The sequence below is a fragment of the Sceloporus occidentalis genome, unplaced genomic scaffold, assembly GCF_023333645.1.
Source record: "Sceloporus occidentalis isolate IW3139 unplaced genomic scaffold, rSceOcc1.0.p SCAF_11, whole genome shotgun sequence".
Classification (NCBI taxonomy): Eukaryota; Metazoa; Chordata; class Lepidosauria; order Squamata; family Phrynosomatidae; genus Sceloporus; species Sceloporus occidentalis.
In genome coordinates this window covers 21,153,465-21,225,553 of record NW_028316991.1, presented here as the reverse complement: position 1 = coordinate 21,225,553, position 72,089 = coordinate 21,153,465, and the positions used below count along the sequence as shown (strand labels likewise).

The following is a 72,089-nucleotide window of genomic DNA, read 5'->3' as shown; positions in this document are numbered from 1 at the left end:
TGTTCGTCCAAGTGTACTTACGGACGTTTTATTGCTGTTGTTATTGTTCTTAGCGCTTTTACCTTCTTATTTTTTGCTGCAAATTGCTCTGCAACCCTGTCTTTTACTTACCAGTGCTGGATTCTGGCTTAGGCCCAGTGCTAGAGGTCCAAGGGGTGAGCGATAACACCCATCCTAATTGCCAATAGCTCTACCCGGTGGGCTACAGCTCGATGGCATCAGATGGGGAAATCTCTGGTCTGTGTTATAACAGTCCCTTATATAATATGGTGGTCTGTACTTAGAATAGTGCCAGCCAAGCACCCTTGTGCCCCGCAACCTTCCTAGGTGGAGAGCAGGAGTACGAGGGAATGTGCTGGAACTCTTCACACAGAAGATGCTCCGCACAAGGAAGATGAAGTGCGTTGGGGGACAGGTCAGGGCCAGGGCACCGGTCCTATTAATACATCACTGTTAACTTTCATTTGCTTCTACATGACTTCACTTCGGAATCAGAAATGACCTTCTACTGTGTCAAGACTCAGACCTCAGGTTTGCTGGTCGATCTCAAAATGCCAACCTTTGCCCTGTGGGGCCGTCTCCAGGACAGTAAATTCATTGTAGCGTAAAATTTATTTCACTTGAGAATAGTAAGTAAATTATAGCCAACTCGAGGAGATGAGCAGGAAGGATCATTTATTCACGAAGCCCAAAAAATTGTTTTTTCTCCCCTAAAACTATTTTCTAGCAGCAACAAGGAGGTTAAAAAATGATTTTTGTAATCCAACGTAGGTTTACAATGTTAATGGGTGGCAAAAGGCAATAGCTGGGTTCTTAATTTCAACAGAGGTGAATTAATTATATCTTTATTCACATATATATGATCTGACCTATATGAAAATGTATTCTGGGTGGTATAAAATCTGTCATTTCCTTTAGGCAGTTCCCGCAAAATCATCACAACGCCTACAAGTAAGTACAAGCATACAAGCATTTGTGTTACTGAACGAGGATGGAGGAGCTTGGGAGGTAGAATGTCACTCAAACTGGCAGCGCTACTGTGCATCTACACAAATCTGTGCATCCGCAGTATATATTCTCCAATGTTCCAGACAGGAACTAGGAACCATAGGGCCCTGGTGCAAACTTGCCCCAGGCCCCCAAACATCACAAAGCAACATGTCCCACAGTGCCATCTTTGCCCCAAAAACAGCTTGGCTTTACCATCTTTGCTCCCAAACAGCATGTCTGACCCATATTTGCCCTCAAACAGCCTAACTGTGCCACTGTTGCCACCAAACATCTTGTCTTTACCATGTTTGTCCCCAAATAACTCGTCAGTGGCTCCAAATAGCTTGTCTGTCATCTTTGCCTCCAGACATATTTCCTTTGCCATCCTTGGCACCAAACACCTTATCAGTGCCCCAAAGAGCCTGCCTGTGTTATCTCTGCCCCAAACAGACTGTCTGTGCAATCTTTTTTCCCCAAAACAGCTTGTCTGTATCATATTTGCCATTAAACAGCTTGTGAATGCCATCTTTGCATCAAACAGCTTGTCAGAGCCACCAAAAAGCCTGTCTGTGTCATCTTTGAATTAAACAGCTGTTCAGTGCCCCAAACAGCCTGCTTGTGCCACCTTTGCCCCAAAATAGCCTGCCTATGCCATCTTTGCATCAAACAGCTTCTCAGTGCCACCAAAAAGATTGTCTCTGCCATCCTTGCCCCAAACAGATTGTCTGTGCCATCTTTGCCACAAAACAGCTGGTCCGTGCCTCCAAACAGCCTGCCTGTTCCACCTTTTCCATCAAGCAGCTTGTCATTCCATCTCTGGGGACAAGGATGGCACAGACAAGAATTGTAACAAGCAGTGATATTTTATTTTTGCAAAATAAAAGCAAAGAATATAAAAAAAAGACAGGAACTCCCCCTTCAGAATGCATAATCTTTCATTTGCTGTCCATAGTAGAAATGGACAAAACTCCTCTTTCCACCTTACATGAGAATCAGGCGAAAAGTTGCTTACTAAAGTTTGCTAGAAAAAAAGTGCAGATGACGCAGATAGCATTACCATGTTTTATAATTACAAATTGGAGACAGGATTGTAGCTTCCGTGGGTCTGGCTTCAGTAGGCATATATTATCCAGGCTCCTTCAGATTGCTTATATGCCCACAATGCAGAAGTTACATCTACAGGCCGCAAAAGAGAGTACAGAATGTACAGAGTCAGATGCCCAAAGGTCTCTCCGCAGTAGTAAAGCTGCAACTCCTGTTGCCCTTGGAACTCACAGCAGATATCTTCACTGGCAGAGTTCACTGCTGTCTGCCTATACTCCATGTATACATTCATCTAATTCTGGAAGTTTGGATCATGGGAACAGGGCTTCCTGGGACATGGGACAGCTTCTTCGATTTATGGACTATTCCGCTCAATCAGGGACACTTCACCCTTCCTCCAGATAATCACTGTTTTTTTTCAAAAAACGTTGGCAAATGATGAAGCTATTTGTGGGAATTAATTTGTGTATTTTGCTACATTTACATTATGTCTGTGATAATATAATTGTCAGTAATATCACGTCTATAACTTAGTTTTTCCTAATGCTAATAGCTTTTTAATTGCTCAGAAAATCCCAATTTCACTGGAAATGAAATCGTACAGTTACCGTACAAGTAATTTTCCTAAATTGGAAGAAAATATTTGATGAAAAATGTATTATACCATTGAATAGTGTATGATGCACCACAGATAATTATAATTTTATATATATATATATGATATATATACGCTACCGTTCAAAAGTTTGGGGTCACGTCCTTGTTTTTGAAAGAAAAGCAAAGTTTGTCCTTTAAAATAACATGAAATGGATCAGAAATCCAGTGCAGAGTTAATTTTGTAAATTATTATTGTAGCTGGAAACGCCTGATTTTTAATGGAATCTCTTCATAGGTGTACAGAGGCCCTTTATCACTCCCATCACTCCTGTGTTCCAATGGCCCTTTATCACTCCCATCACTCCTGTGTTCCAATGGCCCTTTATCACTCCCATCACTCCTGTGTTCCAATGGCCTTTTATCACTCCCATCATTCCTGTGTTCCAATGGCCCTTTATCACTCCCATCACTCCTGTGTTCCAATGGCCCTTTATCACTCCCATCATTCCTGTGTTCCAATGGCACGTTGTGATCGTTAGAAAACCCTCTTGCAATTATGTTACAGACAGAAATGTCCTTGTTTTTCATGAAAACAGCTGAGTGACCCCAAACCTTTGAAAAAATAAAACAATGCGTATGAAGTGAGTTATGATAAACATTGTATTTAGAATTTATCTAACTTAAAACATGCCCCCTAGAGACAGGTTTTAAGATGGCAAATGAAAGCACGGCTCATTCTGCGGCATCTCCTGTCAACCCAGTAACTGAAACTGAACTCCACGAATCTTTAGAACGAGGTGAGTGTAAATTATTCAGATACCTGACAACTTCCAGAGGCTTTTGGGCTTCTGCTTCTTACAAATAGAAAGCTGAAGGTCTTCCTGCGAGTTACAGAGGCAAATGAGACATAGTTCCGGTCACCGTTCAAAAAGTACCAAAGAATAATAGTACAGAAATAGTATAGAACTGCAAAGAGATAAAATGAAAGGACAAAATTGGACAAAGTCTTCCTATGTAGAAGAAATGGAGACGCCTCCAATGTTTCTGCCTTTAAATGTAATAACAAAATGAAATGCAGATACGTGTCTCTAATTGTATCGAGTTTAGATTTTTGAAGTAGGTTACTGTAAGTAGCACTCGGCTTAGTGACACCTCAATGTTCTCCACCCACCAGGGGCAGAACGCCTTCCAGCCCCACAGCATGGAGGAAATAGAAGCTCAAAAGACGATCTGTCAATTTATGTAGCGGCTAAAAAGACTAGGGCTGCAACAACTAATCGATAAAATCGATAATAATCGATAATGAAAATCGTTGCCAACGAATTTCATTATCGATTAGTTGAATCGATTTTTATCGATTATAAAATGAGGGTTTTTTTCAGAGCAAACGCTCTGAAAAATACCCCTCATTATATAAACCGTTTCAGTGACTCACAGCAGCAGCTCCTACTTACCAGCCCCTCCCTGTAATCACTGTGACAACTGGCCCCGCCCCCTTCCTTCTCCCAGAAGGCCAGAACCACATGGCTGTGACACTCATCTAACTGTAAGTATAAAATTAATATTTGGGCTGCTGAAAGTTAGGGGAGGTGGGGGTTAATTTAGGGGCTGTTATGGTTAATGGGGTGTTTAGGGTTAATTTAGGGTAAGTTATGGTTAATGGGGTGTTTAGGGGCAGCTATGGTTAATGGGGTGTTTAGGGGCAGCTATGGTTAGTGGGGTGTTTAGGGTTAATTTAGGGGCAGCTATGGTTAATGGGGTGTTTAGGGTTAATTTAGGGGCAGTTATGGTTAATGGGGTGTTTAGGGTTAATATAGGAGCAGCTGTGGTTAATGGGGTGTTTGGGGTTAATTTGAGGCAGTTGTGGTTAATGGGGTGTTTAGGGTTAATTTAGGGTAGTTGTGTTTGATGGGGTATTTAGAGTTAATTTAGGGGTAGTTATGGTTAATGGGGTGTTTAGTGTTAATTTAATGATGAGGACTGAGGGTTAATTTAATAAAGTTAACTTAAGGCGCAGTTAGAGGTAAAGGGGGCAGACTAAGGGGAGTCTAAATCCTGGGGGCAGTGAAGATTAACCCAGTACTTATTTATAAAAGTATGGTGTCAGTGTGATGTGAACAGGTCTGTGACTCTGAGGGGACTATGAGGTATCTGGGGGGTATAAGGCATATCTGGGGAGGATGGAGTGACATATCTGGGGGTATAAGGCATATACGATATATATAAGGCATATGTGGGGAGGGCAGCGTGGCATGTCTGGGGAGGACGGAGTGGTGTATCAGGGGGTATAAGGCGTATCAGGCACAGTGGCATATGTGGGAGGCAGCGTGGAGTGGTATATGTGGGAGGCAGCATGGAGTGGTATATGTGGGAGGCAGCGTGGAGTGGTATATGTGGGAGCCAGCGTGGAGTGGCATATGTGGGAGGCAGCGTGGAGTGGCATATGTGGGAGGCAGCGTGGAGTGGCATATGTGGGAGGCAGCGTGGAGTGGCATATGTGGGAGGCAGCGTGGTATATGTGGGAGGCAGCGTGGAGTGGCATGTCTGGGAGGCAGCGTGGCAAGCCTGGGCTCAAATGTGCATGTGGGAGGCAGCGTGGCATATGTGGGAGGCAGCGTGGAGTGGTATATGTGGGGGGCAGCGTGGAGTGGTATATGTGGGAGGCAGTGTGGAGTGGTATATGTGGGAGGCAGCGTGGAGTGGCATATGTGGGAGGCAGCGTGGAGTGGTATATGTGGGAGGCAGGGTGGAGTGGTATATGTGGGAGGCAGCGTGGAGTGGTATATGTGGGAGGCAGGGTGGAGTGGTATATGTGGGGGGCAGCGTGGAGTGGCATATGTGGGAGGCAGCGTGGCATGTCTGGGAGGCAGCGTGGCAAGCCTGTGCTCAAACGTGCATAAATTGGGGGGGCTGGTTGGGAAATAAAGACAAGAAATGCATTTTATCAGTTTTTTTTTTTATTCTGCGTTTGTATTTAACATCATTTGTTTATTAAATAATTTTAAATAAATGAAAAATGTACATTCGTTTTTTTATCCGATTAATCGAAAAAATAATCGGCCAACTAATCGATTATGAAAATAATCGTTAGTTGCAGCCCTAAAAAAGACATTAACATAGAAATGTCAAATTTGACAGCAGATAAGCCCCATCTGACCCAGTCTGCCCGTTCCTCCTGCTGTAGAGACTCAGACCTTAATCAGTCTTTGAGCTCGTCTTAGATTCAAGAGCCGTATGTCCATCCCATGCATTTATAAATTCCCTTACTGTATTAACCTCTACCAGTTCTGCTGGGAGGCTGTCCCACTTATCTCAGTAAGGTAAAACTTCTTTACGTTACATCTAAGCCTCTGATTTAGATTATGACCTCCTGTTCTATTATTTATCCTCCTTTGAAGATTATTTGACTAAATTCTAAATCTCAGTTATCTTGGCCATTTATATAAAAACATACATTCAATCCTTTTTTTTTTAAATGTATAATAAATATTTTATTCAGCATTAAAATTTTCTGAGTCTTTTTGGGGGTAAATTTGCTAAACACAATCCTGCTCATAAGAATTGTGTGTATATAATCTGTCCTTTACGATCAAACCGACTCCCCTATAAGTAAAAGGTGACTTTCCACGTACGCTGCTTACACTTCAGTATGTCGAGTAAATAAACTGTTGTAAGTCCGACATTTTATTCTTTAATGACACAAAAAAAAGAAAATGTTCAGAAAGCCGTCTGTAGTTGAGCCGATGCGACATACGGCATACAGCCTATCAGTGCCTGCTTTTGTGTCACATGACAATTAAGTGTTCCCTGCAAAAATGATGGCAAAATGTTATATGAATAAAGAATTGCATAGAACGCAAATGGTATTAAGCAGGACTGTGAATAACTCGTCTAATGCTGCATTTACTTATAAAAGAGATACATTTATCGGAGTAGGTGAACAGCCCCTTTAACCCATGATCTTCCCGTTTTAACCCTTATTGGTTCTTTGTGACTTGTGCTCTGATTAAACATCTGTTGTATATTTGTTTATTTCGTATGCACGCACACAATGCATATGCTACTGAGACAAAGGGGCTTATTCACTAAGCGGAGACTTGTCAGGATCGCAAACACAACTCTCCGTTTAGTGAATAGACCCCATTCTGTACTGTCCTACCTCAGTTCACCTATACTATGCCTTAAGGAACGATGCACAAAAGAATTGCTTCAAATACCTTTCTTTTTGCCTTCAGTGTGTGACAGGTACCACTTCCATCAAACGAAAGAGGATGGAAATGTAAAGGCTGAGCTGCCGCTCCTCGGGGAAATGCTTTTCTGCCTGACCGGCCGATGTCCAGAAGAATTCGAATCTTACGGCTGTTACTGCGGCCAGGAGGGCAAAGGGAATCCCGTCGATATATTGGACAGGTAGAGCGCGACACCGAAAACACACACACACACAATCCATTAAACCAGCTCATTTCAAAGGAGGAGAACTAGAGGCTTAAAGGTCTAGATGTAATGTAAGGATATATTACTTTACTGACAGGGTGGCAGATAAGTGGAACAGCCTCCCAGCAGAAGTGGTAGAGGCTAATACAGTGAGGGTATTAAACATGCATGGGACAGGCATACGGCATACAGGCATAGATGGGCTGAATGGGTCTGATACGTTTGAGCATTATGGGATTTGTAGCTCTGCCATCTGTTGGTCACCATAATTCTAGATTTATCCAGAAGATATCTTGGCTAGTTTCTGTGATAGCCCATTAGTTTAGTTAATGTAGTTTAGATATTGTTAGTATTCTAACATCCCACAGAGAACAACCGGGCACAAAAAGAAATCTCAGTGCCTGCAAAGGATCGGTGGCTGAATTTAACGCTGAACGTGAGTTTTTCGGGTTCTGCCGTTAATCTATGAACTCCCTATTTTTGTGCTTTTAGCTGCTGCTTCTCCCATCAGTGTTGCATCGATCATTTGAAGAAACTAGGCTGCCAATCAGAGAGAAATATAAGGTCAGAGGTCGTGTGTGTGGACAACAAGCCAACATGTGAGTATAATTCGAGACCCTCCTAGTTACAAGGAACGGCTGGGTAACTTTTGGCCACGGGACAAGCCCAGCGGAGTGGCGCCTAGGAGACATTTCGCTAAAATAGGATTATTTATTATTGATTTATAAAGCACCATCATATTCCGCAGCTCTGCATTCCATTAGCTCTGAAATTCTTTGTAACAGCAATCAGTGTTAGGTTCACACGTTCACTGTGCGCGCAAGGAAAAGCAGAACATATAAAAAAATCAATACCCCCAACTTTCAGGGGCCTAAGGGACGATGCCTACATTGGGTGTGCGTGGTTGGAGGCGGGGCTTGGACCATCCACCTACTATACCTGTCCAGCCACCTTGCGATGTATTAAAGCAGAAAGCGGGGATATGATGTCATATTGCAGCCGTCTGCTTGAATACATTGCAAGTGCTACGTAGGAGCTGATCTCCCTTAACTGGCCACATGATAACATCTTAAAGCTCAAGTTCTACAGTGCTTTAGTGCCTAAAAGTAAAGGGTAGACTCACACCCCGTAATTTCATTCCCAAAATAACTCTTCATCCGAGTTAAATTGGCCCAATCTCTGCCACCATTTTAATCATTATGTTCATATACCGTATTTGCTCGATTATAAGACGAGGTAAGTGTGTGTGTGTGTGTGTGTTAAATGGGGGCATAGGGCATTTCTGGAATGCCTTATACTCCTATATGCCACTCTGGCACTTAGGGGGTTAAAAGGCATATTATGGGGCAGAGTGGCATATAGGGAGGTATAAGGCATTTCAGGAGGCAGAGTGGCGTTAAGGGGGCATTTAATAGAGCACTCTGCCTCCTGAAATGCCTTATACCTCCCTATATGCCACTCTGCCCCATAATATGCCTTTTAACCCCCTAAATGCCAGAATGGGATATAGGGGTATAAGGCATTTCTGGAGGCAGAGTAGCACATATGGGGTCAAAAGGCATACCATGGGGCACAGTGGCATATAGAGGGTTAAAAGGCATATCATGGGCCACAGTGCCATATTGGTGTGGCAAGCCTGGGGGCAGATGTGCGTAACTGGGGGACAGGTTGGAAAATACAAGGAAATAAAAACAAAAAAAATATTTTTCTCAATCATAGCTTTTATTTAAAAAAAATAGTTTACATGAATTAACATTTACTGGTAAAACTTTTTTCCTTTAGGGTCGTCTTATATTCAGGCTTTTTCTTTTTTTCCTAAGTTAATATTCAGATTTTGGGGGGTCGTCTTATAATCAGGGTCGTCTTATAATCGAGCAAATACGGTAATTAGTAATTCATACACAACATTATAGAATGGACTGGAAAATCCAAATAGAAAAATGGCGGACGTCTTAACTATATAAGATGTAAAATTGTTCCGTTTTATATTTTCGGTCCAAGGAGCTGCGTGATACCATTAAGTTACCAAGGTTTATGGAGTAAGATGTAGACTCGTGAGACCTTAGATGTCCCTTCGTCAGATGTGACTTCGGACTGTGTACAATTTATGTGTAACTCTTGGGTAATATTCACTATTATCTTTCAATAGGTGTAGGATGGAGTATCTGCGATAAGTTACTGTGCGCGTGTGATAAGGCTGCTGCAGAATGCATGGCCGCCGCTCCGCTCAACGAGACTGTCAGATCGCTGAACAGAGACCAGTGCCGGGGCGAGACCGTGGTCTGTAGCAATGGCGGAGCGCAAGAAAAACCAGACCGGGCTATCGCCGCTAAATCTGAGAGTTCGAGCTCGGAGGAGAGCAGCGAGGAACGCAGCCCAATGAGGGAAATCGTGGGAGCCGGACACATGCGTAAACCCAATACCGGATCTCCAGCGCCCCGTGGACGACGGCCACGCTCTGTATATCTGGGAAAGTAGGAAACACGGAAAATGTATAAAATATATAATAGTTCCCATTCTCTCTTGTTCTTAACTAATTCATATAAAGAGGAGAATTGTTTTTTTATGCATATTCTAGTTTTTGCTCTTATTCGGACATTATTAGGTTAACGTACAGACTCGGGTAACAATAAAAAAGGAAACATGGACCATAGCGATCAATAACAAATGTTACGTACTTCAACCTTTTTTTTTTGAATATATGAATATCATGAGAATTGTATTAGTGGGACATAAACCTTTTATATTAAGTATTACATAGTACGGTTGATAAGTTTGTTTTACGCATAGAAGGGTGATTGACGGTCATAAAGATGAATTCCTGGAAATCCATGTATAGAAATCAAATTGCTGAAATGTTAAAATAGCTCTAACGCTGCCCCGTAGTGTAAATGAGCAGGATAGGGAGCTCGCCACTGTAACCAGCTTTTCCAACAGCAGCACAGGAAGGGGCCTGATTGCCCAGCAGAGTTATTTGCGACGGGGACTGCCACCACCTGGACCTACTGCCCTAGGCCCAGGCCATAATACTTCAAACCATATGGTTTGCTTCCAATAACATAAGTTATATTTCCACATCAACAAGGATTTTTGGAATGGAATCTCTACATATGCGTACAGAGGCCCTTTATCACTCCCATCACTCGTGTTCCAATGGCCCTTTATCACTCCCATCACTCCTGTGTTCCAATGGCCCTTTATCACTCCCATCACTCCTGGGTTCCAATGGCACGTTGTGTTCGCTGATCCAAGTTTAAGTTTAAAAGGATAATTGATGGTTAGAAAACCCTTTTTGTAATTACCGTATTTGCTCGATTATAAGACGACCCCCCAAAATCTGAATATTAATGAATGAAAAAAAAAGAAAAAGCCTGAATATAAGACGACCCTATAGGAAAAAAGTTTTACCAGTAAATGTTAATTCATGTAAACTATGTGAACTATTGTTTGTTAATAAAAGCTATGATTGAGAAAAATGTTGTTTTTATTCCCCCCCCCCCAGTTATGCACATCTGCCCCCAGGCTTGCCACTCTGCCCCAGAAATGCCTTATACCCTCTAAATGCCACTGTGCCCCATGATAAGCCTTTTAACCCTCTATATGCCACTGTCCCCCATGATATGCCTTTTGACCCCCCTATGTGCCACTCTGCCTCCAGAATTGCCTTATACCCCTATATGCCACTCTGGCATTTAGGGGGTTAAAAGGCATATTATGGGACAGAGTGGCATATAGGGAGGTATAAGGCATTTCAGGAGGCAGAGTGGCGCATAGAGGGTTACAAGGCATTTCTGGAGGCAGAGCGGCATTAAGGGGGTTAAAAGGCATTTCACAGAGCACTCTGCCTCCAGAAATGCCTTATGCCGCCACCCCCCCCACCTCCATTTAACACTCCCTCCCTCTCCCTCCTCCAAACTTACCGGTGCTTTTGAGTCCCTGGTGCTTAGTCCGGGCAGCATGTAGAGCTCTACACGCTTGAGCGGAAGTTGTCTACGTGAATCGCGTAGAGCTCTACACGCTGCCCGGACTAAGCACCGGGGACTCAGAAGCACCGGTAAGTGGGGGGGGGGGATAACACAGGAGGATCCAGGTCCCCTGCAACTGAGTCCCCGGTGCTTAGTCCGGGCAGCGTGTAGAGCTCTACGTGATCCGCGTAGAGCTCTACACGCTGCCCGGACTAAGCACCCGGGACTCAGAAGCACCGGTAAGTTGAGGTGGGGGAGCATAACACAGGCGGAAGATCCAGGTTCCCTGCATCGCCGCGGGGGATCTGGATCTTAGTCTCATAGTCAGACCTATTTGAGACGAGGGGTATTTTTCAGGAAAAAAACCTTGTCTTATAATTTGGCAAATACGGTATGTTACAGGTAGAAATGTCCTTGATTTCCATTGAAAACAGTTGAGTGACCCCAAACATTTGAATGATGACGCTTTCTGCCAAGACAAAAGCTCTCTCTCCAACAGGCTGAACTACGACCTACTGTGTGCAAGCAGAACAAGTATTATATGCATTATAGTCTGTATTAGACGAGGCTTTATATTACAACACTGAGAACTATCCACATGCTGATGCATAGAATACCTTTGTATTATGAATGCAAACGAGGTGATAAACACTGCTGAGGGATTCATCCATGGAAATTCTATGTTGACAGACGTGTAGCAATATTCTATTTTAAAATGAAATAAAGGATATTTAAAAACAAATATTTTGCTTGTAGTGTTTTTTTAGGGGTGGTTTTGGACACGCTCCGAACCTCCCGTATGTCATGTGACTAGCGACATAGTAACACTTGGTTCAGGAAAAAAATGCAATCACTGGTGACATCAGCGGCAGAAAATCTGTGTTTTTCAACAGTATAAATGTGATTGTAGGGCTGTCCCTAAACTCTACAGGTCACCAAGACAGACAGGGAAAAAAGATATTTGGGTTCTGCCACAACTCAACTTGCCTTCGCGTACAAATTAGAAATCTATTGATTACTGAAAATAGAATATTTAGCTTAATGGCTTCTTGGTTTGCTGCTGCTCAATGGGCCCGTTACAAAGGAGACCCCTGATCTCCACATCTGGCCGTTTACACCAAGCAGTACAGCCTCTATACCACGGTGTACTCAGCGCTAGGCATCCTTAGTAGGCAAAGCGTCAGTATACGGCGTTGTAATCGGAGTTGGCGGCCGCGGCTGACGGTGCTACCCTGGGACGTAGCTGCCAACGCCAATGACTACCGTGGGCTTTCTCTGTCCATACACACCGTCAAGATCCCGACTTCTGACCGTGAGAATTTTACTGCCGGCATCTGTAATAGCACCTTTAAGGCAAAAAATTTAATTTCTTTTAAGAAAAACTACAAAAAGAAAAAAATGTGATTCATAAACACAATAAGACAAGCAATCTTCCGTGGTTGTGGCGCTTTAATAGAGCTCAGCGTGAAATAACACAATGACAAAAACATACAAATCTAAAATAAAATGTCACAAAACGGCATCTTTAAGACAATCTAAACAGTGACAAAACAATAATAAATCCAATACAAAACAAATTCTATCCGGAGCCACATAACAGCACCCACTACTATAGTTTCCTTACAATCCTATGGTTTTTTTTTTTTAGACACTCTAATTTTTATTTTTTTTAGAAAAAATTGCTATTTCTATGAGCTAGAATCGCATAACCAGCTATCCTTTCATCTCATAGTAACCAGCGATGAATTATCGAATGTCCCCTATAAACAGAACCTCCGTTGAGATATGATTCTAAATTTTATCACTAAGGGCTAAAAATATATATATATAATCATATTTATTGTGATTAATTACCCTATCAGAATCCATTAATAAGAAACTGGAATAGAAAGGGGGAGGTCAGCCCCCCCCCGACATCCACTTGGAATAATTTAAATAATCCAATCACATTGCAAAGATCTGAGGAATTTCAGTCCGGTGCCATAAAGATATATTTAATGACGTATAATATATAAAAGGGATGGGTTAATGTGCGATAGGCGAGCGAGGGCCACCTTTTATGCTAAATGTATGGAGGATTCACTAGCCACCCCCTTGGCTCCCACCTCCAGCGATGGCTTGTGTTGGGAGTTCAAAAGAGTCTAACGAGACTCCCCCCTTGGACATACCCAAAAAATGAAAGTGAATAGGGGCTGCAGCACTGCAGCTTCTACTAAAGGTACATAATGCATATCTATGTGCTTATAAAGTGCGTTGATCTTAATTCTTCATTGGTGGGGCTGCCTGGGGACAGCAGACTTTACCTTTAAAGAGGATGGATCACCTTTTTTACGTCGCTATTCATTATGATGGGTCAACGCTGGCAAGATTCTCCAGCTAGAGCAGCCGAGCCGGCACTGTGTAATGTATGATGCAATGTGATTTGGACGACTTAACCGGCCAAGTTCTTGCTGGAGCTCCTCTCGTAACCACAACTCTCACGAAAACCTTCCTTCCCTAATGACTTTTGTCTGCATTTTCAGCAAAAGCTTTGTTTTGAAACACTTTAGGGCATATTAGCGGTATTGAGAGAGACTATTTTACATTTGGCCAGCCTTATAAAGCATCTCTCTCTATATCTGTATATAATCTTTACATTTTGGCAGGTGACAGATCCACACTAATTTGACCGTTCTAATAATATTTCTCCATAGGTTGGCGTTATTAATCAATCGTTAGCACCACCACTACTAAAATGTGTTTTTTTCATCATAATATACAAAATATACTGGATAGTAACCTATAAGCCATGGAAAAGCAGCCGGCGAGGGGCGATGGCGTGTATTAATGGGTACTTTCACTGCAAAATACCGAACACACAGACAACATTTCTACGGAGCCAAGGGACGGAATCTGATTTACGGTACATTTAACACAAGAATAATAAAAACAAACCAACATTACAATATTTGTATCACTGATAGCTCAGCGGATGATTAACGGCGATAATCTGTTGGAACAAAAGCAATAGATGTATTAGGAACAGTATTTCTCTCTATAGGTTTTGCGAGGTCTGCCTATACATGATTATTTGCGCACAGCTAAAACGTATGCCTATTTTTTTCAATTCCAGGACTAATTAACAAATATCTACAAGCAAGCTATTTACAAGAAAAAGGGAGAACACAGTGTCTCGGTATCTGGGTTCTGCATTTATGCATTTATTTATTTTTCTTAGTATACTTTGCATTTTTGCTACAAGCAAGCAAACCCCGTAGACGCTATTAGATCTAGAAATTAGACGCCACGTTGGAGATGGAGTTATCGCAATTATCATTATCTTTTATTTACGCGACCGTTCCAAAAAGTTTGGGGGCACTTAGAAACGTAATTGTTTTTGAAAGAAAAGCAGATTTTGCCCATTAAAACAACATGAAATTAATCAGAAATCCAGCGCAGACGGGGTTAATGTTGTAAATGACTATTGTAGCTGGAAACGGCTGATTTTTAATGGAATCTCTTCATAGGCGTACAGAGGCCTTTATCACTCCCATCACTCCTGTGTGCCAATGGCCCTTTATCACTCCCATCACTCCTGTGTGCCAATGGCCCTATATCACTCCTGTGTGCCAATGGCCCTTTATCCCTCCCATCACTCCTGTGTGCCAATGGCCCTTTATCAATCCCATCACTCCTGTGTGCCAATGGCCTTTTATCACTCCCATCACTCCTGTGTTCCAATGGCCCTTTATCACTCCCATCACTCCTGTGTCCTAATGGCCCGTTGTGTTCGCTGATCCAAGTTTAAAAGGATAATTCATGGTTATAAAACCCTTTAGCAATTACGTTACAGCTAAAAATGTCCTCGATTTCCATGGAAACAGCTAAGTGTCCCCAAACTTCTGAATGGTAGTGTATAGCGTCAACAATTTCTGCAGCGCTTCTTACAGTCCATACATTCAAAGGGTCTGCCATGACTAGAATTGACAACTAAGATGAACCGATAGATTTAATTGACTGGGAATCCTTGTGTGTAGAGATAAAAACAGAGATATTCTGTCTCAGATTAATCACCTGAGATAAAGTGTATCGCTGTTTCCCGTCTGATTTTTTCCCCCTATTGATATTCAGTTACTTTTGATAGATTTATCTCTGTAATCTGGCGCTTTTATTGCCATGGCACTCGAATGTTCAATCAACAGGATTATTCCATTGGTTGCTATGGTGATAAGACCACTTTGCAAAAGTTGCACTGGAGTTTTAATAGCGTGCCTTTCAGAGCAGACACTCCAGCAATTGAATAATAATAAAAAATAAACAATAAAAAAAATCCACAGCAAATTAGGGCTTAAGTATACCTAAATATATTTTTTCTAAGGCATTAATGTGTTCTTCATGATATATTTGATTTATTACATAGTAAAGTGCCAAAGCTCCTATAATTTGTTTCAGTAAAAGAAAATTCCCCTGCCCTTATATCCTCAATTCCCGTAAAATACCTGTGAATAGGTTCTAGACGGTAATAAAAAACTGGGGTGTCTGTATCTCAGAGTGAACTAGAATGTTTATTAATATCCAATAGGATGAGGATAGTGGGAGTTATAGTAGAACCTCCAAAAGAGGGCATTTGCCCCACTGGGCAGGCGGTGGTCACGGGATAAACAGCATATTGCACTTTGGGGTTCAAAGGGGATGCCCATATATCAGTGGATCTGGGGCAAAGTTTAGAAAGTGTAGCCACCAATCAGCACGCACATGCCACTGGTTTCTATAGCAATAAAACCACTTTTTAAAAACTTTGCCCCAGAATCCCTATTTTTTATGCATTACCCCCAAATTCTATAACCGCATAAAGTATAATGAAAGCGTACATAGTAGTTCAAATTTGAGCTTTTTACAAGCCAATAACAAAAAAATAAAAGACACGCAGGAAGTTTAATATTATAATAGAATATAATTCCTTTACATATTCACAAGTAAACAAATGCAATTCTAATCCCTCATTAAAAAAAAAGAATTAAAAAAAGTCCGAGCCTCGACCCTTCCGAGTGCCGGGGGAGTGTGCAATATTTAGCACTGAAAGGGTCAAGGAGGCCTATAAAGCATACACCATTTTAAAGCGTTTATTGTCTATGCTAAAATAATAATAATGATAAAAAAAGGAATATTTCGTTCATTTTTAAAATAATTTTGGAGCAAAAAGCGGAGACCGAATGTATAAAGCCTTCCGTGGAGTGCATTTATCCGCGCTCGTTTGGAGAAATACCAGGCATTGGGGCGTTACTATTTTACAATACAAACCGGTTAACCCCTTGCGGTGGGAAAATGGGTAGAATGTAAGCTCCGGTTTAGAAGCCGCTCCTTTGCAAACAGGGTCCACCCTGTTATTTTTGCATGAAATCCGCCAAAGAGTCGCACTTTCCATTTTAAAAATAAATCTGCCTCTAAATCCCAAATAGATATAGCTATGATCATTTACTAAGATCTTCTTTATATGCTTACGTATCAGCCGTTTATTTTTGGGTACATGGATAAAATATCACGGGACGCTGCATGACATCATTGAAATGATTTCCACCCGTTCTAAAGGTTCTATAACAGTAATGACAGCCATGGGTAGGGTAAATTACTGTAAATGCTGTGAATTTGCTATTTCAGTACACACAAAGGTCTGGGAACTTCATCTCGTACACGGGAACCGACTGGTACTGCACGTGCCCTGCAGTGATGGTTATCGTCCCCGACGGGCTTGGCGGTGGCCTGAAAATACAAACAAAAAAATATACCACGCTTAGGGTTAACACGGAGGATTGATGATGTATTTACCCCCCCACGCCCATGAGGTCACTGCTGAGCAGCGCGATATGGTGTCATAACTTGGCCGCTCGTGTGCAGCAACTTTTTGGCAGTCCTCCATAATGTAGATAGTGGCTTAATTCCACATCTACATTTCTATTAAAGGAAACAAATAGGAATGGGTGGACTCGGGGAAAGGCCCTCAAAGCACCCGGCAGGAACCTCAATTACCTGATGTTGAGCTCCAGTATCTGCGCCAGCTTGTCATGAAGCATGTTTGCCTGCAAAAAAATAAAATAAACACATGTCGCACGGATGAGAGATTCATTATAAAAGTCAAAATCGGGGTTAGAGTGTGGTAAAAAGAGGTTCCTTCCACTCACGGGGAAGTCTCTGCGGGCCATCAACTAGTTCAATGGCTGCAAAGAAAGATGGCGCTAGAGGTTTTTTTTTTTTTAGGCTATAAAAACTGGTCTCGCTCACTTTGGATTCACATTGTGCAGCAATTTCCTCAAACGGCGCCTTCTGGAACTTCTCAATGACCAAACGGCGCTTCTCTTTCTCTTGTTCTTCCATCCCAGCGTTGTCTACACGTCCGTAAAATAAATAAATTATTAATTCACAGATATTCACATTGTGGTTTTATGGGAGCCGTCATTGTCCCGGCGTATACAGGCTTATAGTTGTGTGGCTGACGCGCTCCACCCCGTCCCTTGCCAATGTTGAGGGGGAGAGGGGTTTACACAGTAAACTGTTATTTCAACCATGACAGCTTGAAACGGCAAGACGTTCAGCTACAGCGTGCAGAAAAATTATGACTTTGCCAAGTACAGTCTATCTACGGTAATTATACCCAACTAGAATCGCAGGGGGATATCCGCTTAATCCGTATTATCATAATCAAGCGTTTGCATAGACCCGCCACCATTCACGACGGGGGTTATATGACAAACCCGAGAGACAGGGGGTGCGGAGTGCCGGCTTGCCAGGCACGTACATAATATCACAGCTATAAACGGGACCCGCTTTCCTTACCGATTGCCTTTTTCAGCGCCTCAAAGGTGATTTCCTCCGTGTTAACCTTAAAATTTAAGACAAAAACGTCAACATTTCTTCAAAACTGCGCAAAAAAAATAAATCAGAAGGGGTTGAATGCTCGTGTTTGCATCCGCTAATAAAAACGGTCTCCGCTTACAGGCGCCTATGGTTAATTCAGCCGCTTTCCCATTGGTTAGATTTTGATTTAAAAAGCAATTATAAGTCCATTATATGAAAATATTTTTTACCGAATTGCTCAGTTTAACAGAGAAGGAGACAATCCGTGCCGAGCTCTGCTAACATTTTCGCTTTCCCTGCGCGGCCTGCGTGTGCGTTTTGCCCTTTTAACCCACCCACTAGTGCTTAGCATTTTTTTTTTTAATCATGAAACAATTATATAGTGAAAAATCTGTGTAAAGATATTTTGAACACTATTAAAAAAAATGTCAGGAGGGCGAGAAACAAACCTTCTTCTGCTTTATTCTACTTTAAAATAAAAGAAAAATGAAAAACAAAAAAACAAAACAAATAAAAACAAAAAATCCATTTCAGTTTTCCACATTTTCACACGGAAACAGCTTAATACAGGCACGTCCAAAGTCCGGCCCGAGGGCCAATTGCGGCCCGCGTTCCGGACTGATAAGGCCCCACAGATAAGTTGCCCAAATATAGATCTATTTTTTTTTAGATATTAAAGGCAGTGATTTAACACCTGTTTAGATTTGTCATCCAAGTCACAAAATGAAAAGTATGCCGTTTTCAATAAACTTTGCATAAAATAGGTAATTTGCATTTCATTTTAATGGTTCAAAGAATGTCAGGCAACATGGTCGGCCCTCGCACATGTTCACTTCATCAAATCTGGCACTCTTCGAAAAAAGTTTGGACATGCCTGGCTTAATATGAGCAACAAAACTGCCCCACGAGACGGAACTCATTAAATCAACAGTTATGCAAACAATACTATGACTTCTGGACTCACAGAGAACAGCCTGGGGCAGATACAGTCTATTTTAAATGCCTTAGTTATAAAAATTAATGACAAATATTCAACAAAATTATATATAAATTTAAGAAAATCTTTTATACAAAATAAAAAAAAAACATCTTTAAATAAATATTATATATTTTTTTAAAAATATATAATTAAAAGCATTTTGGGGTCATTTTCTACAGGTGTCCATTGGGGTTTTCTTATTACTATACGGTACCTTGTCCTCCGTGTTGTTGCCAGTCATTATATCCACCTGGATTGATATGGTATCCACGATGCTTTTTCTTCTCGACAGCCTGTCTTCATCTATCGGAATAGCGCAAGCTTAACAAAGGGAACTCTTTGCCGAAAGCAGAGCAGTCAAAACAATTGCGAACGCAACGGGAAAATAGGTTGGACGGGTCCGACTTGTTACAACGTGCAAAAAGCAGGAATGAACAATGCTAGAGCTATTCTGATATCATAAATCTCCTGTATACATACATTAAACTAAAGAACGTATTCCTATTTCGGGGTTTTAAAAAGGTAAGTAGCAGATTTTACACAAATTTTAAAACGCAAGTTCTTCTGAAGGCATGACATTTGGGTGGGACATCACAAATTAGATATAAAATTAGAAAAAAAATAAAATTAAAAATACGCACTGCTGCGTGTTGCTCAGCTTCAGCTCATTTGGCAGCGAAAGCCGCCTTCCTACGACAGAAGATATAATTCTTAAAGATTTAACGGGATTGTAAGCCCTGCTGGGTAACATTCTGCGCGGAGAACGCGTGCCGGTCTATATGTGAAGCGCGCACCACAACGGCGCCCTGCAGAGTATACTGAACCCAATGCGTTGCTCAAAAGACGAATGGGCGGTTATACCCAAAACATGGAACATGGCTCCGCTAGGCACTGCCCTACAACTTATTCAAGAGTAAGAGAAAAGAAAAAGCTATAAAATATTTAAAGGGCTGATAAGACTCGTTTCACAGAGAGCTTGGCAAGTACATAAATATATTTCCCTGCACCCCATACAGATATTTGTGTTCTCCAGATCTTACCGTGGATGAGACATCTGTAAGCAAAGGGTGCTATTAGCTGGATGACTTGAATCGTTTGGCCCTCCCACCATGTGAACGGCCACTAATTCTGGGGTTTTAAACTATATATAATAATGAAGGTCTTGCTCATCAGGTTATGATGCCACCGCCATCTTTGTACACCAACCAACAGAGAACATAAACATAAACTTGGACTAGTGATGCCAATGGACACCGGGCTTCTCACACAACGTCCCGCTGTTACGGATCACGTGCCGAAGAACCCATAATGAGGTGAAACATCAAGCAAAACAAATCGCACAAGGGAGGGGAAGACTAGCGGTCTAGAGACGCTAACCGGAGCAGAAATACTACATCGCTATAGCTGCGGACGTTCTCAATACCACTACGGAGAACAAGCCCTGCTCCACAAAGCTTGGGGTGCTCCACCTAAGAGCTGGATCCTAGAGGCCGACGGGTCAGGGGCTATAAGCAAAACTACATCAGTCTAATAAGTAAATGAAGGCCGGCTCGGCATACGGTTTACCTTCACACTGACATCTGGTTTTATGCATTTTTTTGACTGATGGGAATAGAGCTACATTAAGGAGAAAGGAAGAAAGAACAGCAGAAGGAAGTCATGTAACATAACATATCACGGCTCAGCAAATCTATCACGCTCTGGAGATGTCGTAACGTATGGCTCTGCCACCATGTTACCCGATTAAAAGTCTTCACCCCGAAAGCCCATTGGGTCTATCACCTTCCACTGCATCACTACACGGCCCCACGTGCGGAAGGAGAGCTTAACATTACGTAAGAAGCATTAGTGAAAAACAGGCTAAAGGGGCATAAATGGGTTGGGGTAGTTAAGGGAGTTTGTAAAATAGTCTTTTTTGAACCATTTTGTTTAGCTTTTTTGTCTTACAAATGTATGACATCATCTTATGACAAAGAGTAAACAAAATATTGGCAGCTTTGATATTAGTTGGATTATAGCGTGACGTCCGTGAGACTAACGGTTAACTTTTAGGGAGAAAAAGGTGTGTGTGCGTATGTGTACGTGTACGTACGTATGCACGTGTACGTACGTATGCACGTGTACGTACGTATGCACGTGTACGCACGTATGCACGTGTACGCACGTATGCACGTATGCATGTGTACGTACGTATGCATGTGTACGCGTGTGCACATATAAACAGGCAGATTCTTGGGTCACACAGTCAGTCTTCTCTGATTTAATCCTATCTGAGCTTTCAGATGGCGCTTTCCTCAGCTCTATATCACAGAAGAAATTTCTTCTTGATTACAGGTGACTTTATTCAGAAACTAATTTATCTTGCACAATAATTTGATTTTTTCTCTCTCTCAATATACTGTAGGGTTGTGAACTTAGATAGCCTAATGATTAATGGATTTTAAAAGTGCCGTTTGTTATTTTATTGTGCACATAACTGCACTTGCTTCCACCCGGATAGTGTCTGTATGTCTGCCCACTCCGTACTAGTACTTAGACTGTAAGCTCTATGGGGTAGAGAACTCAACACCTGTCATACCTTATTGAAAAGGACTGTACTCCTCTCTATTATACTGTTAACAGCAAAGCATTAAGTATATTTATTAGCGCTGAATAAATAAAAATGCATTGGTTGTGTATTTTAGTAACGTTTGTAGTGTCCATTCTGACATTATTTACATAAGACTATGTCAGCAGTTCAAAGGGGGTCGGCGTGCAGACATTCTACCGGAATTATACAGCATTTCCTATAAAAGTAGGGACAGTTTCTCCAGGGTGGATAAAAAAGAAAAAAAAAAAATATATTCTTCCACTATATGTGCGCATAAAAAAATGAAAATAAAAAAAAAACGGGATAAAGGCATCTACGCCTCTGTTCTGGGAAGAATCCCATTCGGTAATCGGCGGCTGCACATCAAACACTTGATACTTTTACACGGCTTCTGTATATAAAAGTTGGGATTTATTCTGAGCGCGCAGATCCGAAAGGGATTGCCAGTGACATTTTCCAAGCAGAACGAACACGATGATGAAGACTTTAAACGATACGAGCATGTTGCTTTCCTCTGGCATTTAGCGCTCTCACCTGTCACTTGTGGTACATACGGTACCGACAGCCTCTCCACGCTGTAGCCGCTGCCACCCAGGGACTCCACAATCTTGTTGGTCAGGAAACACACATTTTTATCAAGCTTCTCAATGGATTTTGGAAGACTGTTAACATAAAAATAAACAAAGGTTAAAAAAAATACACTACAATTAATTCAAACCAGAAAGGCTGCTACATTTTCGGGAATGAGTGCAGACTATGTTCTTAAAGGTACACTCCAGCCCCCTGTATGCATTTTAAGAACCAATATCACAGCCGAGCGTGACCGTATAATTAACCTTTATTTTATTTTTTTTAATTCCAATGCAGAGAGGCATTAAGTGTTTTATTTATTTTTTTGCCATATACAGCAATATACCCCCCCCCCCGCGCTGTAAGCTCATTTACCTGCATTTGTCCCGGAAGATGACTTCTGGAAGTAGATACGGAGCATCCATGTTCCTGGTTTCAATGACCTAAAAAACAAAACATGAGGAAAAGCAAGATAGGATGCATACCTTAATTATAGATTAATAGAGTTGTTATTATTAGCCCCCCCATTAGAAAGTATATAAAACCAGAGCACAGAGCTTTGTTTATTGCAAATTCCTACTTCTCCCAGAGCCTCTTAAAGAAGCCAGCTTTTTCCCCACGACTTGTCATGCCCCCTCGACTCTGCGCCGTACCGTCCTTCTCCGAGAGAGCTCTGGGGGACCGATGAATCGAAAAGAATACAGAGAGAAGATCTACACGCCAAAACTGAAGTCCTTCTAACAAGTTAAACGATTATGGGGCAAAAGAACTCTATATGGTGGTGGTGGTGGTGGTGGTGGGGGGGGGTGTCCGCACATCATGGCGACTAATCAAAGAAGCTGAAAGAAAATGGGTTTCCTTTTGTGTTTTGAACAATAGGACTTGTTGGCAACACCATGAATAATTTTATCTCACCGACTTCACTATTCATTAGGAAGGGCCAGGTCTCTTTGTTCAAGAGGACCTCGCATAATGAACAGTTACGAAGGTCTAAGGCTCTTTCCCAACGCGTCTTGTTGGGCCTCGATGCATGAAACGTAACAAGCAAAGAGGGTCTTGTTTTCTTCTTGAATACATGGTTTACACAGTGAAACGCTTTTCAGCCAATAATCTAATGAGGACCGTTGAGTGAAATCACTTTGGTACAAAGAGCTCTCTTCTTGAGGATCATTTCCACAACAGAAGAAATGCCAATCGTCTCAAAACGTACAGATCAAAGATCGCTGTCGCCACCTCTGCTGTTTCGGTCGATTCAACCGTCGGACTGAAATAAATGTTCAAAGGTAGAGCAGGACCTTCGCTGCTTTATGTCAGACGCGTATCACGCCAAGCGGATCAAACCGCTGCTACCTTCGGCGTTTTAAGTACAAAAGACCACTTTCTCATCTTTAATCCCGAAGGACGGCAGGTGAAGGACTCGGCAGAATGAGGGGTTGGTTTCTGAATATTTTCTCTAAGGCATGAATCAAATTCTGCAAAAGTGTGAATTATCAGGGCCCCCAAAATGCCAACCAACCCCTGATAAGTTGATGAAGTCCATTAGGCGTTTTGTGAAAGTAACACATATAAATAGAATAATCATAATAATGATGATTTTATAATCATTGCTGTTACTGTCAAATGCCCCAAGCTCTAATTTTCATTTTTCATTAAAAAAATGTTCTGGGAATTATTGTCACGTAACAGGTTGGCGCCATAGATAGATTTATATAGTGCAGTGCCACATCTGCGTGACCCGCCACTCCTTCTCTGAATAGCCCCCCCCAAGCTTACTCGGGGTCAAAGTCTCTGTAATTTGTGTTAGTATAATAAATATATATTTCATATAACAATTCAACACCACCTAAACGTAAGAGATACTTCAAAGCCAACTGACTGCGTCCCCCTTTTAAGTACGAAGCAAACATGCATTTGCTGATAAGTGTGTGACTAACAACGGTCAGCGCCAGAATAAAAGGCTTACAGGTCCAGAGCGGAATCATGCTATCGACTTATTCAATATTATTGACAGGCAAGTGAAATCCACAAACATCTGCCTCTGATCCTGTATAGCTTGTGTGTAACTGATAGGAGTGAACAAAAAAAATATACACTGCCGTTCAAACGTTTGGGGTCACTCAGCTGTTTTGATGGAAAACAAGGAAATTTCAGGTTGTAACAATTACAAAAAGGGTTTTCTAACCATCAATTAGCCTTTTAAACTTGGATCAGCGAACACAACGTGCCATTGCAACACAGGAGTGATGGGAGTGATAAAGGGCCATTGGAACACAGGAGTGATGGGAGTGATAAAGGGCCATTGCAACACAGGAGTGATGGGCGTGATAAAGGGCCATTGGAACACAGGAGTGATGGGAGTGATGGGAGTGATAAAGGGCCATTGCAACACAGGAGTGATGGGCGTGATAAAGGGCCATTGCAACACAGGAGTGATGGGCGTGATAAAGGGCCATTGGAACACAGGAGTGATGGGAGTGATAAAGGGCCATTGCAACACAGGAGTGATGGGCGTGATAAAGGGCCATTGGAACACAGGAGTGATGGGAGTGATAAAGGGCCATTGCAACACAGGAGTGATGGGCGTGATAAAGGGCCATTGGAACACAGGAGTGATGGGAGTGATAAAGGGCCATTGGAACACAGGAGTGATAGGAGTGATAAAGGGCCTCTGTACGCCTATGAAGATATTCCATTAAAAAACAGCCGTTTCCAGCTACAATAGCCATTTACAACATTAACCCCGTCTGCGCTGGATTTCGGATTAATTTCGTGTTATTTTAATGTACAAAATGTTATTTCGGAAACATGGCTATTTCTAAGTGACCCAAAATTTTGAACGGTAGTGTACGTAAACCCCAATATACCTTCCTGCTTGGGATTTCAAAATTCCTTTTAAATTTCTTAAGATCGAGGCCATAAAAAACCTTTTGTTCTGTAAGAAGACATTTGTAAGGGAAGGGGTGCCATACCTTGCCGATGTGTTGGCAAAAAGCAGGAACCGCGATCATCTGGCTGAGGAAGTTGAGATATGCAGCGACGAGCGCCATAATGCTACACCGGTGAAACATCTGCAGATTGTCTTCATTAGTGATTGCCAAGTCCTAGTGAAGAAAAACAAATCAATCCTCAATTACGGATATAAGAACTCTCCCCCCTCCTAGGAGCAATACAAATTATATAGAAAGATCGATGACAGATAAGTGCATATCTGCCTTCAAGGTCACAGAAGGTTTTCTCCATAATAGTTCCTTAGTCACACAGAGTTAACTCTTAGTGGGCTTTAAACTCTATAGTGATAGCAGGACATGTCCTGTAAAAAAACCCACTAAGCTGACACTCGAGGCTGCACATGGAAACCATCACAGACAAAAGTACAATGTTTTTTTTATTTTTTTTTTAAGTATGAAAGTCTAGCGTTTACGCTAAACATGAAGGCTTCTATTGAATGGAAGAGCATGTTCTCTGGCATGTCGGCATTACCCGGGAATCTCTTTCCGAATCATTTTCCGGTAGCACGTAGTAGGAGATGGTGTCAGGTAGGGCAGAAAACTTTACAACTCCCGGATGCTCAACCTTACCCTTAGTAAATAAAGCCAGACTAAGAACTTAAACTCAACCTTATTAGGATGGGTATTTTGCCATCAGGAAATGACAAGGAAAAGAAACAGTCAGGTAAGAACTTTCGGTTTCCATGCCATTGCTCGTAGTACGCAGTAGGAGATATAAGAAAGCACCATCCGAGGGATGCGAAATAACCCGATAGAGGAGATCTCTTGCCAAAACAGTGATCTTCAGCCAACAAAACCTCAAGCCAACGGAGCCCTGTATGGCAGCAGTTTGGAAGAATCTGCTTATGATTACCATCACAGACAGGCCATCTGCCTCTGCCCAAGATGCTGAGACACCTGAAGTAGAAGGAGCACATCATCCAGGAGGACATTCCTTTCACGTCTTTGGGTAAGCTTTCTAGTCATTAACACAACCCAACTGGCAATAGTGGCTCGTGATACTCTCTTTTCGCAGGGTCTGCAAAAGGGATCTAGACGACTTCTCCGGGATGTTGTCTTATCCAGATAAATGTGCATCTGCAAACATCTAATGTGAGAGGCGGAATTCCTTCTCATTGATTGGGTTGGGACAATACTAGCTAAATTATTTGAAATAGGTGGAAAATGGATTATCTTGGACAACAAAACAGGGATGAGTCTATTCTTAGACCCAGGATACCCCCATGGTTTTGGATGGTTAAAGATGCAAGTGTTGCAGGGATGTTAAGGTACTGAATTTGAGGATACAGAAGATGTTTCATCTAATTATCAGTCATCCAGGAATGGAATAATTTGTATGTCTTCCTTATACGGCTGAGATGAGTTTTGTAAAGGCACAAGGTGTTTGTGTGAGGCCAAATGGAAGATGCAGATGCTGAATCCAAAAGAATGTACCTTCAATGACTCATGGTGCATGAAGTCCCTATTCAGGGACAACTGAGGAGATGAAGAACTAATGAATAACATATCGGTTTCAAGCTTCATCCAATCCTTAAGTCTGTTGACTTTAGCTTTAGAACAAACTGAACAAAGTTTCCTGCTGGGATCAACCAATGTAGCTTCACAATCCCGACAAGCTGGATACTTTGACTAGAGGTTGTCTTCTTGCTCGTCAGATAGGTCAAGGACAGCCTGTGTACAGCAGGTCAATAGGGATGATACGGTAGGCATGGTAGCCCCAGGCATGGGTCTTAGGTCTAGTTATCATCCACTTTGTCCACACCGCTCCCTAGAAAGGAATTCAGCTGCCAGCCTGCCCAAGTTCTGTAAAGCACTAGCGATTCGACCAAGGATCCTACCCCCAGCACCTGGTAGTTAACTGGTCCCCAAGTACCCAACGTGGGCTTCACACAAGGCTCCCCAAACCAACCGAGGCAGGCGACAGAGCCTGGGAATAGATGGCTCCCATGAGCTCGATAAGACAAGCGGGAGGAAGATAACACCTGTCTAAGAGAGGTTGGTAAAACAAAACACAGTAAGGGGAATCAGGCCCTGCATCATGCCAAATGCCCCCCATGCTCGTCAAACCCCTTCTACCATACATAAATAAAAATACAAACAAGACAGACACACACACCATATTACAATATTAGAGGTAAAGCAGGATACAAGCAGGCACCTAGGTAATAACTGATTAACAAAAAGGCAATGATCTTCTACAGATGAAGCCAGCAGTGTTCCAACAACTCACCTGCAAAGCGATTGCTACTCTAATTAGATCGATGACGACTTCTTCGTTGGCCAGTTCTATGGTCACCAGAGACAATGTGGTATAAAGCAACTCGTAATTCTTGTGCAAGTTATCGTCCTCCTTACAGCCAAGGTATATATGTCTGTACACCTGCTGCCCGTGCTGAGCATAAATGGAATGCGACAGAATGATTAAAATAAGTGAAGATTCCAAAAACAAAACATTATTCCTGTACGATTGCCACCACTGATAGAGATGCTTTCAGAGCCAAAATAAAGAGGTAGCAAGACAAAATAACCAAAAAACAGTATAATATGTAAGAAATTACGGTTATGGTTCTCATGCACTGTGGAATATATTTAAACCAGTGAAAGCACATCTTTGTATCTCTATCGTTTTGTCATATTAATGGCAGTAGCGCGTTGATATTTTGCTTCTGGGAATTCTTGTTCTTCCGTAAACCCTTTTCTGGTTCTGGATTTGGATACTTGCGCACTTGTGTGTTCCCTTTGCTTTGGGGCACGTTTAATTAAGCATGTACTTAACCAACATAAGGGAATATTAAGAATATTGGTGCATCTTTTTGCCCAATATTATGCTTGTGAGCGCAATACTGCTTCGCTGATAGAATCCCCTATTTCTTATATACAACACCATTTGGCCATTGTTTCCATTTTTTTGAGGTCTTTGTGCCCCTTAATTTTGGAGCCGAGCTACTTACAGACTTTAAAAGATAAAAAAACGGCATTTAACACACTCCCCACAACATCATTGCATTTCAACAAGACTGAATTCTCATCAGAAGTTAGAAGAATACACCTACAAATGGAACATTCCATTTCATTGTTCAGTACTTACCAAGTTATACTCCACCATTAAATGGTTAGCACAGCAACTGCTTCCCAACCCCAAAAATGAGGAACGTACATGCGGATTTATACATTTTAATGTGTTTTTAAAATTTTTACTTGAATTTTACCATTTCCTTTATTATTAGTAGTATTTTTCCCCCCCTTCGTTCTTCTTGCCTGCTGATCGCACGTGATCAGGAAACCAGGCTCTACCCCAATAACTACCCTGACTTCCGTAACAAACTGTGGATTTTACTTTTAAAACTTCAGATGTAATGTCACCGGTTACCTACGAGGCAAAAGCCATAGCTGGCAAACTACAAGATGACATTGATTATGTGACCGGCAGCTGGTTAAGGGACCCCCAACGGTGAACAGTCTGTTGTGACGCATATCCCTGAAAGAATATTGTTTTGATGTCTCTCACCCCTCAGCCATAGGGTAACTTAATTGGAGTGGCAGGATCACAAAGTGCTATTCCCAGCATGGGAGCCAAGCAGCCACTTACATGTAAAAATAGACGTGGCTGATAGGACACAAGGGAATATATTTTGTAAGTCGCAAACAACTTGTTTTGACAGCATAAGTGATGTGCACTTAAAGTGACGTTAATGTAGGGAAAATGCAGTCGGAAATAAAGAGATGAGGAGATCGGCACTCCAGGAAACTTAGAGAGTCAACTGGTAACCATAATCTAAAGGCATCTGAACTTGAGTAACAAAACCTACTGATTTAACCAAGTATTTCCTTAACAAATCTTGTTAAATGACAGACTAGATTGCAAGCCCATGTGGGAACATTCTAAATGAGCTGATCCTCAGACACTCTAAACAGTACCCCTTAGAAGCCCACCAAAGATTGTTGTGACTCACTGATGGTGGCAACCAAATGGTTCCAATGACCTTTGTCCAAATGACAAAAAACTCACAAATGTTGTTATTACTGTTACGCCATGAAAGTTACTTATATAGTATTTGGTTGTTCCACATAGGGGGGGCCTCTTAAAATACCCCCCAGGTAAGTTCTGCCATATGTAGAAAGAAGTAAAAAAGCTGTCACTTTGTTTTTCCCCTTTACGCTCTCAGTCTCTTAAAGTCCTGTCAACCCCCCCAAACGCCCTCCTTTATGCATTTGGCTCCTAGGTTCAAACCAAATGTGTAGGGCCCTGCATTAAAGGTACGTATGGAAAATGCTCACTTAAATGCGAGTGATTTTCTGCCACTGACTGGCTACTCCACGCAGCCAATCAGCAGTCAGAATCAGTGGTCCATAGAAGAGACAGGGAGCTACAGCTTCTCCTTAAAAAAAAAAAAACGAAGAGAAAAAAAACCCATTCAGGAATGCATATTAACGTACTCATAAGATATTTAATATGCATTCATCTTTGGTGAGGCTGTCAATGACGTTAAACAGCATTAATAAAGTGAGATATGTGTGTAATATTTCAGTGCAGTGATTTATACTTCAGGTCTGTTCTCCTTGGCAATAAATGTTTAATACAGGGAAGTTATCATTCCTTCACACCAGAATATTAAAGCCAAGCGCTAAATGACATGTTTTACAAGCGAAGCACAAATCTGAATACTGAAGCACAGCTAAGCGACTTCTTGGATCGTTCCCTGCTCCAGTCACTTGGGATATTGAAAATGGTGTTTTCTCCCCAGCTCTCCCTTTTTCACATCTAATTATAATCTTGGCTACTATCTGGAGAGCAATGCTAGATGTATTCGACTCAAATTACAGCCATTGTAACAGATTTGGGGTGATGTGAAGCGATGCACATGCCATTGTTTGCTTCGTTCCATTTTCTTTTTTTTGTTATTGTGTTTGAGTCTGCAAAATATTCTCTCCTTGTGCTTCCACTAATGCTCAGTTTTAGTTTTTGCACAAAATAATGTTCATAGGGAGCTGCCATTTGTAGGAGTTCTATCCCTGTTATCAGAGCCCTAGTTACCTACTAGATGAGCATCTATGGAGTAACGGACTTTATTATCATTGCCATAAAGCATGAGCTCAGTGTGGTGATTGAGCAGAGGGAGTCACCCTTAAATATCACATGATTGACAATAATGGCGGCCTCCGGGTCTGCAGATAAAGGGAGTTTATTGGAACAAAATTACATAAAAATGTTTTTGTCAATGTTGGGGGTCATTAGTGGGTTGGGGGTCATTACAGAGCTGGGCTTTATGCTCAAGGAGAAAAAACAAACAATGCGTCCATGGGACTTTTCATCCAAACTTATAGGTCATTGAATCCTGCATTTGTGGACCTCTGAACCAGGTTAGTTCGGTACAAGATTGCAAGCTTGCGAGCCGAGCAATTCTCGTATTGTCAGACCCCTTGAATATATGTATTGTATTAAGCGCTGCGTAAATTGTTGGCTCTATATAAATAAAATAATAATAATTATAATAGAGTGTGCCAAACCTGCCATCAAATTTAGCTAAATCTCATAGCTCAGAAAATAGAGCCCTAAAAAAAGCAATTGAATTGTAATTGAGCATATTCATCCTTTGCTTGTAATAATGAATATATATATAATATATATATATATATATATATATATATATATATATATATATATATATATATATATATGAAACGCGGCTTACCTTCTTTATATAACTCACATCTTGCCTCAAAATCTTCTCCCGTTTGATTTTGAGATCAGCAACATCAGGAATTATCCTTATAAGAAAAATATATATATATTTACATTTATAGTGAACCGGCATCCATCAAGGGTTAACATATACATATAAGCATGCTGTATGTTGCTAATGGAAGATCCATAATCTGAAATCCTTGGATATAAACTACATTTCATATCTTATTGAACAGGAGAGAAAAGGAAGGTAAGCGGCGTCACAAATCAGAAGGGAGAGCAAGCAGGGCGCTGGGTGTCCAGCGAGGCATTAGCCTCAACTAGGTTATTGGGGTGCAGTCCTGGAGACCCCCATCTCCAGAAGGACACACTGGAGAGCGTTCAGAGGAGGGGGACGAAAATGTTAAATAGTTTGCAGGATAAAAATGATCAAGAAAGTCTAAATGATCTCAATATGTACGGCTCAGGGGGAGGAAAGGAGAGAGAGATGAGACGTCATTTAAATAGAAACATTTAAATACTTAAAGGGATTTCACAAAGTAAAAGAGGGCAGGTTTATTTCAAAGGAGGAGAAACGTTAGCACAAGAGGCCATAATCTAGAACTAGAGGGTCAGCGGCTTGGATGTAATGTACAGAAGCAGAATTGGATCAGATTAGGAAAGTAGATTTAGAAGGTATGATTAACGCACGGCACTATTTATAAGCACCAACCAGGGCAATTACTGGGTTTCGGGGCAACAGTCATAGAACCTAAAGGACTGCACCAAACAGTGCTCTGGCCCAATGGTAACCATGGAAACATTGATTTAGAACTTTGATCAGATTCAGTTTTTTCTGCTATTTATCTCTAAGAAATCAGAATACATTTTTGTTTAAACTGGACTGCATTTTTTTTACTCAAGTCATTTGAGCCCTGCTTTTACAATAAATTTAAAGAAAAGCCCCAAACTACGAAGTGCTTTAATGAGAAAACCACGACGTATACATTTTGTAATTGGAGAGAACGATCTGACAACCTGTAAAATGTGTTTTTAGTGGTCAACTGTTACAATTATAATAGCAGAAGTTAAGCTCAAGGTCACATTAGTGGTTGCACGGCAGGTTGCTATAGCAACAATTTAAATGTCCGTAGGTGGCATGAACGTATTTGTATGGAACTGTAGTAATAAGGGTTAAAGCCTTAAAACCGTATACACGGGCGGAAAAAAACATCACTGGAGACATAAAAGCCAGAAATACGTGCTTTTATTCCAAATTGAGTTATTTACATAAACTGAAAAAAAACCTGATCGTTCCACTCATCTCCTTGATATTGTATTTTACCAAAGGATTGTTGAGGGTTAAAACGATCTACACGCGAGCCACAGACGAGAACATCTAAGTCGTTCTGCTTATGGCTTTGAGCGGATACTTTCCCCACAAGGTACGCATAGCATCTATACCATGTTTTGGGACCATGCCATGGGGTACACCAACAAGGGGCCAATATGAGGATACAGTGTCCCTGTTAAGGTCGGTGTTATACCACCAGTATACAAGCCATTGGCTGACTTTTTTGCCCCCCAGGACACTGCAGTGCTCTGCTCCTGGGGCGGGTGCTACTTAATACCTCTTTTGCCCTGCTCAGCCTCATTACAGAGCACCGGCCCTTTCAATGGTCAACCGGGGGTGGTTTTATTAAAGGGGCTGTAAGCTATAGGAAGCGGCCCCTTACCAAGACTTACGTGACTTAGTGATCAATATAGGATTTACATATGCATGCTTGTGATGACATTTCTACAAACCCATGTTAATTTATACACCAATGTCGTGTTGTCTGTATCCACACGAATGTAGAAGACCCTGCCGGGTATGAATGAATCAAACGTTCTGAACTTTACACAAGAGGATCATTGCAGGACGAAAGAGGGATGGAGGGATTTGGGCTAAAGGGGGATACTATACCTGTGACCAGCGTCATCACAAACCCCCAAGGAGAAGTTTGAGGAGCATGAATGCTTCTCCCATTGCTTGTTACTAATGGGACCTCACAAACTCCACTTATTAGACCGCTGCGAGCTATTATAAAACCTACAGTGTATTTCATGGGAACACACAGAACGATGAGACCAGTGGGGATACTCGGGTCACATATGTACAACCTGAAGACAAAAGATGCATTAAGCTGAAGGCGGAATTGAAATATCTCATCAAGGGTACGTGGACAGGGTTAACGTTAAGAGTACAAACACAGAGACTTAAGATCTTTTTAGTGGCTCTTTTATGGGACAGGTTGGCAATTAAAGGTTGGCAATAGGTTATAGAACATTTAAACATTGCCTTCTTTGTGCCGAGAGGGCATTAAAAACCCAGAGCATTCCATAGTTATCTTTCAATATGAGATTACGACTGAGTTTTACTTGACCCCTAACCCAGCCCGTGGGTAGCGAGACCAAAAAAAGAACCGATTCTCTTTGCTTAAAGCTAAGCGATACATCGGGGACACAGAAGAACCAGAAGATTTCTTTCCTTGTCGGTAGGTTTATTAACACACACTAACAAAAAGGCTATTTTATAAGCTAATAAATTAATATATTTTAGCTTTAACCTCACCTAAAGATAATAAAGCTGAGACCAGTAAGGATAGACACATTCATTTTCATGGAGCGTCAATCCTTAAGACAGTCCGGAAACCACATCAACAGATACCACCGAATCAACAACCTTTTTAATATCAACACGATATCAAACCCCGTGGAAACGGTAACGCTTTTAGTATAATGTGGGAGTTATTTATAAAGAACAATATTCTGGTACAGACTCCAACGAAATGGTGCGTATCGGAAAGGGGTTTCAAAAACACCGATTTGGGATGGTTACCTGATGCCGCGTAGTTTGGCTCTGTTGTCGTGGCGATCTATGAGATTGTGAAGTATTTCTAGGACAAGCTGCCTCAGTTCACAATCTTCCATGAGCGATGGCGAAAGGAGAGGATCAAGGAATGGAGGAGGAAGAGCAGCAGCAATTGTCTTGGCTTTGTAACCTGATGTAACCTGCAAAGGAAAAGATACTTTGTAACCCCACCACGTAGAGCAAACAAGGGACCCCCTAAGGGTTTTAGCACCCAAAGTCTAGGCACTCCTGTTCTCTAAGCAAGGAAGGAGACAATATGGCAAGACAAGTGTCTCAATCTGTCTAAAGGCTTTCCTTAAATGTGAACCACAATTAGTGGGAATATGCTGCTGGATTTTATATACATAGCTGCCAACTCTACCCGTTTCACTTGGCTGAAACCGAACATGACCCCCCCCAACTTTTATTACGTAACGTAACACACCAAAATTAAACAAAAAAATTCAACAATATTAATATAACAGCAATCACACTCCTGTCATGCCCAGGCAACGAGTACATGCTAGAACCTGGGCATGGTAGGAGTGTGATTGATATATATTTATAACCACACTTTTATTAAAAGTAAGTAACACACCACAATTGGACTAAAACAAAAAAAACCCAAATATTTATATATAATAATTGCTAACAGCAATAAGTCCTATCATGCCCAGGCAGCCAGTACATGCTAGAACCTGGGCATGACAGGAGTGTGATTACAGCCTCCCTATGCCATACTATACCCCCCCACACTTACACATCCATGCTATCACACACACATTCACAAACATTCATTTACCGATTCATATACTCATTCATTCCCTTAATCACGCATACTTGCTCATACATTGGGTTTGCAATCAATTCCTTGCTATCAATAACCCAGTCGGAATTCTAGTGTACATGCTTAAGGTTTTTACCTTCCCCATAAAGAATCTCTGCCTGTATCGTGCCTTCAATAATTCAAATATTTGTTACACAAACTCTTGATAGAATTATCATGTATCAACCCCTTTCATGAAGCCTCGCTGCAATATCTTGATGACACACTTTAGAAAAGTGCATTTGAAAAAAAATATTTCTTCTATAAATGAAAAAATTATTTGCAACATTTTTTTTTATTTACTGAGAACTTGAGAAATGTGAAACTAAAAGCCAGTCTTTTCATCTGCTTTGGTATTGTACGCACATAGATAAGGGCTTTTGAGTGGAGAGCCGTGCAGAGTGTAGTTTTATTATTATTATTTCACTCGATCAGTGTATGACACTGACAGCTCCAATATGCAAGCGAAAGTCTGGATTCTCTCTTAATCATTGTGGCGTATGCTCCATTAGAGAGACAGTATACCAACTCCATTAAAGCAGGGTTTGACAAACTTGGTTTGTAAATAGGAGCCAGCTAAAAAAAGTTAGGATCATTTTTCTCCCCCTTCCCCAAACATGTTTATTTTCCTGGTGCTTTGGGTTTGTTGAGCCTTGCCATAAACTAGCACCATACACTAATACACACACTAACATTATATGCTGACATACACACTCTGGTTAGTGCCATACTGTAAGATAAACACCACCATACACGCTAGCACCATGAATCTGGCACTACAGTACAGAAGGCATACTGACTCTAGCACTATACATATACACAAACACATGCTGATTGATGCTACAGTATACATGGGTAAATCAATGTTTATTAAGCATTTTTTTTTTTTTGAGAAATCCAACAAAGGAAGGGGGAGGGGGGGGGATACAGAAATAAGAAGGGGAGGGGGGGGAGACACTGATAAGGGTACAGTCCAAATCCATCACAACATATGCAGTAAGAAGAAATATGCAGTATGGTGGGTATACATTCGGGAACATCACACCTGGGTCAGCAAAATGACAATGGAAGCATGATGGACCAATCAAAATAGTTTACCAGATAAGTGACTCCATCGCGGCCCGTGACAACAGGATGTAGCATGTGTGGAGGGCTCCGAGTGGAGCGGGGCCGGCGAGTCCGGGAAACTATGGAGGCATGGACAGCTAGGTGCCAACTCAAATGGGAGGCGAAAAGCGACCGACATCAGGGGGAAGTCGGGGCTTGGCTGCAGCACAGTGGACTAGGCACCTCGAGCAACCGTAAAGAAGGCACCCACGGAGCGGCAAACACGGTATCGTGACGGACCGGGAAGGGGACAGGAAGACAAAGGATCCAGTAAGGAGAAAGGGAGACAGGAAGCCGAGGGTAGAAATGGAACGGGAAGAAAAAGAGAGAGAGAGAAAAAATGAAAAAAGAAAAAAGGGGGGGAGGGGAAGCAAGGTGGGGCTATGGAACGGGTGTGGCCGCCAGATGAGGGCGGATCTCGGGGCTAGATAGGTATTGCACCCAGTGAAACCAGAGACGAAGATGTTTATCAGACCTGTCGTCTACCAAGCACATCAGCTCCTCAAGGGTACGTCTCCGCTCCACCCGCAGGATCCACTCCCGAATCGAGGGCGGGGGCGGGTCACCCCAATGTAGGGGGATTATAGATTTGGCCGCCACCAGGAGATGGCAGAGTATCGTAGATTTGTACCAAGAGACATGGTAGGGCATATGCAGCAGTAGGAGGAACTCAGGGGTGAACGGTAGCCGCCTGTCAGTAAGAGCTTGAGCAGTAGAATGGACAGTAGTCCAGAAAGAGAGCATCCGAGGGCAAGACCACCATAAGTGAAGGATTGAACACGGGGAAGCCCCACACCTCCAGCATTCATCTCGTACGTCGGGATTGAATCGGGCCAGCGTAGACGGAGGGCGGTACCAACCGGCCTAGAGCTTATAGGACATCTCTTGGTCCCGGTTACTGATGGAGCACTGGTGAGTAAGGATCGATATCTTATGCCATTGTCCCTCCGTAAGGGTCAGATTCAGAGAGCTCTCCTATTTTCCTACATGGGGCGGGGTAGCGGGGTAAATAGCGGGCAGAAGGAGTCCGTAGAGCAAAGACACACCGTGAGCCGGGGTCTCGTCCCGCGCGCAAAGATTCTTTAAGACAGTGAGGTCCCGGAAGATCTCGTGCTTACGGACCAAAGTCCGAAAGAAGTTGCCCAGTTGGGCATAGTGGAACCGATCGAGAGGGGCCGGCGGATCAGCAACTAACAGGTCCCTCAACGGCTTCAAGTCACAGGAGGACAAGAAGGCTCGGATCCCGGGCACCCCCCCTAGCTGCCACCTCAGGAAAAAGGTCCACTCCCAACCCCGGAGGGAAGTCAGGGTTATCACGGATCGGCGTAAGGGGGGAAGGAATGGTGGAGATGGTGGTAGTGCGGAGCAAGAAGTGCCACACCCCGAGCGTCACGGAGACAAAAGGGTGAGAAGCAGCTACACGACGGGCACAGGCAGTGGCAAGCCAGGGCAGAGAACTCGTCGGAACAGGGAGCGAAGCACTCTCAGCCCCCACCCATAGCTTACGCCGCACCCCACAGGACCATTCAAGCACACGCAGAAGGTGACAGGCCCGATAGTATGTGCGGGGGCAGGGCAGAGCCAGGCCACCCCGGTCCTTCGGTAGGACAAGCACACTATATTTAATCCATGGGGAGCCACGGCCCCAAACAAACCGAAGGAAGAGAGTGCGAAGTATGGAGAAAAAGGAAGGTGGAATGCGAATAGGAAGGGTCTGAAACAAATAGAGGAGCCGAGGCATAGCATTCATTTTGATTGAGTTAATCCTTCCCATCCAGGAGATAGTGAGCCGAGACCATCGAGCAAGGTCAGCGCGCAACGCAGAGAGAATAGGCAGGAAGTTCATAGGGAAGAGTTGTGAGTAGTCCGCCGACAACCAAACACCAAGATAACGCAATTTAGCGTCGCACCAACGGAATGGGAATGGGGCCGCGAGGGAAGCGCACTCTGGCTTGGGAACATCCACCCCCAGAATTTCAGATTTGGCCATATTAATTTTGAAATTAGATAGGGAACCATAGAGATCCAGTTCCTTCAAGATGGAGGGCAGGGACAACCGGGGTCGAGAGATGGAGAAAAGAAGCTCGTCGGCATAGCCTAGGACCTTATGTTAAGTGCTGCCAACCGGTATGCCAGCGATGTCAGGATTTATCCGGATAGCTTGTAGAAGAGGTTCAAGGGCGAGCACAAACAGTAACGGAGACAGGGGGCAGCCCTGCCGGGTGCCATTGCGAATAGGAAAAGAGTCTGATAAGAGCCCATTAATCCGAAGTCGTGCCGAAGGAGCCGAGTACAACGAGCGGACCCAAGAAAGGTAGCCTGCCCCAAAGCCCATGTGCTCGAGGGTGGTCAACAGGAAGGTCCAATCCACGCGATCAAACGCCTTCTCGGCGTCCGTGGAGAGGAAGGCCGAGGGTATGGAGGAGCCCAGGGACAAAGCCCGACTGGTCTGGGTGCACCAAGGCGGAAAGAAAGGGCTTCAGTCTGTTCGCCAAGATTTTAGCAAACAGCTTGATGTCAGCATTAAGCAGGGAGATCGAGCGGTAGCTGCCGCAATGCTCCGGATCCTTGCCCTCCTTAGGGATAAGAGTAATGGATGCCAAAGTGGAGTGCGGGTGTATCCGGCCGCCATCCAATATGGAATTAAAGGCATCCACAAAATGCTGGCCAAGCTGTTCACGGAAACGTGAATAATATTTCAGGGGGAATCCGTCAGGGCCGGGACATCTCCCAGACCGAGAGGATGTGAAAGCAAGGGAGAATGCCGCAAGGGAAATGGGAGCATCCAGGCCCGCCGCAGCCTCAGTCGGTAGACGCCGAGTCAAGGTACGCGAGAGGTAGTCGCGAATGCGTGTAGCCCGAGAGGGCGAATCCCCCCTAGGAGTGGGAAGGTTGTAGAGGTCAGTAAAGTATTTGAGGAAGCTGGCCGAGATGTCCAAGTGGAGGAGACACACTACGCCATCTGAGGAACGGATCTTGGGTATATAGGTGAGACGGCGGGACCGCTGAAGAGCCCTCGCCAAGAATTTACCCGACTTTACCCGTGCTCATGAAAAAGCGCCCTATTGCGTAAATAGGACCTATGGTACCTGGCATTCAAAAGGGAGGCCAGGTCCTTCCGAGGCAACAGCAGACGCTGCAGATGCTCACCAGATAAAGATTCTTTATGGGCGCGTTTCGCGGCTGCGATTTGGGCACAGAGAGACGAGACCGACAGGCCCTCCGCCTTTCTACGTTGTGAGCAGAGACTGATAAGGAGCCCCCTCAAGACACATTTATGGGCCTCCCAGACTGTGAGACGGGGGTGTCATCCGTGAGGTTATCACGGAAATATTGGGAGATCGCATCTGCGCAGACGCTGGCATCCGCCAGGAGGGACTCGAAGCGCCAAGTACGCTCGGAAGAACGAAAGAGGGGGGAGCCAATGGAAATAGTCAAAGGGGCGTGATCAGACCACGTGGTCAAGCCTATGCGGGCTCTGCGTAAAAGGGCATGGTGGTACGGGAAAAAGAAATAGTCTATTCGGGAGTAGGAGCCATGAGGTGCAGAGAAGAACGTGTAGTCCCTGTCAGCCGGATGGAGGGCCCTCCAGCAGTCAACAAGGCGATACCGGGAGAGGAGGGAGAGGACCGTGCGCAATACATGTGTAGGGGAACGGAAGTTGCCAGTGGAGGTGTCAAAGGATGGGTGGAGGGCGATATTGAAATCGCCGCCCAACACCAAGACACCGTCACTAAAGTCGTAGAGACGACCGAGGACGGACCTCAGGGCAACATGTTGGCCTCGGTTGGGCAGGTAGAGGTTAGCGAAGGTATAAGTCTGGGCATCAATGAGACATTTGAGAAACAGGAAGCGGCCATCGGGGTCCATCAACACGGCCAGTTCTCGGAAAGGCAAAGATTTTGACAACAGGATGGCGACACCCTTTGTCTTGGAGCCAGAGGTATTGCTAAAGAAGCCTATGGGGTAATAATGGTTGGACAGACGAGGTGCAGAACCCTCCCGAAAATGCGTCTCCTGAATAAAGGCCACATCAACCCGCTCCCGCCGTAGGTCACAGAGTAAGTGGGAGCGCTTCTCCGGGATATTCAGTCCCCGGGATTAAGGGAGAGAAACGTGAGCGGGCTCTCTCGGGCGGGGGGAGGCATAGTGGGCACGGGAGTCAAAGGGAGGAGGGGAAGAGAGTAGGAAAAAAAAGAAAAAAAGAAAAAAAAAGAAAAAAAGAAAAAAAAAAAAAAAAGGGGGGGAGAGGAGGAACAGACAAAGAAAATGGGGGAGTAGATAGGAAGAAAAGGACAGCAGGGAAGAGAAGGAAGAACATGGAGGCGAAAAGGCACGAAGTGCGCCGGGAAGGGTGAAAAAACAAACCTCGCTACGCCGAGGCGAGAGAGGAATCACCCTGCCCCTACAAAAAAGGGCGCAAAGTGACAGAGCCTACACAGCCCCAAGGGAAAAAACGGCACAAGGATTAAGTAGTAGATAAAAATAACTACAGCGAAGGCATCCGCCATCGCCCAGCAGTAGTAAAAGCAACAGTAGAACACGTGAAGGTGCAACTGGAGTGGCTAGTAGAGGGTCTGGACAACGCACTAGAGGAGTTATGGGCGTGTGGAGAGAGGAATCGTGTTGTGTCAACGGTACGCGACCAATCAGCCTAAGTAACCATAAAAATTTGATCAACCGGACAGGTAAAAGAAGCCAATGGATGCAGTGCAATACAGATCAAATACATTGTAATAACAATCAACAGCATCATAAGGCACAGTAAAGTGGTAAACAAGCAACCACATCAGGTGAAGGTACCGGCAGAATCATGAGTGATGAGCAGTACATAAACACGGGGAGTACCCTAGAGCAATCGTAAGTGGGCAACAGCAAAAGGCAGAGATGCTGCCCAATGGCATGTCGAAAGAAAAAAGGAAAAATAATAAGTAAATAAAGAAAAACAGGAACAGTGCGTAACGAACCAGCCAAAGGAGGCAGGAAGGCGAGATCGGCCGGACGCAAGAGGCCAGTACAATACAGATCAAAAGCATTACAAGGTGTAGAACAATACAGATCAAATGCATTGAGATAGCAAAACCATAAGGCATGAACATAAATAAGTAACTACAGTAGGTCAGAGTATTGGCAAAACCGAGAGTAATGAGCGGTACAGTATAATAGAACCCTAGGAGAAGCAGAGTGGTCATGTGGAGAACCCCAGAGGAGTCACAAGCGGGTTTAGGGCGAGGGCCGATGTGCAGTTTGGAGGTATGCGCATCAGCCAGCCAAGAGTTGGCAGAGGTGCAGTGCGTGTAAGGCGAGTCAGTACAGGTACGGTTGTCTGGGCGTGTCAGTGTAAGTGAGTGTGTCCAGGGAGCGGGTGCACACATGCAGAGTATCAGGCACCATCCCGAAGGCGTCGTGGACATGCGTCACTTGTGCTCGCGTGACGTGTGTTAGGACTGCATCCGTCATGCCATGAAAGCAACAACCTCGAGCAGGCAGTGTGAAGGACAGATGCACCAAAGAAAAAAAAGGAGGTGTCGTGTCTGAACGCATGCGGTAAACATATGAGGCGTGTTGCAAGTGAGAGTAGCACCCCGCCAAGGATTGGTACGATGGCGCGAGTGTCCGGACACACGAACGCAGGTATGCGTTAAATATGTGAAATATGGGAATGAACGCAACCTGCCCCGTCACCGGTCATATGTGTGAAGTAGGTATGTGGTGTGTAGTGAAGACGGCCGCAGTGTGGCCGAATCTAGTGCCCGAAAGGCGAAGAGGGCCACCCTGGGTACCGTCCGCTGGCCAAGAAGTGTGGTCAAGGGTGCCACCTGAATGCCCTGCGGGTTGGCAATCGCCGCAGACATATTTACGGCATAGGATGACACCGCCTGGGTGTCTCCCGATGTAGAGAACTATGTGCAATCCTGAAAACTACGGGACTGCCATGTCGCGAAGGCGGCAACCACGAGCAAGGTCCCGCAAGGGTACCGTAGCACGCATATATATATATATATAAAAAAAAAAAAAAAAAAAGGTGGGGGCATAAAGGGCAACCAAGGTGAGCTCTGGATCCCATCAGTGTCAGAGTGAATACGGTACAAAGCAAAACAAAATAAATAAAACAAACAGGCAAACGGACCGAAAACACGATAACCGGCCAACCCCCGGCACATACACAAGCGTACGGGGGGGGGACACACATTAATAAGGATACAAAAAACTCCAGGCAGCAGCGGAAAAAGTTCCTCTATTCTTCTGCATCCCGAGGCTGCCGTGGTGGGCGCGGAGGGGGAGCATTAGCTGCGCGGTCTGGAAGCAGACGGGGGCGATCGGAGTGCCTGGGCTAGTGGGACGGTGCCGGTCTGGAGGGTTCCGCATCACGGTCGAGGCCCAAAAGGGACCAATCAGGTATGGTGAGGTCCGAAAGTCCCAAGGCGGATAGGACCGCAGGAAGGTCGCGATAATAGCGCACATGGTAGGAGGTAGCGCCATGCCTGATTTTAAGCATAAAGGGGTTACCCCAGCAATACAGGATGCGCAGCCTGCTCAGCTCCGACGTGAGAGGACACCTTAAACTTACATTTTTAACCTTGTCCTATCACACTGATTGGATCTTGGTAGTTTCTCAAATTATTTAAATTATATATAAAATCTACCCATGTGCCCCAATCTCAAAGTGGTTTTCAAGAACCATAGATGATTCTAAAACCAAAGTGGTATACGATAGGCTCTCTCTAAGCAAAGCTCACTGGGGTTCATTAGGGAATAATCTGAGAACTACCAAAGGTTGGCCTGACTTTGGGGCGTCTTTACTGAGGCGGCTTACTTGGACTCCCATCCTACACCGGTCCTTAGTGGTCTTTTTATGATGTTTCCTCACCGTCACGTAATGCAAGGCTCACTTTTTGCCTACTGATTTTTTACAACGCTTGGCAAAAATACAGAACCTCTAGGCGAAGAACCCATTCTATGCTGATGACATTCCAACTGCTGATGTCTTTCCACTACCTAAAGCAAAGCTTCTAACGATCCACTTTCCACAACATTCTACTTCTTTCAGAAAGTGTGTTCAACACGCTCTACTGCGCCCACCACATAATTGTTGCCACTATAATGCCATGTTACCTCCTTTGATGGATCACAAACATCCCTGCAAGAAGTAACAACCGGACGTGTCGGTTCTCTTGAGTTGGTCCCACCACCTCCACCAAGACTAAAACTGCTCTCAAATACTTATGCCCTTGTCCCCAAATATTTCCGTTGTGCCATGGGATCTACACCTCCATTCCCATCATCTGCCCCAACTATTGTCTTTAGCACTTTATGTACACCAATGGCCCATCAGTCTCCAAGCTATTAAAGCAACCAAAATCCAGGAAAGCCAACATATCATACAAATGCTTAAAAAAAATTAACTATTCGGTTAAAACAATAAAATATCATGTACTAGAGCAACATCGACAGCTACACCACTGTCCAACCTACCATGTCTTAGTGTCTTTTGCAGACAACATGCTCTACATATTTAGCATCACAGTCACAAGGTGATAATATATCATAGCGCATATGCTGGTTCAACGGTCTTACCATGAGCAGCGACCGCAGCAACATCAGCTGAATTCTTTTTGTTCCCATATCTCTAAAGAGATAAAAACAAAACGATGTAAACATTTAGAACGACCAAATACCGCGGTGTTCTCAGTTCTCAACAACCCCCTTAACAAAATACAACCCCACAGCGAGACAATTTAAAATGAGTACCGCTTTCCAACATAAAACTGAAATCATATATATGGATTTCTATAACATTTTCATACTAACTAAAATTGCATTTTACTCAAAAACAGAATGAAGTGTTAAAAAGGACACTCCAGCCACCATGTACTTTAAATGCATATAAGAGCCACGTGCGAGCTCTAAATTAACTTAGCGTTTGGGGGGACGCTTGCAGATGCATGTAGGGATTCATTTCAAGCGTTTGACCGCATGCACAGATTTTCACTGTAGCTCGGATTCGATTCATTCACTCACACGCGCAGAAATGGATTTCAATGGAAGAACTATCCAGACAGTGATTGGCTATAAGTGGATTACAAGGGGGGTGGGGTGTTAAGTACAATGAAGCTCTTTTTACTTCTGAAGGCAAATCTCACCTTTTCTGCTAAAGGTAAAGAATACATATTAAAACTACCTACAGAAGAACCCTAATAAGAGTCATTCTTCATTGGCGAGGCTGCATGGAACATTAACCTGTCCCTTTAAACTATCGTTAAAAAGACCTGTCTACGTTACAGGGCTTCTCGTCAGATCTAACAGTAAGGCTGTTGTGAGATTTCTTACCGAAACAATGCAACCCATCTTTTCATGCAGCGACTCTGCCAGGAGAACGGCGTGTTGCCATGACAACAGCCACAAGTCACCATGGTAACAGACACGAGGAGATTATATTTATTAGCAGAATCTCTTTTACCTTTTGCAAAAAAAAACAAAAAAAAACCCGCCATCCCATAAAAAACAAATAGCACGAGAGACAAAAAACCGGGAGATGTCAATCCTTACTATGCAGCTCAACCGCTAAACGGCTGATCGCTCCAGAAACTGTGCAGATGTCCTAAATATACAACTTGGTGGCCAAATGCTATCTTAAATACATTCAATCCCCAAGAAATCATTGGGAGAAGCAAACCAATACCTCCATTGTCTTTAAAGTGTCACGATATATATATTTTTTTTAATTCCTAACAAAAGGTAGAAGACTAACTAATAGTATATTATTTAATACAAAAAAATTATTCTCAAAAAAAAATAAAAAAAATTGAACGTGTTCATGTAAGGAAATACGAGTATCTCGTTACTGACCAAATAAGTACAGTAATTATTGTATTTGATATTAAAGTAATATACCAGACAATAAAAGCAAACTAAATGATTCCTGTCTTATCTTTGAAACATAATACAATCTTACTCATGTAGGGGGCTGCATTAGTGGCAGGGTGAGAATTATTTTGGTATTGGAGGAGAAAGCCGTTGCATCCTGGGATAAGCGTGTGTAACGGGTTATTTTGGAGGTACGTGGCTGGGTGTATGAATGTCCTCGGTTGCCCTTGTATCGCAGCAGAAAAGGCTGTGGAGGCTGGTTGAGCACGTTGTCTCTAAAGCCCGGATTGGTTTCCCACGAGTGCGTAATCTCTATTGAAGTGAAGTCTCATAAGAGTTACTTCATTGCTTAGGTCTACTGAGCTTATAATTAATCAGAACACTCAAGTATTCAGAACAAACACCGGTTACATTTCACTAGGATACAATAAGACGCCATAAACATACGCTGAACCCTCCCTACTTCTAGTGGTCCCCCAGTCATGACGTAACTACATACATCATGGATTTGGTATGTGGTAGTGACTCTATACCAGGCACGTCCAAAGTCCGGCCCGAGGGCCAATTGCGGCCCGCGTTCCAGACTGATAAGACCCCACAGATAAGTTGCCCAAATATAGATCTGTTTTTTTCATATTAAAGGCAGAGTGATTTAACACCTGTTTAGATTTGTCATCCAAGTCACAAAATGAAAAGTATGCCGTTTTCAATAAACTTTGCATAAAATAGTTAATTTGCATTTCATTTTAATGGTTCAAAGAATGTCAGGCAAAATGGTCGGCCCTCGCACATGTTCACTTCATCAAATCTGGCACTCTTCGAAAAAAAGTTTGGACATACCTGCTCTATACTCTATTCTATTGGGCTAATGATCAAGCAGAAATCATCGGTTATCATATCGGTCTCAAGCAAAAAATGCGAGTTGTAACCAATGACTTTTTTTATTAGATAATTATCTCTTTTAGTACCGAAGAAAAACTATAAATATTTGCAAAAAATGCAGATTTAGGACTGAAACTCAGACAGTGAGCTGTAAATAGAGCCAACGAGGGAAGCTCTTAATCTTATACCTAAATCTTTTTGGAATTGTCCAGCCCTGTATTTAGGTTTAGGGTTCTATTGCAGCGAGTATTTGGAAACCTTGTGTTCATTTTCATCAGGTTCCCAGGAGGCTGATGACTTGGGGGCGTTGAAGCATAGGTTTGTTAGAGGAAGCTTTTTCGTAAGGCCGTTTAGTCGATCTGTCCATTACCTGGTTAGCTGCTCTAGGAATCACAGCTATTTACAGGACTTTTGCGGCAGAGCGTTGATCGCAGGGAGGTGGATCGCTCTAACCGGTTCTATACCATTTCCCCTTACCCTTCAAGCACTATAAAGGCTAGTAATGACCCCATGCGCAACCAGCTCCACATCCAACCAGAATCAGGAAGGGTTGACACCTGGACCAGCAGGGGGACTTCCCGGTTACAGCACATGGGACTCTTTTCTGTTGGAAAATGTAATTATGGATAGACTCGATATCTGAAAACGGGTGTCTGCATTTCCGTCCTATTATCCAGTAAGGAGCTACGTACTTAAAGCGTGGCCAACGGCCACCACAATGAAGTCATGGCAGGCAGTCTTGTTTTGTAAGATGGGAGAAGAGAGACTTCTAAGAAAATCCATCATCAGGATCCCGAGCATTTCTACCAACAGAGGTAGATTATGCGGAGGGTATAGATCTATGGAATAAGTATTTGTTTTTTTATTATTATTTTTTTTTTTAATATAAACTTCCCACTCCTCAATGGTAATTCTATAACAAGAAGTCTCTTCTAAGAACAGATAAGGTAAATCCAAAATAACCACAAATGGTCAGCAGACCAGTAACGGTGAGCAATCAGATCTTTTTTGACCTTGACAAAGGCGCTTGTCGCCCGAAATGTCGGGTAGAGAACTCACAGGCACTGCCTTGATCTTATATTGTGCCGTCTACTACTGCTGCTGTGCACACGACGTTCACGTTACAATCCGTGTGTGTATATTATATATATATATATATATATATATATATATATATTATACACACACGGATTGTAACGTGAACGTCATGTAAACGTCATGTGTGCACAGCATATATATATATATATAAAAAAGTGTTACAGCTGACCATTTGTGATTATTTTGTGTTGTCTATTGTGTTGCATTGTAGTGGCCACAGCTCCTGCTTTTTGTCTTCCAGTTATTTACGATGTATTGGTGTGCTTTCCCGAAACTTAATTTTTTTAATAAAAGCTTAAAATCCGACAATCTCTGTACCCAGGATAGATAAGGTACGGTTTACCAGGCCAATAATCTCCCTACAAATAAAGACTAATGCTCTGCCATTCTGAAGTATTAGCAGAAACATTCCTTTCTAATCAATTCATGGCAGACAATCCTTGTTGCAAACACAATTTGTCCTACCAGTAAGTGAGAAGAATCAACTACTACATAAAGCTTAGGTTGTGTTCCTAATGCCATCAAATTACTTAATTTACTGCAGAGTTATTTAGACAACGGGAACGTCAGATTGAGTTTAGAGGCGGTAAATGAGGGGCTGTAAACCGGGCTTTTTAAATAAATAACCTCAGTCTGTGGCGAAGTAGGTGAGGAATAGAAAGAACACACATAAAATCTGAATTAAAAGCCAGAAAAAAAGCTATTATACGTGGGTGATAAACTCACAGCTATGTACATGCTTGACTCATTAGACATGTATATGTATGATACGTTAATAGCTAAGTGTGTATGAAATTAGATTTGATTGAGTGGAGACCCTTGTACTTTAATAGAATAACTTAATGAGTTATTAAAAAAACAAATCATAATTAAAAAAAAAAAAAAAAAGTACCAAGAAAGTCCAGAAAATCCAAAGCATTTAAATGCCTAATCTTGAATGAAGGGTGTTTTAGTTAAACACACCTCCTGGTGCCTTGGACAGGTAAGGATGCAGGTTGCTTACTTCTAGTCAAAGGCACTAATAGCAAATTAACACGGAAGGTCAAGAGCTGCTGGAAAGCAACACAATGTTTATCATTCGGGTTCTGCACAAATACCCCCAATGGCTCTAAGAGGGTCACCAGACTGAATGACATTAATTTGTTTTTATTATTAACAAATATGATGCTTATTAAAGACAGAGGGAATGCAAATGACAAGGACATGAGCAAGTAATGATTTAGGTATTTAGTCCCACATTGGCAGAGCTAGAAATATAGAATTTGGCAGATCATTCGACCCATCTTGTCTGTCTGTTTTTTTGTTGGAAAGACCCAAACCTTAATCAGTCGTTGGTCTCTTCTTAGATTAAGGAGCCGTATACATGCCTATCCCATGCATGTTTAATACCCTCACCGTATTACTCTCTACCACGTCTGCTGGGAGGCTGCTTCACTTATCTACCACCCTCCCAGTAAAAGTAAGAACTTTCACACATCTATCACAGGAGCAATAATAAAATCAAGCAACTCTAATATGCATGGCTTTATATTCATCGTACTCTGCAGTGTTGTGCAACGGGTATTGTATAGAGGTTTTAATATGAAGAAGAATCTCCAAGAACACTCATACCCAAGCTGGCTGGTATCAAGAGTGTTAGAAGATGATCCGAACACCGGGACCTTCCCCATGATGAACATCATAATTTCCGACCTTTGGTAATCAGGTAAATTGCTTCCGAAAAATCCTGTAGAAACGATAAAAAAAAAAAATTGGGAAAAAAATAAAATGTTCTGTATTAAAAGTTGAAACAGTGGAACAAGCAGCTTTAACATTGTCGCTGCCGCTACTGTAAACACCGGATAGTCAATCATACAGCCAGAGAATGTTTCACAGTCGGCCACATTCATTAGCGGATAACAGGCTCCTCGCAACTGAAATATTTGCTGTTGAGTGCTTTTCCCTTTTTTTTTCCCCTCCGTCGTTAATTATCCCGCAAGCTCACAAACACATTCCCAACGTAATGAATGGCTTGCGAGAACAGGAAACATCGCATGCGGGGAGCTGGCTTTCTCTAAGGAACGGAGCATGATATTTTTCACGTATTATGTTATTTTTGTCACCGCTGGGGAAATAGACACAAACAAGCTCTTCTTAACACTTCCGAGTTCTCAGGGACGTCTAACCTCATGAATAGATGTGGATAACTGCCACAAACTAGACACCTGATCAGATTTGGGGGAATTCTTTACTGTGAATATAGACTTAGTGTTGTTTTGAGTTCTTTGTTACTCTGGCAGCCTAGCGTTCCATGCCGAACCCCGAAATCTTGGTGGGAAACAAGCATGGGACACCCAGCTCTAGGGTATATGCTGATGCAGCGTCATGTGTCGGGGTAATTAATATTCAGTTTTAGAATTTACATAGCTAGACCTAGAATTATGGGAAATGCGGCGCATTAACATAGCCCACCTCGATATTACGCCAAATCAGATGTCTTGGGAGTTACAGATCAAAAGGACGCTGGTTATTTTTCCAAAAACAAGATGTGGTCAAAATATGTATAATGGTGGCGGTATAATGTATAAATGGGGGGCCTGTGTAACCGTGGGTCGGGAATTAAAATGTGACATACCGTAGCGTGCGTGTAAGCGTGAGAGGCAGAACGGAAGTTAGAGGATGAAAAATTTAAAAAGGCAGGCAAGCGAGAAATGGGAAAGATAGAAAAAAGTTAGGAGAAGCAAGCGAGGTTAAAAAAACCGATAGGGCAAAAGAAATCACTCAAGTGGGAGAAAAGAACAGAACAGGGTTCCAGTTCCAGAGAAGAAGCCCTTCTTATGTGATTGGTCCGGGCACACAGCTCCTTAATCAGGCCTTGTATCATTTTTTAAAATATATTTAGCAGTCTTTTTCTGTGGCTGAAAGCTCAAATTGAACAGAGTGAGACTCACCAATGGTCTGGATGATGGCATTCTGCACAATCCGTTCGTCGCTCTCTTTGGAGCTGGAGCTGAAGGCTGCGCTCCCTGCAGAACTCCTCCTGTCACCGAGCTCAAAGTCAACGCTGAGCGTCAAGTGCTTCAGAAGAGTATTAAACACCTCGAGAACGGTGGGACCTAAGAGGCAAATCCACGGTTCCCACGGTTAAAGAGCCAGACCACATCAAATTTTAAATGCATCTTAAATAATAAACAATTGTGTATCTAACACCAAACATTCGCTGTTCTTGCGACTAGAGAACAGTGACCTCAAAAGGAATACATTAAACCTCGATTAATATTCGGCGCCATCATCTACAGGTATATTGGTCAAGGTAGACCCATTAGCTTAGCATGGCTTAAAGGGGCTGTTCCACTTAAGATTCCTAGCTTTATACCTATTAAGCAAATAAACCTTAGCAGATCTGTTTATTCCCCTCAATGTTTAAGCATATAAAAAATCACAGAAACAGTCAAAAGCCTTTTTGCTATGGCAACAACTTATTATTATTATTTATTGTTTTATATAGCGCCATCAAATTCTATAGCGCTGTACAATGGGTAGACAGGACATAACTTATCAGTACCCCTGCCTCACCATGCTCAAAGCATACCATACCATCTCATTGATGAGGCCGACTGGACATTATCTCTGGTTGTTAACTTCCTAACAGGAAACTGTGTATAAATATTACACACACAAAAAAAAGTTTGGGATCACTTAGAAACGTCCCAGTTTTTTAAAGAAAAGCATGTTTCATCCATTAAAATAACATGAAATGGATCAGATATCCAGCGCAGATGGGGTTAATGTTGTAAATGACTATTGCAGCTGCTGATTTTTAATGGAATCCTTCATAGGCCCTTTATCACTCCCATCACTCCTGTGTTCCAATGGCCCTTTATCACTCCCATCACTCCTGCGTTCCAATGGCACGTTGTGTTCGCTGATCCAAGTTTAAAAGGCTTTTGCTCTTATGTTACAGCCAGAAATCCTCTTGTTTTCAAGGAAGTCAGCTAAGTGACCCCAAACTTTAGTAGTGTATTTAATATAAATCTATATCTATAATATACACACACACACACACACACACACACATATATACACAATTAAGTTGTGAAATTGTTCCATAGCCATAGAAGGTAAACCACTTGGGAACACATAACACCAACATATTCCAGTGCAACCTATTTGCTAAAACCATATTTTAATTAAAATGTCAAGCAACAAAGTTTTTTTTTTTGCAAATTAAACACCTTTTCAAATCACCTCCGGCGCTTTTTACACTCTGCTCGACACAAATCCATGTTTCAAATTTAAAATGAGGGAAAGCCTCCCCGGTTTCAAATTGACTTAAGTTGTATAACGTAACACTGAAAGATGTCTGGCATTATTCCCAACACAGGCTTTGTTGGGTTTTCTAATTTCAGTATTGTGGGTAGCCATCAGAGTGTCGGGGGTAACGACCTCCGACTGTCAACCCGCTTTAGGTAACGGAGCTAGTTTAAGACACATGTGCAGCTTTCCCTATACATGTATATTGCCTTGTGACCACTTTAGCACTGCCTCGACCATGTTACCACCAAATCAGGGCTTTAGGGTCACCGCTATGCGTTCAGCAGCTTAACTTGGGGTCTATAATATTTAGATATGTATTAAGTCTATTAAATAAAATTGTACGCTATATCAGCGTGCTTGGACCACTTTGAACTATTTAAAATGCATTTACTGCCCCCCCTCAACAGATAGCACAGCACTCCCACCTTATTCATGGTAGAAGAGATGGAGTATGGGTTTTGGACTGTCCCTTAAAAGTCAATATATAAGATCAAGCTTTACTTGCCAATTGACCCTTTAGCTGCAATAGCCACGGCTTCCAATAGGACTTGGACGATCCCAGCACGTATACGCGGGGAGTCTCTCTTATGTAGATCAAGATGACCGAGGATCTGCTGGATCACATGATGGGAGTACTGAGCCTGAAACGGAGAGGATAAGGGATAAGATAAGGGGCAAAAGGACAAAAGGTCTTATTAATTCTGTAAGACACGAGCGCAGAAGGACCATTGAACAGAGGACTATTAAAATTACCCACACTCTCCTGTGTGGAGCATGTTATCTTTACGTTTTCCCTTTGTGGGAAGAGGGAGAAACATTGTTTCTCACCCTCTTCCCTCTGATCACACTGTGATCAGCAAGCAGGGCTCCTGTCCTCTAGTGACCTTCTGGTGGATGTCAGCAGTGAATGCCCGATTAGGTACAAGCGCTCACACAAATACACATGATCGGCTGGCAAAAAAAACCAGCGATACGTCTTTTGCTGGCAGGGGGAGTCGAGGCGATAAGACAGTCTGATCTTCCATGCAGCGGAAAGACGCAGGACGTACAGGTACGTCCCAAAGGTAATCCTGCCACACTTTTTGTGGAGTCCATAGTGTAACAAGGGGGTTTAAAAGTTTATATATTGGAAACATACTTACCTGGATAGAGTACATTATAATTTTAAAACAGGACACCGCAAATTCATTGGATTCCCAGAGTTTATGATGATCCAAATGCCTAAAAAAATTAAATAAAAATAAATAAATAAATGGCAAAGATGCCTCTTACTATCTCTCAATTTTGCTCTAAATTGTTTAAACATACTGTTAGGCAACCTAGACTTAATTTACTTACAAGGCCTGAAAAAACAGTCCACAGTCTTCCATCACAGACATGCAAAGACGTATGGGTGTATATACAGATATATCTATGCCCCGTAGACAGACTGACACAACGTATTACCGTTCCCTGCCAGCATATAGTATGCGCACGCTAACCCGGTTTGTTCGGTTCATGAATTATTCAGCATGTGAGAATCTTTTTCTAACGACTTGTCTGTGTGTTCCAAAGATCTCCCCGGGACGCCGCTGTTTCTGGCATTATTCCACCAAATCTATTAGGAAAAGGAAAAAGCATCCCCTTGTGCCTCAGAAAGTCTCACAGTTCTTGCTATTATGATATTTTATGCTATTTAGCTCACTAGCCTGACTCCCCCGCCCCCTTTTTTAACAATGTTTAATGATGTAAAAAGTAAGAAAGAAAGAAAGAAAAAAAAAACAAAATAAAAAAACCCCAAACAGATCCGAAAAACATTGGAGTGGGACCTAACATGTTTCTATATCTTCTTTGCTCTAAGTACACATGTACCGTTATTCATCTACTTAAAGGTGCTGTAAGTAAGAATTTATTGGGTTGCTTAGCAATAGAGTCCTGTCATTCTTTCTAAGCCCCTCCTCTATTTATAACAGCAATCTGCAACTAATTAAGAGGCTTCACACAGGTTTTCAACAAGAAACTACAGAAGAAAAATGATACATTAAATTTTAAAATAACAGGAATGAGTTTATTTAACATGTATACCACCGTAGCATATAAGTTATATATTTAAATATTTTGTATTTATATTGAGAAATCTATATTTGTATACATTTAAAAAAAAAAAAATCATTAAATGTCAGCCATGTACTCGTGCTGAGCAGCTGCAAAAGTTTATCGTCAGGTAGACATGCTTGGGATCTACAGAAAGAAGGGAAGATGGAGCCCTAGATTTTATGAGGAGGAGGAAAAAATAACGTGACTTGAGGAGAGGAGACTATTCCTATGAATAATGTATTACAAGAAGGGTACAAGGACTATTACATTTGAGGAATACTGTGGCAAAATATAAATAAAAACGGTGCTAATTGCCCATAACGGTATGATTCAGGAAGCCAAACAAAAGCATGCCATAATGGAAATATAATTAGAACCTTGCTTCATTTAAGGCGCATAACTCATAAAGCACGGGGTTCTTTTGTTCACGCTGTCAGTATTACCGTAACAGAATAACTTACAAGGTTCTCACTAATTAGGTGAAAGAACACGACCGGGGGTTGGGGAATAAGGCTACCCATACAAAGGATTAATGAAGGGTGTAGTCGTACAGTATATTACATTCAATGTCCTGTCTGTGAAAGGGAGCGTTTTCCCGGCTTCGACGGTTTATGTGTATTGTGATTGTGGCAGACTTCCCACAGCGTAATGAATAACCACGTTATATAGAAATGCCCCGCTGGAGCTTATCCTCTGCAGCAATCAATCACATGATCCTTCTTATCGGACAATTTAATTGGTTACTATGGCGAAAATAAGTTGTGGCCTGGACTGTCACCCCCCCCCCCCACATTTTTCCAATGCATTTTATTGCATGCAAATTGGTGAAGCCGTCCTTTAGTTCGTTAGAAAGTGAGACATCAGATTCATTTTCTTCCTGCTCTCGTCTGCCTTTACTGAAGCAGGAAGAGTACTTGGGTACACTTCCTGTCCATGTGTGTCGGGTATCCCAGTGAAATCAATGGGTGTGGTGGCAGCCAATCAGTGTTCAGCTATCGTACTTCCAGAGTCATGCCTGTGACTATATTACCCTACCAGTACAAAACTACTAGTAAAAAAAACTAGATATTAAAAAGAACGCTCCAAAATCTCTTTTTTATAACGTTATTTATACCAACATATTTGTCAATTACAAGCAGTTATTATAGCAAGGATAAAGTTTATAGCTGCTAGAGTATATACACAGATTAATGTATCAATCGTACTGCGCATACATACCAGGGGGTGAGATTTCACCCCATTTACTTACGCAAACACCGGTCTCACAGCATTGTTCATGTTCCCATAAGCAGCTCTGCCCAGCAGTTCTCGGAAGCAGTTTTCGGCGAGCACACCTGGGTTCTCCTCCTTCTCACCTGGTGTAGGGGAAGCAGGAGGTCCAACCCTGCTAAAATAAATGGCAGCCGTTACTCATTCCTTTCTCACGCGAGCTTTCCAGGGGTCCAAAGAACTCCCTCTCTGGAACATACGGGAAGTGCTCCCCATCATTTCAATGGCAGAGCTTTCCTGCTGGCGATTGCCTGCTTCGAGAAGCTAAAGGCAGTGCTAAACGTAGACAGCACGTGGAGTGGGACACCGCAGCTCTGGAATAAAAGTACGTTTTTGGTTTTTACTGCTAAACTTTTTTTTTTTTTTTATGGCCATGACATCACTGGGCTCCCAATCAATTTTAGATTTCATTATTTTCCCCCCTTAACTTTTCTTTTATTTTTTCAGAAAGGGAGAAACTATTTTTCTCCCTCTTCTCCTCCAGATCTGTTTGTGCTGATTACACTGTGATCAGCAAGCTGGGCTCCCTAGCCCAACATTGCCAGTTGCAAAAATGGCCATCATTCAGCAGGGGAAGCAATGGGAGAGCCCTGAGGAGTCCAGAAAGAGCCTGCTGAGGCAGGTATGGCCGGCTACTCTGCTTTTGGGAATTGAAGTCTGAATTTACACATTGACAACGAATCTTTAGCCAGAATGCAGCGACTAATGATCTGCCTCAGCTACCCACCGCTTAGCATTAGCTACGAAATTAATACTAAATATAAAGGTGGCCTGTGGGTAAATAACAAAAAAATTAATAACTAATAGCAAACCTAATTAAAGCAATTCTGCCTACAAAGCAAGTAACAATATATTTAGCTCTTAAGTTGTCATCCTATATGAGGCAATCTCCTGTAAGTGTGCATGGCCCACCCTTGGTGCCAATAGGCTTTGGGCTTCATACATTCCCCCTGACAATGTATAACGAAATGGAAAATTACCGCAAAGGGAAAGCGTCCATTGGTAAAAATTTCAGATAAAAGCATCTGAGAGCAAACACAGCCATAAATAACGTGTGTATTATAACATTTTCGGATATATATATATATATATATATATATATATATATATATATATATATATATATATATATATATATATATATATTCTAGTTCCTCCAGGAGAGTGCTGTGTGTTCATTTTGGTCGGTTACACTACTAGCCAAATGTCATGGACCCGATAAAAGCACAAAAAGGCTGAGAAGCGATTGAACAACACAGTAAGGGTATTTAAACACACGACAGTCATACAGCGCCTGAACCGAAGACGAGACCAACGACTGATTAAAGTCTGAGTCTTTACAGCAGGAGAAACCAGTGACTAGATGGAGAGAATGGGGCTGATCAGCCATCGTCATTGTTTGTTTCTAGTCACCTATGGAGGAACATATTTCCTTTCCAATACCTTTCCGTGTCTTCAATCTTCTGCATGTTGAAGAGCAGGGACGGAACGATCTTGTCCATGTGCTGTGGCTCCCATATAGTTGCTCGAAGCTCATCGTTAACAGTTTTCCGCACCACTCCCTGGATACCTCGAATTCCTGCGATTCTGATCCTTAAAAAAGGGGTTAACAAATTAACATAAGTTTACTGTAAAATGTTTAATGTATGTACATGCTACCTTTTTATACGTGCACATTTTTCTTAAACGTTAGATATGGACAATTCTAAAAACACATCACCGGGGGGGGGGGGGCAGCTTCCATCTGGACTAGCCAGCTGGTACATTATATTATTTGTTATTTTATAAGCCGTTTAAAGATGATGTTCCACCTGCTCCGATTAATCCAATACCTTTGTAACCAAAAGCTTTGTACATGGGTTGTACTGGTTGTTAAACCTGCAATAAAGCAGATTCTCCAATATTTGTGGAACAGCCCCTTTAATTTCACTTGTTTTGAAGCTGCACAGCTTTACTAAGGAAGGGTATAACAAAACGGGGTATAAAATGATATAATTGGCTTACTCGGTTCGGATTTCGGGGTCGGCGTGGCACGAGTGGCACATGGCGCTGAACCGGGACACGAAAAAGTCGTAACGTCTGTGGTAGGACGGCGTGTCTTCTTCAATATTTGCAAACTTGACAAACTGGAAAACATGGGATGGGATTTGGTCACGCGCAATCAAACATGATCAGTTCTACCTAAAGGCATAACATTAAGCGGGAACTGCTGCCTTTGCAGCTTTTAGCATTAAAAACGAGTTAAATCCGTCCACGGCTTGGGATCTGTGGCAGTCAGTGGAACTGTTTTGGAGAACGTAACCCCAAGGGAGCTGAAAAACGCTGGACAGAAGCGAATCGGAACCAGAATTTTCAAATCAAAGCCGGACTGAATCTGTAAGATAAGAGCCTCCAACTCTTCCTTTATCGTCATCGGTCTTAAAAATGAATCAGATCAGATTCTTCACCAAACCTCCATTTGATTCTCAACACAAACCTTTATTGAGGCCCTGTTTGCCAAGTATGGGTCTATAACAGCGGACAAACTTATTTAAAGGGACAGTTTAATGCCCCTGGCAGCCCAACTCTAGCAGAATCCATATTACATTAGTCTGTGAGCAAACCTAACCCTCTGCGAATTCTTACATAAAAAAAAAATAAAAGTACCGGTACTAGAAGCTGCAGCCCTGGTGCTTCGGATGCCCAACATTTCTTGACCGCTCCTGCTTCTAGCAGCCATTCAGGATCGGGAAATGTTGCAAGTATCAAAAGGCACTCTGTCCAGCTGTGGCATACTTGGCTACTAATTTGTTTCTTTCTTTCTTTGGGGGGGGGGGGCTGGAATTTGGTCCAGAACCGACACCGTCAGCTCATCTCCCTTTTAACAAACGCCGGCTTTAAATAAGATTAGGATTTATTTGTTCCAAAGATGCAAACAGATAAAACCAACAATTCCGATGCTGGGATGTCGCTTATTAAACGGAGACGTCAAGGCGTAAAAATAGCACAGGGAGCGATTAAAGCGATAACATCAAACGGAATTGCGGTTGCCAGAAGGATAACATTCTTGACCTAGTTTTTGCGAGATGAGATTTTTGTCCCCGCCGAGGAATAACAAGCCGAAATAAAGACTGCATTCCGTGCCGAAAATCCGACCGTTCCGCAGATCCGTAGCACAGCAAAAAAAAAAAAAAAAATCATGAAAAGGTAAAGTGCTGCAGAAACAGAGTTAGAGGGGAACCCCCACCATGTATTTCTTATTACTAGTATCAGATTAAAGAGAAGTTTTCAAAAATATCGTGGTTTCTCACTTTAAAAACATAAAAATGTACTCTCAGAAATGGTTTAAAAATATCATTTTATGCCAAATAGAAAAGCACACAACCAAAAAGCATAAAAGGCTACACATGCGGATTGCTGCTCCTAGAATAATAACGACCAATAAATACACAAAACAAAGCAAGAATTTAGCGCATACCATTCAAAAAACACGTAAGGCATAAATACTGGGGATCCCGTCACACTATATTTCCATTAGGGCTGCAACTAACGATTATTTTAATAATCGATTAGTTGGCCGATTATTTTTTCGATTAATCGATTAATCGGATAAAAAAATTCAATTTTTTTTTAAATTTTAAATAATGTAATAAAAAAAACTTACAATTGACACTTTCATCTCTTTATCACAATGGCCTCTCTCTCTCTCTATTCACCTTCTTATTTTACTGACATAATAATAAAAGCTACAAGAACCCAAACACAGTGTTTCTCAGACTAGGTTTTAATACAAAGTTATTAGTAAATATTAATTCATATGTTAACTATTTTTCATATTTAATAAAAACTATGAGAAAAAAGCCTTGTTTACATTTTCTTTTATTTACCAAACTGCCCCCAGTTATGCACATCTGACCCCCAGCTTGCCACTCTGCCCCCATATATATGCCTTATACCTCTTATATGCCAGATTCCACTGTGCCCCTGATATGCCACTGTGCCCCTGATATGCCTTATACTCCTTATATGCCAGTGATATGCAACTGAGCCCTCTGATATACCTTTTACCCCCAGATATGTTTTATCCCCCCCTGATATGCCTAATATCGATATGCCTTATACCCCCTATATGCCCTGAAATTCATAATACCCCCCCATACACCACTATAACTCACCCATACACCACTCTGGCTCCTCCCCCTCCCATACTCCACTCTGCCACCTCCCCCCTCCCATACTCCACTCTGCCACCTCCCCCTCCCATACATCACTTTGGCCCCTCCCATACTCCACTCTGCCTCCTCCCCCCTCCCATACTCCACTCTGCCTCCTCCCCCCTCCCATACTCCACTCTGCCTCCTCCCCCCTCCCATACTCCACTCTGCCTCCTGTCAGCAACGGAGGTTCACAAGACACCAGAGAGCCGGGTAGAGTGGCAGAGTGGCGTATGGGAGGGGGAGGAGCCAGAGTGGTGTATGGGAGGGTGGCTCCCATACACCCCTCTGACTCCTCCCCCCTCCCATACACCGCTCTGCCTCTCTACCCGCCTCCGTTACTGACAGGAACTTTCACTGCAGCTTCATAGAAGCCTCAGCGTAAGTGAAGGGCAGTAACGGAGGCTGTCTGTGCGATGCAGACCCCCACCGGCTGACAGAGAATCATCCTTTTCAGCGCTGCGGAATAGGATGGTGCTGTATAAAACAAATTATATATAGTCAGAATTATTATTAATTATACATTTTCAATGGGAGCATAGTAGTATCTAAAGAATTGATACAAAACGAATAAAATATCATCTAGTGTGGGTATCCAGAAATTAACTAAATAGCCTCTATTAGCAAAAAAAAATAATTATATATATATTTTTATTATTTGGCGACAAAGTTAAAGTAACTAGCTATGGCAGGGACGGAACGATAAAGTACTGTATGTAAAATACTTTAGCAGAGTTTGCAAAGTGTTATCACCATAGCAACTAAGGAAACCTATCGAAATTGGCAGTATTCCCCTGGCTTAATAAATCAATTTTGGAACAAAATTACTTTTTCTAAATACCCCTCCTCCCTCCCGTAACAAGGCACCAGAGTACACCAGCAAGGGGCAAATAGGTACGATGAGCTAAGCATACAAAAAATAAAATACAGAATTACATTTAAAGATTTAAACCTGTTCTTAAAGCTTATTCATTTTATATTGATAAAAAAAAAAATGGAAAAGCTATGAACCTCATGGTTATCATGTATTAACAGCATGAAAATCCCATATGTAGAGATGCGACCCCACGTGCACTCACTGAATTGGTTCCATAAACTTGTAACTTGGGTTCCCCAGATTCCAAAAGCTTTGCCACCATGTGAAGAAAGCTCTCGACGAAAGGCTTGATGCTCTGCGAGTGACAGGCCATAAGGAGCTGGTCCAGGGCTTCCATCGCAATGAACACATTTCTACAAAAAAAACCCCCAGTATTTATAATACATAAAAGTGTATTACTGATGTTAAAAGTAATTACTAATGAGATTTTAATGTACAAAAGGAGGAGGAAATGGATTTTGCCAAGGGAAGCCAAAATAATGCAAGAAAAAACAAAACTTGACAAAAGGTCATCCACAAGAAGAAAGGCTCCGAGACATAATCCAAATAATTTAGATCCATTACAAATTTGGAAAGACTCGTCTCTCATGTAACATAGTAACATAGTAACATAGTTCATAAGGTTGAAAAGTTGCCTCTAAATACACAAGAAACGCTTAAATGTAATGGTCCAGGAGAAGATAAGAGTCTCCAGCTGAAGATCTCTTACAACAGTCCATCAGGATCACGTAGAGTCACATCAGCTTTCGAGACCTGAAGAAGAGATTCCCGGGTCTATAAAGATTATGTGACTCTTCGGCGGCCCAATGAGAGGTAATGACATCAACTCAAAGTATCTGACTCATATCAACGCCGGGAGACATCTCAGACACCGGACTTCAACAAATACATGAATTACCCACTAGGCTGTTGGTGACCGCTAAGCAACGTACGATGACTTCGAATACGATCAACGATGTTCTGTTAGGGTCATCTCTTTATTGCAAAATAAAACATGGAGTGAATTATCCACTAGGCAGGAGAACATGGACCATGTAAGAAGGCAGAATTACATCTCATGTTTGCCTTATCGGGATGTTGAGCAGATAATGATGAGATGCGTCATTTTCTTTTTTTAACCCAATTGCAAATTAAGGGTAAAATTCCTTTGGAAAAATATTAATTAAAAAAAATATATATATTATTATGAAGCTACTGACAGCCTGAAGGAACTTAAGCGACAAGTACCCGCGAGCGGTGAAATATATATATTGGCAACAATGCACAAGGTGCGATCCCAATGTAGCAACTTTTACGAATAAAATTACCACCCAGAGAAGTATCACAATATATCCGCTTTCACAATTAGGTTTACTCCGAATATACTTTGTATTTTATATATATATATATATATATATAATATACCTATATTGAAACAAATATATCACGTTACTGCCAAAAGTTACTTTGAAATATCCTTGTTTTTAAAGGAAAAGCAAATTTAGTCCATTAAAACATGAAATGAATCAGAAATCCAGCACAGACGGGGTAATGTTGTAAATAATTAATGGAATAACTTCATAGGCCCTTTATCACTCCCATCACTCCTGTGTTCCAATGGCCCTTTATCACTCCCATCACTCCTGTGTTCCAATGGCCCTTTATCACTCCCATCACTCCTGTGTTCCAATGGCTCTTTATCACTCCCATCACTCCTGTGTTCCAATGGCACGTTATCACTCCCATCACTCATGTGTTCCAATGGCATGTTGCGATCCAAGTTTAAGTTTAAAAGGATAATTGATGGTTAGAAAACAGCTAGACATGTCCTTGTTCTCCATGAAAACAGCTAAGCGGCCCCACGCGGTAGTGTATATTTTAGTAAAATGATTAGTGGGGCTGAAATGTTGCCAACAAGCAAAAAAGTAAATAAGACATTTTTGTCATTGCTATGTCCGTCAGCCATCTTGTTCAGAGGATTCCTTAATCTGGTTTGTGAGTATGAGAATAAATCAGTGGTGGGTTTAGCAGCTGTGGGAACTGTAGGATTATAGAAGGGTCTACATGTTATTGCTTGGGGTAATGTATATGAAACCTGGCCCTCTCTGACATATTCATGACTATATTCGAGTAATGAAAGAGGTGGATTTTGAGCCATGGCTTCCAGTCTTTAAAGTAAAGCAGAAGAACTGGAAATCTTTGCTCTCAGACTTCATAGGGAGCACCTTGTGTTTGCTCTGTTTGAGGGTCAACAGACACGCGCGTCTCACAATTTTATCTCAGGGAAGGATATTTTTACCTTGGAGAAGCCGACATCTGTGGCAAAAGATGGCCAACGTCCAGTCCAGAAGTTACTGTACTTCCTCTAACAAAGGTTTCCAGAAGCAGCATACGAGAGGAACGTTCATGCAAATATAGATTCTACACATTGATGCCGAAACCCCCCCACAAAATCCGGGTCACTTACCCGTATCTGTGTCTCACGACATCTCTGCTCAATCTTTCCGCGAGGTATGCGCCAATGCGGTCCAGCTTTTCAGGGGCCGATACTGCATAGAAAGTGAGTTTCTCCATATCAGCTTTAACGAGGCCATCCTATAAGACAATTGCAAAAGGAAAATAAAGGCTCAATGAAACAGGAACTCAATCTTATAAAGTCAGAGAAATTCTGTATACACCATAAAATAACCCAAAACGTATGTCTGTTCATCTCTTCGTCCAATATAGTAGTGAACAGAATTGTAAAGGAGAGAAAACATATCTTTTTCCAATTAGATTCCCCATTTCCCATAAATAGATTTAATTACAATGGGGAGGGGGGGGGCTGCTGACGAGTAAAAGCTGAATTAATCTCAGTTGAGTCCCTGGACTGATTAAAGGCACACTCCAGCCATCATATACTCTTTAAAGCTGTGTGGTCCCTTTAAATTTTAAAGCAGCCAATCAGTAACAAGAAGAGCCGCGCAACGGAGGAAGAGGCTGCTGCAGACTCTTCTGTGTCAGGTAAGAGATTTATCTAATTTTAAGCACACTAAAGTACTCACAAGGGATAATTTAATACGCATTCTTCTTTACAGGGACTTTGCGCTGTCCATTTAATGACTAGATATTTACATAAAGAAAAATCAGCTGAATGATTCTTATCTGCCATGAAATTCTATGTATTAAGGAGGAGAAAAAAATGTAAAAATTGTGATAACGTGGGAGCCCAACAAAAGAAAATTCCCAAATGTTTAGATCGTTCAGGTACATGCAACAAAATACCCGTTAAACATTCGATGAAGGAAAATTACAAGAATTGAGAAATATATATTGAAATACCGAAAGAAATTTTTTTTTTTTTATTGTTTCAATTGCCCAAAAATGATAGAGATCCGTTATAATGCCATTCCTACACCGAGAAAACATTGGCAACCTGATACGGCAACAATCTGCGATGTCAACCACTTACCTTAGGGTCTTCCGGAAAAATATTATCCACCAGACGTTTGTAACGCGGACGCAAAGCTCCACAACAGCCACAGACACCTGCAAAAGAGGACATGTTTCAGCGGGTTAATTAGGGGCGGTTAAAAAAGTACACAAAGCAATTTAGTAATTCAATAAAAAGAAATTAAAATGTGTAAGATTCTGAAGACACCGATTTGTGGAGACTCAATATAAGGACAAGAAGAAGGAGGAGGAGTGCTCGTCTTAGTCTCATGAGGTTTGCTCACTAATAAGGGCTCAACGACTTCACTAAAGCATTATGAAGGTCCAACTCCGGCAGGCTTCAACGGCAAGAAAAGGTTGGCTGGTCCCATATAACATAGTTAATTACGTGCGGAATCTCTTAATAGCGTTCATATACATTATACAGCAAGCTCGGCCCTTCTTCCACCGGGCACCTAATCCATGTTGGCCTGTCTTTATCTATAATGAAGTCGGTAAATTGAGAGGACAAACTCACGCCTTAGTGAACAAACCCCAGAGAGCTCCCGGGCCATGATAAGTAATGTATGTAGAAGATGGCTACTTATATAAGAAAACAGAATTTCCATGTTCCTTCTGCGATGGACGACCCATGAGTGGTTGGTCGGAAGCATAGCGTATTCTCACAACGTATATTTTTTGCTTGCATAGTTCAGCTTGCAACTGAAAATGGCTATATAGCTCAATTTAGCATAATGTCGGTTTTGGAAATGACATATACAATGTTTGTTTCTTGGGACGCACAGGCGTAATGTATATTATATGTATATATTTTATACAACATCTGGGTAAAACAATCAGCAGGCGCCCACAACAACAGACAATTTAATCTCTTGATCATCATCATCATCATCAGTAATCACGGATCTGAACTTAAGCACAAAAACTCTGACTTTTAACAAAATTAGAAAATGTCAGCAATGTACCCGATCATACATATGAAACAAACAAAAATACATATTTTATTTTTTTTGCAGACTAGATGGGCCAAATAGTTCTTATCTGCCATCAAATTTCATTACTGCTCTTTTGCTTAGAACATTAGTTAACATGCATGCGACTCAATCCCCCATAATTTTTTTTTGGATAGTCTTCAAGCCTTTATAGTCAGGGGTTAAAAATATTTAACCCCTTAAAAGGACAATGGGCGGTCCCCTAAATCCATTGAAAACAATGCATTTTGAGCCCGTACATGTACGGGCTTTGTCATTAAGGGGTTAAATAAAATAATAATAAATAATGCTTAAAAGAGGAAACGGTTGGGGTGACCCAAAATACCCAAGAAGTAGTATGAATTAGATATGTTACTAAACATGAAACTGCTTAACTATATTAGACACGTTAATAAAATACCAGGTTCCATAACAGTCCTTTAATCGAGAACAAAAGTATTTTGAAATTGCATTTTTGAGCAAATAATTTTTTTTTTAGCATTAACTAAAATAATAATAAAAACGGTCATTGCTTTTCTCTTTTTTGTGATTAAATAAATAGAATGTCAGTATCGATGCAAGAAAACAAGGGAACCTTGGGAAACAATTTTGGTAGGAATAGGTCAATTCTAAAAATAATAAAAACCTCTTCTGCTCAAGTGCCCTAGAAAGGTCTCGTTCTGTGAAAATTGAGTAAAAACATAAAAAGGATGTGTTTCTTTTATTATTGAGATCCGCCATAAATACTACATTTCTAAAAATCAGTCACCTGCTGCTGGAAACGCATTATTTAGCGGACCAGAACCCCAAAGCAGGCGGTTTATTTCAGCAGCAAATTATGCAAAATCGCCACAGGGAATAACCTCCGGCCCTTCCAACCTGTGCACGGATGATAAGTTATTCTCGGATCCTCCCTTTCCATTATCGCTGTGTGGAAAATAAAAATAACGGCATAAAGCAGCGACCCAAAAGCAGAACGGTTTATGCCGGAATTCTAAAATAGATTTTTCATTGTAGCCTATAAGAAAATGTCACAGAGTTACTGTCATCAGCGGCGTCCCCGGGCCCATTCATTCACTTTTACGCGGAGATATAGAATGATTGGCTTTTACTTTTGGTTAACATTACGAGTTGTTTCTAGTCGGTGTTTAGCTTGTTTAGATGTTTTGCCTGGTGCTAAAGATGTCATCGTACAGACCATGCGGCTCATGTATTTGGTCGAGTCTCTTCTTCCTATTAGGATTGGAGGGGATTCCGCGTTGAGCCCCCGGGTACAGCCCCCCCCGGCCTGAGATACCACAAGACAATGATGGGGGGGGGGGGCGGCTAAGGCGGGGGATGTATACTTTGCGTATATAAAGTGTTCGTGTATCATTTGTTTCACTGCAGATTTTGAATCCCAAACTCTTTTTAACCCCTTCAGTACTGAAGCTACTCATTTCTTAAAAAGGGGAGCTTTTTTTCCCTCTCTCGAGGATCACAGTAACACACCGTACAAATATTTTCACCCGGAAGGACGGACTTCATTAGCATCGCCATAAAGCATCAGCTCAGTGTGGTGTCTGGGCTCGGAAGGCCATCCAAAATCTTACGTCTGCCTGCAATGTATCAGAAGATTGAGCGGCGGCTCCGCTCCAATGCAGGAAAACTAGCAAACGTCTCTTCAGTGACTTATTGATTTATATAGCGGCGTCATGTTCCGTGGCGCTGTACAATTGGTTAACAGGACATAAGTGCTTAACATAACCATTCGACTTACAGAAACAAGAGGTAAGGAGGGCCTTGTTCAACAGATCTTACAATCTAGAAGATTAATATGATCTAGCAGATTGACCCAAGATTATATATGAACAATAAATATCAAAATTAATGACCTTTATCTTTGAAGATTCTTTTTCAACTGGGGATGATCTACTACATTATAGACCATTAAGCCTGACATCGATGGTGGGAAAATCCTTTTCAGGCTTGCTAAAGGATGCTATCCAAGAAATTGTTCCAAACAACAAGATTGTTAGCGGCAGTCGGCATAGTTTTACAAGTAATAGTCCGGATCAAACACGCTTTTAGGACATTTCATAGTTGAACACCGGTTTGGAGTACCCCGAGGGTCCGTCCTTAGTCTCAGAGAGTCCCTCCTTAGTCTCAGAGAGTCTTTGAACTATAAGAGGATCAGGGCATTGAAACCGATATCTGTAGAACGTATTTGCTTCTGGAAAAGAAAAAAATTAAATTGATGCCGTTTTATGGCAAAGGGGGCTCGCGCCAAATATTCCGATTTCTATTTATTCTGTTCACTCGGCATTACGTTTATTTATTTTAATCACAATCTTAACGTGACTTTTCAAAAGCATTCTTACTTTACAGCATCTTTTCACACTTTCCTAAAACTTTTACTAGACAGAGCATATACACGGCCCTTTGTTTCAGGGGGCTCCACTAATCATAACAACAACAACAAGAGGTAAAACATACAAGCTTGACTCTTTATTGTGTCATGAAGGGGTTAACTGCAAAAAATAAAATAAAAAAGCTGGCTCCTAAATCCAATCCAAATGAGTCGACCCTGACATCACACAGACGCACATATATATATATATATATATATATATATATATATATATATATATATATATATATATATATATATATATATATATATATATATATATATATATATATATATATTGTGACAGAATACCCCCTTCACTTTGGTACTCTGTCCGGGAATCTTTACTACACACAGTCTTCAAGGCTGCAGAGACGGCTCAGAGACGAGGAGGGTAACATAAAAGGCTGGGCCTGTTTTTATTTTTCGTCACAGGCATAACAGAAAATAAATAAATCAAAACAAAAAGCCTCGCTCTTGTGAGCACTAACTAATACAAGTTACTCCAACCTAACTGCAGTTGGACGGCTTATCCGTTCCAACAAAACAAAATAACACAATATATGCAATAATTGCAGCAGTCAGTGTTTTTTGGCAGCTCTCTCTCAGGGAGCCAAAATGATCTCTCACACTGAGACCAGGAGGCTACTTAACTGCCTCTCCCATTAATTAGTGGAACCAGGTGAGTACTAGGAGAGCATCCGATAATCTCCGGACTGGATTCCCACCTGCTGGTCTTCGGCTGCTCATAAACTGTGGAGTGGAGCACTGGCCCGCCCTACTCTCCAAATGCTCCACCCCAGGGACCCAAAACACACAAATAACAGCAACAGACGTTAATAATTCCAATATTAACAGTGCATCTCCCTGGGGCTAGTAAAACTATTGTGGGTAACCACCCTGCAAAATATAAGGGGATATATATACTCCCTCCATTATCATCCCCTGCTTTCTGTCACAATATATATATATAGTGGGGTTTTCCCATCTTTTTACATATTCCGACAGGGTTTCCTTCACCATTCGTCTTCGCTTTAAACTCAATGACTTTATATTTCCCCCGAGTGCCGACAACCCCTCCAGGCTGAACGCACGGTCGGTATGTTCACGTTCCTTCCCGCACGCGGCTCCATATAGATTCATGTATTCGGGGGATTTCATTCAGGTGATTAATTTCCCCTCGCAGCCGCCGGTCACACTTTCTGTACATAGACTCGCTTTCCTGAAATGGATAATCTGTCGCGGGCGACGCGCTTCGCTGAACTGCATCACAATGCGATATAACGTTATTATCCGACTAGTAACGCCGCTTGTCAACTGACTGGAACCGGAGACAAAGTCGGACGCTGCGAAATAAACATTTATCCTGGCAGCCCCCGCTACGACCGTAAATCAAAGCACCAGGAGGATCAAGAAACAGTGCAGCACCCTGTTTAAGGGACTTTGGACATTTAGATTGTGCTTTTTGGTTTGCAGCTGGTGGAATGGTTTTGGAGATTATCTGGATGAAAATGTAAAGTCTTATTTTAAGGAAACTTTACTTTACTGAGAGGGTAGTAGATAAATGGAACAGCCTCTCGACAGAAGTGGTAGAGGCTAATACAGTGAGTAATTTAATTATGCAGGGGATTGGCATATGCCCATTTTTCCTGACTTAAGCCAGACTAGAGGGGCCGGATCTGCCGTAAACATTTCCTGCCCTAAAGTTCTCTCCCTTTACCTCGCCCCACAAAGAGTGCCCAAACAGTAAAAGTTAAAAGGGGAGAAATAACTTAATTGGGAAGAATAATCATGCAGCCAGGAAGTTAAGACGGCTGCTTGCATCGCATACAGATAAACTGGGTGTCTAATGGCTATATATTTTATTTTAATGGCTATTTTAATATTTGCATTGCTATATATTTTAATGGCTATATATATCATTTTAATGTCTTTTTTTAATGTATATTTAGTACTCAGCGAAGTGATCTATACGATTAAACATGAAATAAATTAGCTGTACAGCAGGGCTCTTTAAACTGTTGGTCGAAACCAAGTCCAGCCCGCTTCAGCAGCTTTCCATCAGTACCGAGTCATAAGTGACAGCTTTCCTGATCGTATGCCAAGTACAGTAAAGGGAGCTGCGGGAACATGCGCGGCATCAGAATTCCACTTCATAAAGCATTAATGGGTGTGTGTGTGTGTGTGTGGGGGTAACCAGCAACTGCTTTAATTACCCCCCCCGCATTATACTGAACTCACTATTTTATCCTATTTCTGATGTATTTTCGCTTATACATCACTTGTAAAGGTAGATTATGGAAAATCCACTAGCCCTACCGACCCGTATGGACAGTAATGATGGCATTTCTGGCAATCAGAACCCTCAGTAAAGAAGTTGCTAAATCGCATTCTGGCGATTTATTAGAATTCAATATTAAATTTACATTGTTATGCTAGAAGACTTCAGAACCTATAACAAGTATACTGAACAAAGAATATGTACAAAACATAATAGGAGTAACCCCGCGAATAAATGTGACCGGCCAAATAAACAGAATAAAAATCGTACATTCACTCGATCACATCTTTATTACGCAGACCTTACCGAGAACATTGACCTCTCCACATCCTAGACATGCAGACATTGTTAGGATTACAAACAGACGGCTACAAGGAGAAACGTCGGCCAGAGGACTCGAGAAACAGACAGAACGCAGGTCTCTCGAGGAGCTAGTCACCTGCGCTCAGAGAACAAGAACGTAAACATCCCCGGCCGACGATACGACTTTCCCATCTCGACTATGAGGACTCGCTGATGGGCTACTAAGACAGAACAGATAACGAAACGCTACCTTCATCACAGGTCCCAGAATCATCACAGAGGAACGGTGAGCTAACGGGACCGTGAAGACGGTATAACGAAGACATTCTAAGAAGGCATTCTAGCGATGTAAAGATGTAACTTTTGTACCCACACAGGCAGGTGAAAAGCCGGGGTTCCCACGCAGGGTTAAACTCGTACGTCCTTTCTTCCTCCCCGGTACGGACCGGAGTATATCGCTGCATGATGTAGGCCCCGTGCCAGATCTTGGATAATTTCTATTGTTTTTAAAACCTTCTTTTATGTTCTGCCCTTTCCCTATCCGATACGGTAACAGTTACAGCAAGTTAACGGCCGGCGCAGCGCCAGGTAATTAATCACTATGTCAACGATGAAAGAGGACGGGCTGCGTGTAATTAGGACATGACATCATAGCTATTGTACACCTGGAAACCCGGTATATTGATTTCTGCTAGCCATTCCGAGAGCAGCCATACGATACACGATGGAAACTTTTGCCGTCTCCAAGGAACGGTTCCCGGTGGCAGAGCAGATAAGTGAATATTCGGGGATGTTTTCTATGCTGTTCTTCCCATCGTACGTTATAAATATATCCCCGAGAGGGGAGTCTTTGTAGGATGATCCGACACGAAGTCTTAAGAGACATTTTAATAATTAAATTAAAATAGGAATAATAATCAGTTTTGTTCTATCTAGTCATACTTCTGTATGGGTTGATATGGGGATGGTCCATCATTACCGCAAAATGCAGGGGGGGGGGGGGCAAATTTCTGATTTTTTTAAAAAAAATTAAATGTCTTAGTTCTTGGAGGAGAGGTCGGACAAAAAACCCAAATATTTAATAAGGTTAAAAAGGGAAAGTAATAATTATCTTGTAGAATTAACAAGCGCGGCCGCACGCAGATACCAGACAGTTTAAGATAACACTGTTGCCGAATATGATGGCGCTATAGAAAATCAACAAACAACTAGTTCAGAAGTTGGTGAGACCAATTCGGCCCATATCGTCTGCCTGTTTATCCTGATATAAGGATTCTGACCTTAAACCTCTACCCCATCTGACGGGTGGCTGTTCCATTTACCTACCACCCTCTCAGTAAAGTAAAACATCTCACATAAAAAATAAAACAAAATTATATATACATATAAAATCGGTAATATGCTATATTTTTTGCAATAATAACTTGGGGCAGTCTAAGAGGCTCCTCTCAGCCGAAAGGAGGGCAAAACAAAGTATTTATAATTATAAGCCCAATTTCTTAGGCCAGGTCGAAATTGCTTCCCAGGATTTCTAGTGTCCTACAGGGTACTGAGAGATATATTTATATTTTTTACCATGATTGATTTATATAGCCCCACCATATTCCAGAGTTTTAATGTGTAGTTATTTTAATGCAGTCAGTCTATTAACTAAAATACTTTAGTGTATTCACTGTAACCCATTGAAGCTAATTGCGTATCAGGGGCTAAAGGTGGGTTTAGCGAGAGACGTTCTGGAGACTTCATAACCTCGTTAGTAGGATTGGGAAAAAGCAGCATCATGGGAGATGACCCATAAGCCAGCCAGATGGAACAAACATCTAACTTTTCTTTCAAATAGAAAGCAAACACGGGGAAACTTTGTTTAGTACATAATAGATTTGATCAGATTTTGTATCTAGATGTATAGGGCAGGGTGGGACCGCGAAAATAAAGGTTTAGATCAGAAAAAAACCCAAAACATTTCGGCAAGTATGCCAGCTTTTTATTCTTTTGGGCCATCTGTTTTTGTCAACTACAACTCCTAGCATCAACCTGGCTGGGGTCGATGGGTATCGTAGTCCATAAGTGCCCATCAAGCCTAGAATATGTAGGTTGTTTTTTTATCCTTGCCTTTTTAATATAGATGTAGCAAGACATCCGACCCCCTGCATGACAGCAGGGATCAGACAGTTTTTCCAGTGAGCCGGCCAGCTGATCGGACTATAGATCAGCCGGCAACCTGTTGGCAATATATATATATATATATATATATATAGATATATATATATATATATATATATACACACACACACACTTTCATACGTGTGGGGGTCGAAAGTCATTTTCCAGCAAGCAGAGAGTAAGCAATCAATACAAATACCAGCAGTGGAGTTGGGACAGTTCAATGCCAACATCTGACCAACCAGATATAGATCCTTGTGTTCTCCGGTGAGAAAGGTTTGTTTAATCCACAATCTATGTATATCGATATAGAAAGCTGTCACCATGCCGAGGGTAATAAACCTGCAACGTCTATTTAAAGAACAGGTGAGAAACGTTCTCAGGCTCTTCTACGCAAGACAAGGAAGCGACATATTTTTGTGAAACGAGACAGAAAACTCTCTACCAAAGTAAAATTCAGCAAACTGGCTTAATCGCAACATGTTAAAAGAATGAGAATTAAAAAAGGGGTTAACAACGAAAACAATGGTTATTCTAACCAAAGGGTTTCTATTTCTGATCGGTCAGAGACTTAGAAAAGTTACCAAAAAAATAAAAATTGCTGTCTAAAGGCACAGTGATCATTACATGGAGCAGGCACTATGTCTGCCTGCTGCCATGCCAGAAAAAGTAAAAAAAAAAAAAAAACTAAATAAAAAAATAATCAAATAAACGTTATATGTTAAAACATATTTCTAGCCACACAGTACACGTCAAAGAGCCGCAGTTTTGCCACCTCTGGCCTACGTGGTAAAACGTACACATACCGTTACACACAAACTAAGCGTAAGGCGAGCCCTGACTGCATACAGAATCCGACTTCTACTACAATATTATAAATAAATTACAAATATTACGCATATACACACAATGTGTAATAATACACAAAAATGTGCAAGAAAAAAGCTTGGGAGATATTGATCCGTAAAATGAAAAAAGAACATTGTTTTTTTTTTTTAAATATGGCTAACCTTTACTAATGATAGAAAAAAAAAACCTGAAACGTTCTGTAAAAACTCAATGGGCATCTCATTTTCTTTCGGTAGAATGATTCGTTGATTACAGATTGACGGGACAACTACATGTTTGATCTGCAAGAAACAAACAGCTGCCAATTTAGATTTTATTTTTTTTGTGTGCAAATAACAGGGCTACATTTCATCCAACTAAAACCCACAGATTTTCTAATTAATCGCTTAAAGTGAGAATACCAGCACGTCAAGAATCTGAAAATTAGTTACAAAAACAAATAATTTTATAGCCTTTTGGTTAATCAGAAAGTCGGGAAGGCGAACGTTTAACGCCTCGAGCCTTTGATAAGATATCGTGCTGGTGGCAATTATAGAGTTGGCCATCGGATAAAAACGGAATCAAAGTAAATCCCACCACTGGCCAATGATCCATATATATTAGATAATAAGTGCGTTTACTGGGACGACCGAAATAACACCGATTTCATGGAGGCCATGGTAAT

General features: G+C 42.0%; 1 protein-coding gene across 1 annotated transcript; it reads right to left on the bottom strand.

Moving 5' to 3' along the window:
- Nucleotides 1-16,663: 16,663 nt before the first annotated feature.
- On the bottom strand, nt 16,664-68,835 carry LOC149305688 (protein EFR3 homolog A). Its single transcript, XM_089477256.1, has 23 exons — nt 68,787-68,835; nt 62,489-62,565; nt 61,505-61,632; nt 59,261-59,411; nt 55,993-56,114; nt 55,432-55,581; nt 53,969-54,106; nt 51,786-51,864; nt 51,149-51,284; nt 49,278-49,442; nt 47,959-48,073; nt 43,078-43,129; nt 33,555-33,727; nt 30,702-30,777; nt 27,239-27,400; nt 24,970-25,101; nt 22,376-22,443; nt 21,965-22,092; nt 19,055-19,143; nt 17,841-17,886; nt 17,289-17,392; nt 17,037-17,086; nt 16,664-16,769 (listed from the first exon to the last, which is right to left on the bottom strand). Exons 3-23 carry the CDS (start codon nt 61,609-61,611, stop codon nt 16,664-16,666), a joined length of 2,349 nt encoding a protein of 782 aa, XP_089333382.1. The 5' UTR covers nt 61,612-61,632; nt 62,489-62,565; nt 68,787-68,835.
- Between the last annotated feature and the right edge of the window lie 3,254 nt (nt 68,836-72,089).

Coding starts and splice junctions, on each gene's coding strand:
- LOC149305688 (XM_089477256.1), bottom strand. CDS start 61,611: ATGGAGAAACTCACTTTCTATGCAGTATCGGCCCCTGAAAAGCTGGAC. Junction 27,401..30,701: donor ATGTGAGTTATATAAAGAAG/GTAAGCCGCGTT, acceptor ATTTATGCTCAG/CACGGGCAGCAGGTGTACAG. Junction 19,144..21,964: donor GTATGTACCACAAGTGACAG/GTGAGAGCGCTA, acceptor CTATTCCGATAG/ATGAAGACAGGCTGTCGAGA.